The sequence below is a fragment of the Cibotium barometz genome, chromosome 53, assembly GCF_041138505.1.
Source record: "Cibotium barometz isolate CiBa-2024 chromosome 53, ASM4113850v1, whole genome shotgun sequence".
NCBI lineage: Eukaryota > Viridiplantae > Streptophyta > Polypodiopsida > Cyatheales > Cibotiaceae > Cibotium > Cibotium barometz.
The window spans coordinates 22,543,842-22,615,930 of record NC_141098.1 but is presented as its reverse complement, the minus strand read 5'-3'; positions in this window follow the sequence as shown (position 1 = coordinate 22,615,930).

The following is a 72,089-nucleotide window of genomic DNA, read 5'->3' as shown; positions in this document are numbered from 1 at the left end:
AGTGACATAGACATAACCTGTAAACTGGTAAGTGTCTGTAAGTTTCATCTCTGCACTTTATGTTTGGTACATGTGCTCAGGTATCTCATGTACTTACCATGCTCTTTTTGTCTTGGTTTTGTAGGTTGAGGTGGAAATTGCAAAATCCAAGGTGCAGGACTATGAAAGCTAACTTGAACTTTTGATACACATGCAGTCCACATTGCAGGGCTCGTTTCTCCAAATTGCCCTAACTAATCTAGCCCTTGCTAGTTTTATGAAGGATAGAGAGGTGCAAGACAGCATCGGAACAAACCTGTGTACTGGCTGTGGTCTGCCCCTTGAGGTCCAACCATTCCTTGCAATGGTCTTATTAGATACCGGATATGCTAGCTGGAATGATAGTTAGCATACAGGATATACTAATTAGCATATCTAGTATGCTGGTAAGTATACTGGATATGCTAATTAGCATATCCTGTATGCTAACTAGCATACTGGATATGCTAATTAGTATACTTGATATGCTATTAGTAAGCACATAGAAGCTTTTGGGTACACTTGAATTGCTTAGAGATTATAAGGTTTACTAGTTAGCATACTTGGTATGTTTTTAGCATACTTGATATTCTAGTTAACATATATGATTATGCTAGCTAGCATACACGGGAATGCTAATTAGCATACTGGCCTAGCTGCACACATAGTTAGCATATGAAACATACTATGTAGCATACATGACATGCTTATAAAGGGTGTAATCAAAGATTTTTTTGTTGTAGGCCTCTCAAAGCCCCTACATGATGTGGGCAGTGTGCATGACACCAAAGGTAAGGGAAAGGCTGCAAAACTGAGAACCCTTCGACTGAGAAGGGTGGTAAGCTAGATACAATGAATGAAGGAGTAGATGCGGGATCCCAGCAAATGCAAAGTGCAAGCATGAAAACAACAGAGGAAGGCGGTGACGTGAGTATAAGTAAATCAGAAGAAGATGATTTTTTTGTCATGGTTCCTCATGCGCGTGCCATGCCTGCTGCAACTGACATAGTAAAAACTTCTCAGCAGACAATGACTAGTGCCAGTGCATCAGGGGAAACATTGAAGACTAACAGCATGGCCTAACTACTAATCTTTGTAAAGTATGACAAATTAAGATTAGTAGTTAGGCCTATACTTTTCATTATAGAGTTACTTAGTGCTTTCCACTTTCATATACAACAACTATGAAGGTGGAAAATGAAGCATATTTGTTTTGGGACTAAATTTCCCTTTATGGAATTCACCCAATGCTCTCCACTTCCACGAGCAATGACTATGCTTTTAATTTGAGAGTTACTTAGTGCTTTCCACTTTCTTATGGCCTATTTCTACTCTTCCGAAAAGGACTCTACCATTCAAGCAAGCAGTGATACAAGCAACAACCATGGTGAAACTCTTACCTTGCTTCCAGCCCAGGATCTCTTGACCTCTAAGCTCCACTAGTGGTTGATCTGCGAAGCCTCCTTCTTGTGTCCAAGAAGTTTGCTGAACTTCCCTTCAAGCACACTCACCTCTCTCACTCTTTACACTCTCTCACCAAAAAATGCATTAAGCGGTACATGTGTAAGAAGCTTCAATCATCTCCTCTCTCTCTCTCTCTCTCTCTCTCTCTCTCTCTCTCTCTCTCTCTCCACACATAAGAGAAAAGAATAAGAAGATAACTATAGCTCTTAACACAAAGGGGGATCGTGCCATTGTATTATAAGAAATTAACTTATATACAATTGGCCGTATTCACACTTGGGCACCCAAATTTAAACCCTAAACTTACTAAGCCTTGATCATTTTCCATCTTTTCTCATAAGAAATTTATAATGCCTTTACACAACACTTATTATGCTACTTACATTTGTAGTAGAGAGTGTCTTTGTTAAGTCTAAAATGGGGTTTAAATCTATGAGGTAAGTTCCATTCTGGAAACTTTCTCATGGCTTGAATGCCTTGTCACCAAGCTTAAATATGTAATGATTTCTTCATGATTGCAGCTTACACAATGTTCTCTTGAGTTACACATGGGGTATCTAGAAGCTGGATGTATCAATCATGTCCTCAAGCTAGCTCAAGTTATACATAATACAAGGTAAAGGCAACGCTCCTAGGTCCATGTTAACTCATGGAACCTAGGTCCATGTTAACTCAAACACGTTCTAAAGAGAGTTTGTTTGGAAAGATATTTCTATTTACTCAAAGAATTATAAAGTCATTCTTCCTTTCATAGAATCAATGGTATACATAGAAACATCGTACGATCATCATCACCAATAGCAATGGTGTCATCAAAATTTTCAATAACAAAAGTACTTTTGTCGATGATAGGACTCTGTGCAATGTGTTGGCACGTCAATAGGTTGGTTGACTTGACATTTTTAGAAATATGTGCACTCACCCTATAGACTTCAATATTGGACACGAAAACATCAGCTATCAGTTTAGAAAAAAAGAAGAATAATAAATATAATAAATTGAATATACATTTAAAGTTCAAGGTATGTTATGTATGTATGTATATACATACATACATACATAAATACACATAGTATATGTAAGCATATTTTTGTGTGTATCTTATCACTAGGTTTGCCTAACTACATAGGTAAAGTGGGCTTCTTTGATGTCTTATAGATAGCAAGTTGGAAGGGTGAAACACTTATTTTCATAGTGATGTGCCATAGTAAGATTTTCAAAAGTAAAATACCTTACCTTTTCAACAAAACTAAGTAAATGAGTAAGCATTTCCTTTTTACATACATGTTTGAGTTCAAAAAAGAAATTAATATCCTTAGGTCCTATTTGTTATGACTCATCATGGACGTTTCATCACAAAAAACCCTAAGGTTTAAAAAATATAACATTCATACTTAAGTTTTGAAGTATGTAAAGAAGAGAAACATCAAAATTCATGTTTATAATCTTGCATTTTTTGACAAGCTCTTGTATACTCACTTGAAGATAGAAATGGTTCATATATTACATTTTTATTGGCATAAAAGGAAATTTATCCCTCATCACTAGTCTTTAGTCTCGGTGATATAATTAATTATTAAAAAACATTTGGGGGAAAAAATGATCTTTGTTACCCCATCTCACCCATGCACAAATAAAAGCTTTTCTACTCTCTTGAAGATAATCATAGGACATAAAATACTTCCTTAAATTCAACTTGCTTAATCTTTGTAAAGTATCACAAATAAAACTTAGTACTTATGACTATAATTTTCATTATAGAGTTACTTAGTGCGTTCCACTTAACAACTATGAAGGTGGAAAATGAAGCTTATTTGTTGGGACTAAATTTCCCTTTATAAAATTCACTCAATTCTCTCCACTTGCATGAGCAATGACTATACTTTTCATTATAGAGTCACTTATTCCTTTCCACTTTGTTATGGGGCCTATTTCTATTCTTCCAAGGACTCTACCATTTAAGAAGCAGTAAAACAAACAACAACCATGGTGTGATTCTTACCTTGTTTATGGTTTAGGATCTCTTAACCTCCAAGCTCCACCAGCGGTTGCTAGCTCCAATCTCCCAAGCCTCCTTCTTGTTGTCACCAAGAAGTTTATTGAGCTTCCCTGCAAGGACTCACCTCTCTCACTCTTTAACACAAAGCATAAAGAGGTACATATGCAAGAAGCCACAATCATCTCCTCTCAATATCTCTCTCTCTCCCCATAAGAGCAAAGAGAAAGAATCTAACTATAGCTCTTAGCACACAAATGGGGATTGTGCCATTGTATTATAAGAAATTGACATATACAACTAGGCATTATTCACCCTAAACTTGCTAATCCTTTGTCATTTTTCATGTTTTCTCATACAACATTTATAATCCCTTTACATGAGATTTATTATGCAATTTTCATTAGAGAGTTATGTGCAAAATGGGGTTAATATCCATTGTCACGTAGGCTGTAATGCCTGTGAGACCGACGGCGGCGGCAGACCAGATGGCCATGTCCGGGGTTCAGTGGATGCCCATGCAGAGTCATGGGTAGCCAGGCTAGTGTGGACGACAGGCCACACACTATGTAGCCTGGGGGATGAGGGGCAATCCTCATTCTTCCTCTATGGCTGGGTGGTGAGCCAGAGGCCATCCCCTCTTGTGGTAACGCCCATATAGCGGCGTTACAGATATCTAACACTGGTATCAAAGCGTTGGTTCGAAGGGGTCGTCAGGGTCCGTGCGTGACCGGGGGACCGGAGCCCACTCAATGGTTTTCAACCATTCATCTTCTCATCCTTATCTCCAATGGAGTGTGTGGAGGGAGGCGGCCAAAATTGCAGGGAAGAATTCTCTCACTCTCTCTCTCTCTCTCTCCCCGTCTCACAAAACAATACGAATTGCAGGTAAGCATCTCGTTTTGTTTTTTTTTCTCTGCGTTGAAGCTTGTCTGCGAATCAAATTTCGTTGTTAGAGAGAGAAGTCGCCTATCTCTCTACTGTGTGTGGGGGTGGGGGGACGAAGGCCAGCCCAGGCCCGTTGCTAATACTGACTCTGCGTGGGGGGGCGAAGACCAACCAGCGTGGGGGGCGAAGACCAGCCAGCCCCACGACTTGCTGTGGCAATGCAACGTCGTGTAAAAGGGGGAGCAAAGAGTCTATGGCGGCCAGCCACATAACACTGTGTGTCTGAGGGGGGCGAAAACCAGCGAAGAATCTGCGTGTAAAAGGGGGGGCGAAGAGTCTATGGCGGCCAGCCACATAACACTGTGTGTCTGAGGGGGGCGAAAACCAGCGAAGAGTCTGCATGTACGGCCTCTTAGCGTAGCATTGCGTGTCTGCTGTTTGAGGGGGTGAAGAGCACCCGTGTGCCGTCTGAAGAGCCTGGGGCAGCCAGCCCAGCGGGCGGCCAGCTAGGCCAGCCCGACGACGACGGCCAGCCAAAGCAGCCGGCGACCAGTGCAGCCACAACGCCAGCCAGGCCAAGCGGCCACCAAAGAAGAAGAAGAAGAAGAAGAAAAATCATTTATTTTCTTTATATATATTTTAATTATTCATTTTTAATAAAATTAAAAATGAAACTAAATTCAAATGGATCCTCTCTCTCGGCTCGGCTGGGGAGGGATAATCCCGGTAAGGGATAATCCGATGTTTCTGTTGTGTATTTCTGGTTTATTGCATTGTTTACACTGCAAGTAAATAAAAATGTTTGCCCGTCAGTGTGTCCCCACCCACTAGTCCGGTAGGTTTTTCAGGACTTCTCTCCTCGGTCGCGGGCCTTACCCCGATCGAGTTGGCTGGCCGTAGATGCCAGGCCATCTCCCGTTCAAAGGGGCGCTCTCCGGGCATGTCTCGTGATCCACAAGCGCCTTCCACGTCTCGTGACCCTGCCCTTGACCTTGGCATGCCCGTAGAGGCCGCCGACCTGGCTGACCCCGCTCCGATGTATGAGCTGGATTATATGGACACTGACGTCACCGAGGGGGACGATGACCTCTTGGCAGACCACGACTTTGACCAGTACCTTACTGACCCTGCCGACATCCTCACGGAGACGGAGCACTCTAGTGGGATGTTTAGATATGTTAACACACAATTGACGACCTTAGAGAGGGTCCAGGATGACGTTGTCACGATGTTGCAGGGCATCTTCACACGCCTAGACGTGTTGTCCGCTATTTCGACATCTTCTCCTCTTCCTTGTGATAGACGCCTGCCTACGACACTGTCACGTAGGCTGTAATGCCTGGGAGAGACCGACGGTAGACCGGATGGCCATGTCCGGGGTTTAGTGGGAGAGGATGCCCATGCAGAGTCATGGGCGGCCAGGCTAGTGTGGACGGTAGGCCACGCACTATATAGCTTGGTGGGGGATGAGGGACAATCCTCATTCTTCCTCTATGGCTGGGTGGTGAGCCAGAGGCCGTCCCCTCTTGTGGTAACGCCCGTAGTGGCGTTACGGATATCTAACACTAGTATCAGAGCGTGGTTTGAGGGGATCGTGAGAGTCTGCACGTGAACGGGGGACCGGAGCCCCACTTGATGGTTTTCAACCATTCATCTTCTCACCTTATCTCCACAAGGGAGTGTGTGGAGGGAGGCGGCCAAGATTTTGAAGGGAAGAACTCTTTCTCTCTCTCTCACTCTCTCTCCCCATCACATACAGCAAGTCTCCACGCAGGCATTATTTTTTTTCTCTCAGATCGGAGAATCCCGGAGTAGCGTCCTTGTAGAGGCTCGCAGCCAACACAAATCGACAAACGATCATAAAGGGGGGTGACCATTATTCTCTCACCATCACTGCTCATTTTTATTAGCGTTTTTTTAGTAATTTCCGAGTTCTCGCATTGTTTTTTGCAAGAATTAAAGATGTCTGCTAGGCGTAGTGTGTCCCCACCGCCTTCTACTTCTCTAGGTTTTTCCAGTCTCTTGTCCTCGATCGGGCGCCGACCGAATTGTCAGGCCGTACACGCCCGACCGTTGTTCGGTCCGGAGCACGCTCGTCGATCACTCGTGATCCGCCAGCGCCCTCCTCGTCTATTGCCCCTCCTTAGGACCCAGCGAGCCTACAGTGGCCACATTGGCAGATGACCCCTTTCTGGCCGATGAGCCCGAGGACATGAACACTGACGTCGCCGAGGGGACCGAGGAGGACCTCTTGGATTATGACGACGACGACTATGACCTATTAGACCCTGCTGATGTCCTAACAGAGACAGAGCTCTCTAGTGGACTATTTAAATATCTTAATGCCGAACTGAACACAATGGGTAAAGTCCAGGCTAATTGAGTCACGATGCTACAGAGCATCTCCCCGCGGTTAGATGCACTAACAGCCGCCTCGGCTAGTACTCCGACTCCTCGAGGTAGCCGAGCTCCTACAGCATGGGTGAGCGTAGCCTCACAAGTGGTTGCAGGAGTACAGGCCCCGATGCGCCTGCGGGGCCGTCCGTTAGCGACAGCTTCGTCGTTATTAAAAGACTTAAAGCCGCCTAGTTTTGGTGGCGAGGAAAAGGAGAGAAACAAGGATTCAGTCAATATGTTTCTAGCGAAGTGGTCAGATTTGCACGCGCTGCGACAGCAGCCTAGCCATATACAGCCCGTAGAGGCTAGTCTCTCATTAACCGGCAAAGCGTACAAGTGGTGGATGAGTTTGACAACTCGCCCTACCACTTGGACGGAATTTGAAACAATGTTTCGAAAAGAATTTTTGCCTGTTAATGAGGCAGAGAGAAGCTGGGAGTTATGGGACAAGTGCTCGATGGAGAACAAATCCCTAACTCAGTACATCTCAAACTACAGGGAGATAGTACTCAAGCTAAAGGGAATCGATGCATTCCAGACATTGCGAGGCTTTAAGAGAGGCCTCAAAGATGATTACCTTGAGTATGTAGAGCCCTTACAGCCTAAAGACTTAGCAGAGGCAATTCAATATGCACAGATATTTGATGACATCAAGCGCCGTAGTGCGTGTGGTGGTTCTAGCAGGGCCGAGGGTAGTGAAAAAAGGAGGTCAGGCCTTAAAAGAAAAGGGTTCCGCAGTGAGAAACAAGGGGATAGGACGGACCAAGAAGGAAAGGGTGGTCATTGTCTAAAAAACCGCGACCATCCAGGAAAAAAAGAGACACCGAAATCCAAAAGAAAGAGCACTATATCAAAGCGCAAAAGGAAAATCGTTGCTTTAATTGCAATGAAGTAGAGCACATGAAGGCTGAGTGTCCAAAGCCTAAAGCCAGCATGAGTGGCAACGAGCCCAAAAAAGATGGTAAATCTTCTAGGCAGTTGCATACAGTGTAGAGACTCCCTCTCAGTTTCGCAGAGTTCAGAGAGGTGACAGTGTGTCATTGTGATGAGCATCACGCTTGTTCAGTGACACCAACGATGTGGCAGCCTACTGTAGGTCCGCATGACATGGTGCGCATGTATGGCACCATAGGTGGCCGTAGAGTCACAGTTTTTATTGATGATGGAGCTAGCCACAACTTCTTGAACTACTCGTTAGTCAAGAAGTTGGGGTTGACTGAGACCCGGAGTGATCATGAATATACTGTTGGCCTAGCCAACGGATATGACAAAATGGTATGGAATATCGTAGTATTGGGGGTCCCATTATCTATGCAGGACTATGAGGCTCCGCTTGACTTTCAGGTCATGCACTTAGCCAGAGCAGACGTATATCTAGGCAGGGAGTGGCTGTATGGCTTGGGCCCTACTCTAGCTCGGAATTCACTACTACATATTAGCCTAATACCGGGGCTTGTACCGGCGCTATTTAACGGTGTCTAAAAAAGCCTCGTCATCGGTATAAGCGCCGGTATAAGCGCCGGAACCGCAGCGTCGGTATAAGAGTCGGGTGTTAATACCGGCGCATATAACGGCGCCTATACCGACGCTCACCGGGGGTAATACCGACGCTTAAACCGGCATCTATACCGGAATGTATACCGAGGCGTAAACCGGCATCTATACCGATGTATATACCGACTGTGTTACCGGGGCATATACCGACGCTGTAGCAAAATTTTTTTTTTGGGCAGAATAGTGCTGCCTGGCTGTTGCCTAGCTGCCTGCAATGAGCAGGATCAACAACACCAAACAGACAGCACTATTCTGTCTACAATAGAGCACAAAAACAACCGTGCTCGTCTGCATATTTTCCTGATCGATAAACAATAAATTAAATTAAACATTAATACTCAAGAATGTTTTGATCATATTTCATTAGTTTGAAGGTCATCTTACATCATGGTAATGCCTCCCAATTAACGGTCTCTCCTTCTTCTTCAAGCATCTCAAACAAGGCCACAAGGCCATGTTTGTGAGCGTACTTCTCCTCTCGCCTACTTGGTGGGCGATTCATGGCCAACTCCTGCACACACGATTAACAATTATAACTTTTAGAAGTCAACATTTAGCCCACATACATACATTTAAATAAATAAAATTGCTACAAACACTTACGAATTCATGGCGCATGGTTTCGTAACCACCACTCCCGAGATGAGAAGCCCCTACTGTTTGGAGTCTTGCCCTTGCCGCCTCTCTTTGTTGTTGAAACCTGTCTGGTGTCTCGGTGAGCTCCTGAGCAATGGCTGCCCACTCCCTGTCATCTAGCCAAACAGGTTTCTCCTTCCCCTGTCTGAATGCGTCCCTCGCCTCTGACCTACGATGCCCCATCAAAATCAAGGCATTTGCAATTGCATTTCAACAATCCCTTTCACATAAGCCTTATGCACATGCTCTATGCAATTACGCTCTATGCAATTACGCTCTATGCATAAGCCTTATGCACACGCTCTGTGCATAAGCCTTATGCATAAGCTCTATGCATAAGCCATATGCATAAGCCATACGCATAAGTCTTATGCGTACGCTCTATGCATAAGCCATATGCATAAGCCATATGCATAAGTCATATGCATAAGTCTTATGCATACGCTCTATGCATAAGTCTTATGCATACCCTCTATGCAAGACTTATGCATAAGCTCTATGCATAAGCTCTATGCTATATGCCTTATGCACTATGCTAACCCTTAATCTCTTTCACATAAGCCTTATGCACACGCTCTATGCAATTACGCTCTATGCATAAGCCTTATGCACACGCTCTATGCATAAGCCTTATGCATAAGCTCTATGCATAAGCCATATGCATAAGCCATATGCATAAGTCTACCTGCATACGTTCTATGCATAAGCCATATGCATAAGTCATATGCATAAGTCTTATGCATACGCTCTATGCAAGACATATGCATAAGCTCTATGCATAAGCTCTATGCTATATGCCTTATGCACTATTATGCTAACCCTTAATCCCTTTCACATAAGCCTTATGCACACGCTCTATGCAATTACGCTCTATGCATAAGCCTTATGCACACGCTCTATGCATAAGCCTTATGCATAAGCTCTATGCATAAGCCATATGCATAAGTCTTATGCGTACGCTCTATGCATAAGCCATATGCATAAACTCTATGCATAAGTCATATGCATAAGTCTTATGCATACGCTCTATGCATAAGTCTCTTGCATACGCTCTATGCAAGACTTATGCATAAGCTCTATGCATAAGCTCTATGCTATATGCCTTATGCACTATGCTAACCCTTAATCCCATCACCCAATGGTGTAATAAACATGATCTTGTTTTACGTACATGGATAATAGAGATTGCAAGCTTATTATAGGTTTTATGCATAGATATTAAATTAATCCTATGTGTAAGCTTACAAGAACCCAAAACTAACCCTAAACCATAAAACAGGGATGCAAAAATTCATAGAAAATAGCATAAACAAGAAAAATCGAAAGAGGATCTACCTCTTTTTTGCAAAGCTGAAGGAGAGGATTGGTGAAAGATTGGTGAGGTGAAAGAGCTGCAAAACAAAATATTAAACAAACTAATTAGTAAATTAAACACAAGAAAAAGAACTAATACAAAACCCTAAAATCTCTATGCATGCATTAGGAGATCTATGCATACATAGAGAGCTCTCAACATGCATAGAGAGCCAAAAAAACACAAAACCCTAAACGTCCTAATTCTTAAATTAAAAACTAAAAGCAATTGCAATAACATGTTAGGAGAAGGAGAAGAGGAGAAAAGAAGAAAGAAGGAGAAAAGAGGAGAGAGGAAAAAAGAGGAGAGAGAGAGAAAGAGAAGAGGGAGAGAAAGCACCTTCTTCGCTTCACATGCGCTTCTTCTTCTGCGAAAAAACCAGAAAATAGGCTCTCGGCTGTGAAAAACTTACGAGCGCCGGTATATGCTACGGAATATGCGTCGGTATATACGTCGGTATATTCTACGGAATATGCGTCGGTATAGGCGTCGAAATAAGCGTCGGTATAGGCGTCGGTATATGCGACGGGACACGAAAATTTAAAAAAACCCCGCCATGCTTGTCTCCTCCAACATGACGACGGACATACCGACGTTCGACATTTGCGTCGGTATTTTAGCGTCGGTATGTCCTCAAGCTCTTGTAGTGATTACTTACATAATACGCTATATTTTGAGCACGAAGGTAGAGTCATTACCCTGCAGGGCGACCGTACTGTCCCTGCCACACCACTTATTTCCTCCATGGAGCTGTGTACAGCGGTCCGCAGAGACCAAATAGCAGAGGTATATGCTTGTTACTCTCTTTTGAATTCTGTTTCCGTAGATGAAACGATAAATGATGTTTGCGTAGACAAACAAGAAAAACAAAATAACCTTGGATGAGACCCACTGTTTGAAAACCCTGTTTGGCATGCATGTGATTCAAACAAGAAAAAATCCAAGGTGAATGAGACATTAAAGAAAAAGTACGTAGATACTTTAATGAATTTATTAGAGGAATTTCAGGATGTTTTTCCTGATGATTTACCAGATGGTTTACCACCATCTAGAGAAGTAGACCATGGCATCGAAGTTATGCTAGGATCAAAACCTATAAGCAAACTTGCTTATAGATTAAGCCACTCCGAGGCACAGGAGGTGGAAAAACAATTAACGAAATATTTGAACAAAGGCTTTATTCGGCCTAGTTCAAGTCCGTGGGCATCGCCTATTCTTCTGGTAAAGAAGAAAGACGGATCTATGCGGATGTGCATAGACTATAGGGCTCTTAATCAGATAACGATTAAGAACAAGTATCCAATGCCACGCATGGATGAGTTGTTTGATCAACTCTATGGATCGAGATACTTTACAAAAATAGACCTGAGATCTGGGTATCATCAGGTTAGAATAACAGCAGAAGATGTTGCGAAGACAGCATTTCGGACCTGTTTCGGGCATTTTGAGTTTTTGGTCATGCCATTTGGGCTAACCAATGCTCCAGCGACGTTTATGATGCTAATGGACAGCATTTTACGTCCATATCTAGGAAAATTCGTAGTAGTTTTCCTAGATGATATTCTTGTGTACAGTAAGACACAGAAAGAACACATAGAGCATTTGCGTCTAGTGTTCGAGTTGTTGGCGAGAGCACAAACTATTTGCGAAGAAGAGCAAATGTGAATTTTTTGAAACAGAAATTCTCTATCTTGGCCATATTATATCTGCCGATGGTACGCGGATGGAGCCAAAAAAAGTAGAGGCTATCCTTAAATGGCCAGCGCCGAAGAATCTCGAGGAACTGCAGATTTTTCTTGGCATGTCGGGGTTCTACCGACAGTATGTGAAGGACTACGCGAAGATCGCAGTCCCGTTGACTGACCAGTTTACGGTCAAAAACAAAAAACATTAGTTGGAGGGAAGCCCAACAGAAAAGCTTTGATAAGCTTAAGGTGACCGTAGCAGCTGCACCTGTTTTGACTAATGTGGATCCAAATGAGCCGTTTGTTTTGGAAACAAACGCTAGTAATGAGGCCATTGGGGCCGTACTAATGCAAAGGGGACGCCCAATTGCATTTGAAAGTAAAAAGTTAGATCGTGCGCAGCGTAACTACTCGGCTTACGAGCGAGAGTTACTAGCGATAGTTCATGCACTGAAAAAGTGGAGACACTATTTATATGGTGCTACTTTTGAGGTCTGGATGGACCATGAAAGTCTGAAATGGCTTTCAAGTCAAAATGAACTGAAGGGTAGAAAAGCTCGGTGGGCGGAGATTCTACAGGAGTTTGACCTTCAGATACGTTACCAGAAAGGTAAGTATAACGTGGTGGCAGATGCACTTAGTCACATGCCATAGATTAATGAACTTAGTCTCACAGTCTTCAAGAATGATTTCTTGGAGTCACTATGTGGTTTATGTGAGCATGATCCATCTTTTACAGAGGTCTGGCGCACTGTACGCATACGCACTTCTTCACAGACGCGACCACCTCCCTCGTTGGCACGTATTGCTAGTCTGGAGAGACTGGCCGAAGGTGCAACGAGAAGGGAAGCGAGAGTTAGTCTGGAGAGACTAGCCGTGTCTTCTGGGTATAGTTTGGAGTCGGAGAGTTTTGACGTAGGTCCTTCATCACCTTTGACTGCCACGGCTTCAAAGGGGAGTGATAAACTTCGTCGGGGGGAGAAATATGCTAAGTACTCCATTGACGATGGGTACTTACTCTACAAGGGTTGAATATGTGTACCAACTATTGGTGACTTTTGGGCCCAAATTCTTAAAGAAAGTCATGATAGTCCAAGTGTGGGTCATCCTGGGATTCAGAAGACCTATGCACTAGTAAAAGACAGTTTTATTGGCCTAGTTTGTTTAAGGACGTCCAGACTTATGTGCTGAAATGCAATAAGTGCCAGGTCAATAAACATGAATGTCTTAAGGTTGGAGGACTACTCCATCCGCTGGAGATTCCTTAAGGAAAATGGGAAAGCATTTCCATGGATTTCATTACCGGTTTACCCAAGACGAGTCGAGGGAATGACTTAGTGTGGGTGGTAGTGGACAGGTTAACTAAAATGGCAAAGTTTGTCACCACGAAGAAAACTGTAAAAATGCCAGTGTTGGCAAAACTCTTTATTGAACATCTCTACAAGCTATATGGCCTGCCCGCAGATATAGTGTCGGATAGAGATAGAAAGTTCAACAGTCATTTTTGGAGGGAAGTCTTCAAAAAGCTGGATACTACTCTGAGTATGAGTACGGCAGATCATCCGGAGTTTGATGGTCAAACTGAAAGAGTTAACCAAATTCTAGAGGATATGTTGCGTTCTTATGTTAGTAAAAAGCAATCTAATTGGAAAGAGTACTTGCCCTTATTGGAGTTTGCCTATAACAGCTCCAAACACGATTGGATTTATACCATTCATGTTAATGTATGGATTCCAGCCGAGATCTCCGATGACTGTAGGCCTAGAAAAGGAGAAGATTCAATCTGTCAAGGATTTCCCTGAAGATATGAATGATATGCTTAGAGTCGCACGTGAGAGCAGTTGTAGCGCTCAGGATCGCGCTAAAACTTATGCGGATAAAGGATGTAGAAAGGTGACCTTTGCAGAAGGTGACTTTGTATTCCTCAAGGTTCCTGCATAGTGAGAAACCATGAAAACGGGAAAGTGTGATAAACTTTCTCCGAGATATTGTGGTCCTTTTAAAATCCTTAAGAAGATTGGGGACGTAGCATATAAACTTGAGTTACCAGAGAGTTCTCAAGTCCATCCTGTCTTCCATGTCAGTAAACTGAAGAAATCAGTCCACGGGTTAGAGAACGCAGTTTCTCCAGAGATTTTGGTGGACTTGATAGAGCCACCAAAGATATCATATGAGCCTGAAAAGATTCTAGGGTATCGTGATAGACAAACCTGACATAAAGTGTACTAGGAGGTACTTGTTAAATGGACAGATAGGGATGAGGAGGTAGCTACTTGTTGGGAATGCCGTAGTGCAATTTCCAAAAGGTTTCCCCAGTTTGTTTTCGAGGACAAAAACTCTTCTTAAGGGGGGGGGTAATGTCACGTAGGCTGTAATGCCTGGGAGACCGACGGCAGACCGGATGGCCATGTCTGGGGTTCAGTGGGAGAGGACGCCCATGCAGAGTCATGGGCGGCCAGGCTAGTGTGTGGACAGCAGGCCACACACTATATAGCCTGGGGGATGAGGGGCAATCCTCATTCTTCCTCTATGGCTAGGTGGTGAGCCAAAGGCCGTCCCCTCTCGTGGTAATGCCCGTAGACACGCGTCAGCGCAGCCTCACCCGTGGTCCCGGGAGGATAGGCCGCCGTGCCTACGAGGTCGCCCGTAGAGGCAACCTCGGCGTTACTTAACGATTTTAAGTTGCCTAGTTTTGGCGGCGAGGAACGAGAGCGTAACAAGGATTCTGTTAATATGTTCTTAGCGAAATGGTCAGACATTCATGAGCTGCGTAAGCAGGCTAGTCATGTGCAACCCGTAAGAGGCTAGTTTCTTATTGTCTGGCAAGGCATACAAGTAATGGATGAGTCTTACCACTCGCCCTACCACTTGGGCAGATTTCGAAACAATGTTTCGAAAGGAGTTTTTGCTAGGCAATGAAGAAGAGAGAAGTTGGGATGCGTGGGACAAGTGTTCGATAAAACACAAGACCCTGACTACAGAGAGCTCATACTCATCTTGAAGGGAATCGATGCATTCCAAACATTGAGGGGCTTCAAACGAGGCCTAACAAATGATTATCTTGAGTATGTAGAGCCCTTGCAGCCTAAGGATTATCTTGAGGGGCTTCAAACGAGGCCTAACAAATGATTATCTTGAGTATGTAGAGCCCTTGCAGCCTACGGACCTCTCTCAGGCCATCAAGTATGTGCAAATCTATGATGACATCAAGCGTCGTGGTGCAGAGATGGGGCAGGGAGATCAGTGGATAAAGAAAAAAAGGGGTCTAGTTTAAAAGAAAGGGTTTCCGTAGTGAAAAAATAGGGGAGAGGAGGACGGAGGGGAGTCAGGAGGTCGTTGGTCTAAAAACCCAAGACCCTTCAAGAAAACACGAAGTTCTGAAACCCACAAAAAGGAGCAGTACTTGCAAGCACAAAAGGAAAATCGTTGCTTCAACTGCAATGAAGTGGGGCACAACAAGGCTGATTGCCCAAAGTTAAAAGCAAGCACTAGTGGCAAGGCGCCTAAGAGCGATGGTAAATCCTCTAGGCAGTTGCACGCGGTGCAGACGCTACCTCTCAGTGCCGGAGAGTTCAGAGAGGTTACGGTGAGTCATTGTGACGAGCATCACGCTTGTTCAGTGACACCAGCTATGTGGCAGCCTAGTGTTGGTCCGCATGACATGGTGCGCATGTATGGCACCATAGGTGGCCGTAGAGTCACTGTCTTTATAGACGATGGGGCTAGCCATAACTTTTTGAACTATTCATTGGTCAAGAAGTTGAAATTAAAAGAGACCGCGAGTGATCATGAGTATACCGTTGGTTTGGCCAATGGTTATGATAAAAAGGTATGGAATACCGTGGTCTTGGGAGTCCCTTTGATCATGCAGGACTATGAGGTCGTGCTTGGCTTCCAGGTCATGCATTTGGCTAGAGCAGATGATTACTTAGGCAGGGAGTGGCTGTATAGCCTCGGTCCTAGCCTAGTTCAGAGTTATTTACACAACACATTACAGTTTGAGTCTGGGGGTAATATCATCACCCTACAGCGAGACCGTAGTGTCCCCTTTTCACCACTTATATCATCGCTCGAGTTATGCCACGCGGTCCGCAGCGGCCAGGTAGCACAAGTATACGCTTGTCACCCTCTTGTAAATTCTGTTTCCGTAGAAGCTGAAACTGAAAGTAATGTTTGCGTAGACAAACATGGAAAACAAAGCCTTGGAAGAGACCCACTGTATTCTGAAAACCGTGTTTGGCATGCATGTGATGATGAAACAACAAAGTCCAAGGCAAAAGAGACTCTAAAAACAAAGTACATAGATGCTTTAAAAAGTTTATTGCAGGAATTTCAAGATATCTTTCCTATAGAGTTTCCAGATGGTTTACCACCATCAAGGGAAGTAGACCATGGCATCGAAGTTATGCCTCGGTCCAAACCAATAAGCAAGCCTGCTTATAGGTTGAGCCACTCCGAGGAACAGGAGGTGGAAAAGCAGTTGACCGAATACTTAGAGAAAGGGTTTATTCACCCTAGTTCGAGTCCTTGGGCATCACCGATTCTTCTGATAAAGAAGAAAGACGGTTCTATGCGTATGTGCATAGATTATTGGGCTCTTAATCAAGTCACGATTGAGAATAAGTACCCTATGCCACGTATGGACGAGTTGTTTGATCAACTCTATGGGTTGAAATATTTCTCTAAGATAGACCTGAGATATGGGTATCATCAGGTTAGAATTAAGATCAAATTTGTTGCATTCAGGACACGATTCGGTCACTTTGAGTTTTTGGTCATGCCGTTTGGGCTAACCAATGCTCCAGCGACTTTTATGATGCTGATGGACAGTGTTTTACATCCATACTTAGGAAAATTCGTAGTAGTTTTCCTAGATGATATTCTTGTGTATAGCAAAATGCGCAAAGAACACTTGGCACATTTGTGATTAGTGTTCCAGTTATTGCGACAACACAAGCTATTTGCGAAGGAGAGCAAATGTGAATTTTTTGAAAGAGAAATTCACTATTTGGACCACATTATATTTGCCCATGGTATGCGGATGGAACCTGAGAAAGTGGAAGCTATTCTCAAGTGGCTAGCCCTGAAAAATCTCGAAGAACTGCAGATTTTTCTTGGCATGTCAGGGTTTTACCGACAGTATGTAAAGGACTACACGAAGATCACAGTCCGTTGACGGATCAATTGCGCACAAAAACAAAGAATATATGTTGGGAGGGAGACCAACAAAAGATGCTTCGAAAAACTTAAGGTAGCCATAACAGTTGCACCTATTTTGACTATAGTTCACCCTACTTAGCCATTTGTCTTGGAGACAGACGTTAGTGGTGAGGCTATTGGAGACGTGCTTTTGCAAAGGGGACGCCCTGTTGCATTTGAGAGCAAAAATTAGATAGGGCTCAGCGTAACTACTCGGCTTATGAGCGGGAGTTACTGGCCATCGTACATGCACTTAAAAAGTGGAGACACTATTTATATGGTGCCACTTTTGAAGTACATACGGATTACGAAAGCCTGACATGGCTTTCGAGTCAAAACAAGTTGAAAGGTCGGAAAGCTCGGTGGGCAGAGCTCCTACAGGAGTTTGACCTTCAGATTCGCTACCAAAGGGGTAAATATAATGTTGTGGCAGATGCCTTTATCTGCATGCCACAAATTAATGAGTTAAGCTTTACGGGTTTTAAGAATGAATTCTTGGAATCACTCTGTGGCTTGTGTGAGCATGATCCTATCTTTACAGAGGTCTGGCGCAATGTATGCGTACGCACTTTGTCACAGTCACGCCCACCTTCCTCGCCGGCACGTAATGCTAGTCTAGAGAGACTGGTCATAGATGCGGCGGGTAGCGAAGCGAGAGTAAGTCCGGAGAGGCTAGCCGAGTCTTCGGGGTATAGTTTTGAGCCGGAGAGCTCAGACGTAGGCCCTTCATCACCTTTGTTTTCCGACACGGTTTCAAAGGATGATGCTAAACTTCGTCGGGGGGAGAAGTATGCTAACTACTCCATTGACGACGGGTACTTAATCTACAAGGGTAGGGTGTGTGTACCAACTATTGGTGACTTTCGAGCATGCATTTTTAGAGAAAGTCACGATAGTCCAAGTGCTGGTCATCCTGGGATACAGAAGACCTATGCACTAGTAAAAAAACAGTTTTATTGACCTAGTTTGTTCAAGGACGTCCAGACTTATGTGCTGCCTAGTGTCAGGTCAATAAGCATGAAAGGCTAAAGGTTGGGGGCTTGCTCCATCCTTTAAGCATTCCTCAAGAAAAATAGGAAAGCATTTCCATGGATTTCGTCACCAGTTTACCCACAACAAGTCGAGGGAATGACTCGGTCTAGGTGTGGTGGTGGATAGGTTAACTAAAATGGCAAAGTTTATCGCCACGAAGAAAACTGTTAAAATGCCAGAGTTGGAAAAACTCTTTATTGAACATCTCTATAAGCTATATGGCCTGCCCGACAGATATAGTGTCGGATAGAGATAGAAAGTTCAACAGTCATTTTTGGAGGGAAGTCTTCAAAAAGTTGGATACTACTCTGAGTATGAGCACGGCAGATTATCCGGAGTCTGATGGTCAAACTGAAAGAGTTAACCAAATTCTAGAGGATATGTTGCATTCTTATGTTAGTAAGAAGCAATATAATTGGGAAGAGTACTTGCCCTTATTGGAGTTTGCCTATAACAGCTCCAAACACTCAGCGATTGGATTTACACCATTCATGTTAATGTATGGATTCCAGCCGAGATCTCCGCTGGCTGTAGGCCTAAAAAAGGAGAAGATTCCATCTGTCAAGGATTTCCTTGAAGATATGAATGATATGCTCAGAGCCGCACGTGAGAGCATTCGTAGCGCTCAGGATCGCGCTAAAACTTATGCGGATAAAGGATGTAGAAAGGTGACCTTTGCAGAAGGTGACTTTGTATTCCTCAAGGTTCCTGCATAGTCAGAAACCATGAAAACGGGAAAGTGTGATAAACTTTCTCCGAGATATTGTGGTCCTTTTAAAATCCTTAAGAAGATTGGGGACGTAGCATATAAACTTGAGTTACCAGAGAGTTCTCAAGTCCATCCTGTCTTCCATGTCAGTAAACTGAAGAAATCAGTCCACGGGTTAGAGAACGCAGTTTCTCCAGAGATTTTGGTGGACTTGATAGAGCCACCAAAGATATCATATGAGCCTGAAAAGATTCTAGGGTATCGTGACAGACAAACCCGACATAAAATGTACCAGGAGGTACTTGTTCAATGGACAGATAGTGATGAGGAGGTAGCTACCTGCGAATGCCGTAGTGCAATTTCCAAAAGGTTTCCCCAGTTTGTTTTCGAGGATGAAAACTCTTCTTAAGGGGGGGTAATGTCACGTAGGCTGTAACACCTGTGTGACCGACGGCAGACCGGATGGCCATGTCTGGGGTTCAGTGGGAGAGGATGCCCATGCGGAGTCATGGGCGGCCAGGCTAGTGTGGATGGTAGGCCACACACTATATAGCCTGGGGGATGAGGGGCAATCCTCATTCTTCCTCTATGGCTGGGTGGTTAGCCAGAGGCCGTCCCCTCCTGTGGTAACGCCCGTAGCGGTGTTACAGATATCTAACATCCATGATGTAAGTTCCATCCTCAAAACTTCTTCATGGCGTGAATGCCTTGTCGTCAAGCCTAAATATGTAATGATTTCTTCATGGTTGCAGCTTGCACAGTGTTACTGTTGAGAAATGTGGTGCCATTGAGCACAAGGTCATCTAGCAAGTTACCACATCTTCAAGGATAATTTATCCCACATGAGCCCTCAAGCAACTTAGTAGCCATGAATATAAAACGGCCACCTCTAAGCAGTGTAAACACAAACAACTCATCTTAAAAAATATCAAGTAAGTCCATTTGGTTGCATGTTTTGTTTATCTCTTTTAATTATTATACATTCTCGTTCATGCACTTTTATTATGTTTAGCATTTTGTGTAATCCATCTTAGCCTAGCCTAGCCTTGATCCATCTTTCTCCCCATAGCATCAGAGCCAATAGGCTGGCTAGACTTGCCAATGTGAATAGATTAGACTTGCATTAGCATTAGTTTAGGTTGATAGGTTGCATTAGATCTCTCTCCTACACTTGCTAGTGGTCTCAGAAGGAAGGACTGCTACACAAGGAAGGAGATGGATGGTCATGAAAGCATTAAAAGTCTTGCACTTGCATTTTAAGCATTAGGATAAGCAAGGGAAGAGAGAGAGAGAGAGAGAGAGAGAGAGAGGGAGGGAGGGAGAGGGAGGGAGGGAGAAATAGAGGATCTCATTGCTCATCATCAATAGCTCAGAAGAAGGGAAGAAGTAGAATATGTGCTAATTCATCATCAGTAGCTCACAAGAAAATGAGTATGTGAGCACATGTGTGCATAAACAAAGCAAGAGTGCATCGAATCGTAACATGCCTAAAGCATGAGTGCATGAGACGATCACATTTCATAGCTTGACATCCACACAATGCATCAAAGGCACATAAGAAAATAAAAAACAATGTATCTTGTGACAATGAACATCAACAAGTCCACACCAAGGGAGCTATCAAAGAGCGAAGAGTCAAGCCAAAGAGCAAAGACCAAGAGCTAAGAAGCATTCAACAATGCGAAGAAGGACACAACATTGACATGAAACATGAAGAAAGCAACAAGGGATCTTCATCAAGCAAAAGCAAGTAGTATCATTGAGTAACAAAGGGGCTACCAACCACTACCCTAGCCTAACCTATATCATATGTTGTAAAAGCTACCAAATGAGTAGGCAAATTGATATGCAAATGTAGAACGCTTGACCACCAAAGAGCAGCCCAAGTAGCACCCTAGCGGAGTGAAAATTAACCCGGCCATCTCATAATAAACCTCTTAGCTAGAGAGTAGCCAAGCCAAAGTGCCACTCAATTACCTAGTAAATTTAAAAACGAGGGGGTGAAAATGTGTTGTAAAAGTATCACATCATCTGACCACCTTGCACTAGCCTAAGAATATGGCACCAAGGGGGGGTGTTGTGAAATGCGGTGCCATTGAGCACAAGGTAGAGGTTGGGAGTGAGTAAGGTACAAGGTCATCTAGCAATTTCCCACATCATCACGAATGATGTATCCCACATGAGCTCTCAAGAAACTTAGTAGCCACCGCATATATATAAAAGGTGAACCTCCAAGCAATGTAAACACAATCAACTTATCTCAAGCAATATCAAGTAAGTCCATTTGGTTACATATCTTGCATATCTATTTTAATTATTTTTCATTCTCATTCATGCTCTTTTCACCATGTTTAGCATTTACTTTAATCCACTTTAGCCTAGCCTAGCCTTGATCTATGTTTCTCAACAATTATGTGTGTATATACATATATACATAAATACACACATTATGTATAAGCGTGTGTTTGTGTGGATCTCATCACTAGGTTTTCTCAACCACATAGGAGGTAGGGATTGCATGATGAGGTGGATCTCATCACTAGGTTTGATCAACTACATAGCTAAACTTGGCTTCTTTAATGTCTTAACAGTAGGGTGGAAGGGTGAGACACTTATTTTCATAGTGATGTGCCATCCTAAGGTTCTCAAAATTAAGGTACCTTAATTATTTAACAAAACTAATTAAATGAGTAAGCATTAAAAATCATACCAGGTCCTTGATAATATGGAAGACCAATGTCGATGATGAGGCTAGCCCCAAATCTTCCTGGGTTGAAGGGAAGACTAACAACCACTAGAACAAACCCCCCCTTAGACACGGGGAAAAAATGATGGGTTTATTCAAACACGTCACTTAAACAATGACGAACATTGCATAAGCGACGTGTTAAAAAAATAAAGTTCCATCGCAAATAAACATCACTTTGGATGTCGTTCACATGACAGCACATTTAGCGTTGTTTAAACGATGACAATAGCGATGGTTTCATATTGCATTGCGTCACTTACGTGACGTCACTTATACAGATGTTGTGTAAGCGACACACTAGGAAATTTAAAAAAGCCCAAATCAAATGGTTCCCACCGCGAATTCGCAGAAGCCATCCTCATTCTCAGCTCACCTCAGTGAAGATTTGATTAGTGCACCCATCGCCAGCTACACGCCGCCTCTCCTTCCATCCACACATTCCCTCCATCTAGGTAATACTACATTTCGTTTGCTTTATTCTATTTTATCCAAATTTACAAGATCTTTAAAACCTTCTCTGTGCTTCGTCGCCTACAACCTCCTCTGTGCTTGGCCATGTAAGGGCAAGCTTTGTGCTTGGCCACCTTGTGGGAAAGCTCTGTGCTTGGCCACCTAGCTGGGCAAGTCCCCGGTTGCTCACACACATGTATGCATGACCATGTAAAAATTATATCAGATCGGCACCAAACTTTGCACATATATGCCCTAGAGTTTTGCACTCCTCTACTTCCCGCCAACCTTCTCTTTCATGCCTTGCGTCCCCTATGTCATTTGCGTGTGTGATAGGTCAATTTCTGTGCCACACACCACATTAAGAGTAGATGAACACTTACGATCCTTGGTGTGCTACCACTACCAACTTGACTAGTGCGAGAGATACTTCTTTGAACCTCCTGAGTCCCACGGCTTGCAAAAAATGTAATCTCTAGTGAATTCGTTTTTCTTGATGTTTAACAATGCATTCTTAACTAAGTGCTTAACATTGTGAGTCGTGTTTGACACAAATCCTGAGACTTTTCTATTGATTATGGTGGCTTCCAACTTAGCCCTTTGAGCCACTTGTTCAAAAATAACATCCTTGGTACTATCACAATCCAAAAGAAGTGTGACCAGGTAATCATTTAGATGCCCCCAGCCTTAAACAACTCACAATTACTAGCTACTTGACTAAAGCCCAAGAACTACTAGTAGCCACATAGGATTCTCCACTCATAGGACTAGCTGGTGAACTTTGAAGCACACCAATATGGAGAGCGGGTGAGACTCCCTCATGCTTAGCTTTTCGACCTTACCCAAGGTTGAGAACCTAGTCTACTCAGCTTCAAACCTAGTGACTATGGAAGCTAGAACTGGTGTGCTACTACTAGCTAGAGTGTTCCTTATGTGTTGAAGTCATGCAGCAGGACGCACACCACCCTAGGGAATTGAGCAATGTCGGTGGCTCGGCTCCCATCTCCTAGCCATTTCTCCCCCCAAAAACCTGGCCAGAGGAGATATCTATGATAAGGTGCCACCACACCCTATATATGGCTCTTCGACTTCCCATGCTCTTGCATATGGGATAATCTACCACAACTTCTAGTCATGCGATAACCCGAGAGTAGCTATGAGAATTTCCACCTCCAACACACTCCTTCAATTTGAGAACCTCGATCAAACAGAGGTTAGGACCGCCCAAGACCACACAGGCTAAGAGTAGCTATGAGAATTTCTACCTCCAACACCCTCCTTCAATTTGAACACCTTGATCAAGTAGAGGTTAGGACCACCTAGGATCAAACATGTGAAGCTCTGATACCATGTCAAAGTCATGATGCAGCACCATGCACACCACCCTAGGGCACTAAGCAACGTCAGTGGGGCTGGGCTGCCATCTCCTAGCCATTGGATAATCCACCACAACTTCTAGTCATGCGATAACTCCAGAGTAGCTACGAGAATTGCCACCTCCAACACACTATGGTTCACTCACTAGTGACATTCTTGGGACACTTTGACTTAGAATGGCCTACTACATGACAATAAAAGCATCAGGTCTCCTATGCTAGGTGGATGATCTATATCTCCCTAGAGCAGCACTTAGCCGCTCTTCTTCTAAGCAATTGGAAGAAGCTACTATACTGGAGTTCAACGAGGCTTTCCGTAGCCGTTAACTAGTGGAAAACCAAGTTCTTCTTGCCACCATGTGGTATATCACATCTTGTTGGGCCTTCTAATGGGCTTGCATTGGGCAGGTTCAATGATTGATCCACAAATTTCTACGGGCTATTGAGGACAGATTTGCAGCCAAGACCAAGTAGGATGCTGATAGGTTGTCAGTGTCGAAGGCTTGCATCGGTGGATGCAGAGAAACTTCGAGGTGGTAGTGGTAGCAGAAGATGAGGTGATGCAGGCTCTGGTGAGGGTGTTGCGGTACTTGAGGTGGTAGATGAAGAGCAGACAGTGCTGCTATCTTGAGTGGAAAAGAAGTCCACTGAGTAAGAAGTTCCATTCCCTGTGTGGTCCAAATCAGAGTTTGGAGAATCAAATTTTGGTGAGAAGAATTGGTCCTCCAGGAGTGCGGGTAGATGATCCATGATGTGTGCTTTCGATAGCTCTGATACCATTTGAGGGAAAAAGGAAAAAAGGACCAAATGTACGAGAGATTAGAGAAATCAACATAGCAAACAGAAGCACAATCGATGACGAAGACTCGCATTGATGTTAGGCAAAGCACTCCAAGAGGTGGTCGGTGTCGAAGGCTCGCGTCGGTGGATGCAGAGGCACTCTAAGGTGGTAGTGGCAGTGGAAGATGAGGTGATGCAAGATCTAGTGACAAGGGTATTGTGGTACCTAAGTTGCTAGATGAAGAGCAGAGACGACTACATCTCGAGTGGTGTAGGACCATTGAGGTACCACAGCACCCTTGTCACCATAGTTTGCATTATCATCACTTCATCTTCCACTGCCCACTACCACACCTCAGAGTGCCTCTGCATCCACCGACGCAAGCCTTTGACATCGACCACTCTTGTAGCACCCTTGTCACTAGAGCTTGCACTAATGAAGAGCAGTGAGGGCTGTCGTCCTGAGTGGTGCAAGCTTTGGTGACAAGGGTACTACAACACCTTAAGGGTGGTGAGGGCTGGCGTTGTTATGTGCCAAAGCATCGGGAGTCTTCTTTCAACCCTAAACACCATCTAGGAACATGTTGATGCAAAAACACAAACAAAAGAGAGAGAGGAGAGAGCTGAGTATTCAATATATTCATATATGTACAAAAAGGTACAAGTCATGGTAGCCCAAGGCATGCCTAAAAAGGTAGTAAAATAGATAATCTAACCTAAGTCTAAGCCTAGACTAATGATCTAGCCAATAAGGATTGAATGCCTAAAACAATGAGCAAGGCTACCTTTTATAGACTGGACATGACAATATAAACTGGTCAACTATTGGTTGGTCAGCTTCTTGGACAAAACTTCATCATCATGCTATAGCCAATTGGATATAACTAGTAAAATGTTGGCTGACAGTCCCTCATATTTATCCACAGTCAAAGCCCTGCACAAACTAGCAACTCAAGCTCCAAACTTCTGGTTAATTATGATCTGTCTTTATCTTGTTGCCTCTTCAGGACTAGCTTTGAGGTATATACTTGTGCATGTCTTGCACATGATAGTCGTCCCAAGTGGTGATGATAAGTAGAGACAGTTTCCATCCAAATGATGTGAGATGGTGAGTAGAGAGGGTTGCTATCACATAAACTAGTGGAGTCACGGCATGGTACGATCTACGAGGGGGGTCGGCTCACCGCACGGCTCTTTGGCAGAGTGGGGTCACAGCGTTGATCGGCTTGCCGAGGGGGGTCACTGCACCGCTCGTGCTGGGCGGGGTCGCAGCATGACATGACCCGAGAGGGGGGGCTCATTGCATGGCAGGGGCAGGGTTGCGGCATGGTACGACGAGGGTGGGGGCAGGGTCACGGCACCGCTCCAGGGTTGTGTGACATCACAGTCTGAGGGAGTCAGATGGTCGACGAGGATAATGCTGTTGGCCTATTTGTATGGGTCCTCCACGACCTCATAAACCATATAGTACTCTAGATGATATGGTCATGACCTCAATGTTAATGTCGTGTTGGAGATATGGTGTTTTGGTTATGGTGGTTATGATGTCCCTAGTCAATGACCTTGACTAGGGACATGGTCAGCTAAGGGTCAACAATGGTCAGTTAGTGTCAGCTGGAGTGTCAGGGAGTTGTTTGCATTAGGAGCACTTGGATAAGCCTTGGGCCAGCAGGCCACGAATGGCATGGCCATTCCATAAAGGATAGCGTCTAGGCCATAGGAGGGCTTGCATATTAGTGGGTTTTCCTACACATGCTCATTGGCTATCAGCCAGCATTATAGCCTCCCCATGGGTTGTCGGCATAACAAATACTCCCGCTTGCATATAAGCTAAACCCATCATCTCATTTAGAGAATCACTCCTTCTTCATAGAGCATAGCTTACATAAGAATCATGGCTTACATCAGCATTGGAGTAGATCATCATGGCACCATGGACACATGGGCACTTGTTTGAATGTGTGTGTGTGTGTGTGTGTGAGAGAGAGAGAGAGAGAGAGAGAGAGAGAGAGAGAGAGAGAGATCAGAGTGTGAGAAATAAGATGTAAGAGTAGTGCAACTTATTAAGACCGTATTAGATAATTTGGGCAAATGGAGACATTTTGGAAATTTGAAAGCCATTGAGGGGTGTGAGGTGAAAAGAAGAAAGAAATACCTGCCTCTATAGCTCTTCCACCTCCCAAACTTGGAAACACTACCACGAACGGGGCACCACCAGCCACCGGCTGGAACACTCTCTCAACATTCGCCACCCACCCACACCATAAGACAGCTCAGAACCACAATGAACAGGTGATCATTCAACAAAAAACATATACAGCATCAACCATATACAAACTCAGCAAATACACCAAAGACCAGGACTCTGGCCAGGATTTACTGCCAAGGGAATACACCCTTGCGTCTGACGACCAAGCCTCTGTTTCCCGGTACCTGTAATCTCCAGAGGGCGCCCACACCAGCAACCCTTCTTCACTTCCTCTCTGTAGCCCGGCTACTCTCTGTCTGCTGCTATCTGCCAATTGTCATAGGCGAGCCCCACTGTCTCCAGCCCACACATCAGCACCACTTCTGCATCCAACCCACACAAAAACCCAAGGCTCCCTCTCTCTGGTCAGCATCCACGCACTGCCTGCAATCACCGCCCACACAAGATCAGCTACTCTCACCAGAAGGCGCCCACACCAGCTAACCTTCACTCACCAGCTCCCACTCTCTGTATGTCGTGACCAGCAGCTTCACCAACCACCAGAGCCTCGCACTTCCCTCAGCACCACGAACCACTGCTCACTGTAGCATCCTCAGATATCTAGCCCAAGCCACATCTCCTTCAGTCCCTTCCTCACAGTAGCCCTCTTTGCTGCTCCAACCCAAGCCACAATCAACACCACTTTGATCTCGCTGCCAACAGCAGCTCCCTCTCATTTGTCTTCACTTTCCCCTGGTCGGTGCCTTCACTTTTCCCTGGTCGGTGCCTGCAGAACCAGCCCGGCTGCACACTTATCCCTCACACCAAGGCTTCACCCATACGGCCCCTTTCACTCACACAGGCGGCTCCTGTGCTCTTCGACTATGCCTCTTCTTGTCTCTGCAACACCTCCGCCAGCCTCTGCAGCATCATCCACTCGTGAGCTCTTCACGCTCACCTCTCTGCGCAACTAACCTAGGCTCCTCCTTCAGCACTAGGCGGCCACATTCCAGCCCGTCTGTTTCCAGGCGCCCCAGCTTTTAGCTGCTTCTCTCCATCTGTACGTTGGCCCCAGAGAGCCCTTCTATGCCAGCTTGTTACCTCTCAATGGCTGCGCTTTCTTACCAAGTCCCCGACAAGCTACGCTCCTCTGTGTTCCACGCTCACCTGCAGCGCCTCACGCAGCCATACTTACGAGGCCTACACACCACAAGGCAGCAGCTCGCCTCTCTCCAGGCGTCCCGTTTCAGCCACTCGTCGCCTCTGCTGTGCCTCTGCAGTTTCCAGAGGGCGCCCACGTCAACGCCAGCCAGCTCTCTGCGCTCCTGGCTGCACACACACCAGAGCCTTCAGCTCTTCACACGGCGGTCAGCCCTCTGACTGCACCTCGTTCTCCTTCAAAACGGCCGCCTCCCCTTCTTTCACGCCCTCCAGCTCTTCACCACCTTCTCGAAGCAAGCTGGCAGAATATAAGAACTCCACGAGGTCATAAAAATCATTGGCCACTTAATATATTTTTATTTGTTTCTTTAAAACTTTATAATGGTCACCATATTGCTAAAAGACCCCTCCTTTGCCTTTCTTCAAATCATCATGCCGCGGCCATAATTTTCCAAAACCAGAGCTACTCCCGGCCACCCTCATCAGCATCATTATTTTCAAACCCATCCATTGCCCAGTCGGTGCTCTGCATTTAGTATCCATCAGCACACCATACAGTTGCCATAAAAACTCCAAACTCCAGCATCTTCTCCCAAAAAAAAACACGTGCATATTCCAGCTCACGACCAAACCATTCGGCCTGTACACTTGCCAGGGCATTCAGGGCAAATTTTATTCACACACCACACGCACCATATGTACACTGACCAAAAACACCTTTCAGATTTTAGCCTGACATACTTTGCCCAACCCCTAGCCTGCTGAATCATTTATGATCAGCAGAAAGCATATGACCACGTTTCCCTCCGTCTATTCTCTGAGCATCATACAGTGTAACCAACACATCTCTCTTCCAGGTGATCCAAGAAATTCTGTCATCCTCTACAGGCATAATTTTCCATCCCATATCCCACAACATATCATAAGAGCTTCTGGAGACAAAACTCCTGACATACACACCACTTCGTCTCATCTCAATCCCAAAATCCCTGATACGATCAGCACCAATATCGGAGAACCAATGCAGCAACTCCTGCTGAGAGTAAAAATTGATGAAAGCCTCATCAAAAAAAACCTGTTGTACCATAACACTTTCCTCTCCATCCACATAAGAAGCCTCACCATCAAAACCAGCTACCACAGGCAAAACAAACTCCCCTTCAACAGGCACCATTGCCAAAGCATCCATTTCAGTTCCTGTATGCTCATCTTCATCAAAACCACCAAGAAATTCATCCATTACAGCATCCATAGTCTCATCCATAGCAGCAGCATCATTCAAAGTCTTCTGGTGTTTCTCTTTCTTCATAGCCTCAATTCTGGTCATAGCTTTCTTAACATTTATACACATCTGGTCATCCAACTCCAACTCAGGCTCATCATCCTGTAGACTGTCTATTTCCCACTCATCCCACACAGGTTCATTATCCAAAGACTTAAAAGCAAGCTCTTTCACATCACAGGCATACCTTTGCTCATGATCCACTTGTACCTCCTCGCATCCCTCATGTATGGCTTCTTCTTGTTCAGCAACTTCATCACCAACTTCCTCATCAATAACCACAGCATCCATCTCTGCATCCTCCTCACTAGATGAAGTATCCTCTGTTCCCTCACTAGTAGTGATACTAGTTGTATCATCACTCGAATCAGCTTCACTCTCCTCTTCATCATTGACAGGCTTCTGGTTATCCATATTAAACTGCTTCTTATCCCCTCTCCTGTCATACAGGGTAATAACCCCTTTCCTCCAATCCTGAACAGCCTTCACTGCTCTCAGCCATGGTCTTCCCAAAATGATGGGGAATGCACCCATTCCTGCAGGCATAACATGACAATCCACAAGCACCTTTACATCAAAAGCTTGCAGTTCCAATTCCTTAACCATACCTAAGCATTTGACTTTCTGATGATTGGCCAGCCGAATACGAAATCTAGACGCTTCAGTGAAATCAAGACCAAGCCTCTCCACAGCTGCCAATGTGATCACACAAATCTGTGCTCCACCATCTATGTATGCCTCTCCTAGATTCTTCCCTTTATACCACACATTCACCACAGGACATATATCAGGTAACTCCTGAACAGATAGAACAGTCACTATCCCTTTGGCAGGCTCCTTCTCTCTCGGGTTTACAAGTCTTTTCCACTGACACTTCAAATTGGGAGCTAACTCTATCAATTGCCCAAAAGTAATGTTAGCTTTCCTTCCAGCCATGTCCTCCTGCAAACTATAGCTATCCTGCCCACCCCCTAGTGGAAAATCAGTTACCTGAAACTTCCTACGAGACCTCCTCTTCTGCTTGACCTTCACATCTTCTCCTTCCTTCATTTTACCTTTCTTTTTGCTGGGCCCTGCAGCATCCTTACTTTCCCTTTCCTGTGGCATCCGTTTCCCCAAAGGCATCACATCAGCTTCTGCCTCCCTCGTCTTCTCAAGGGTGACCACATCTATCACGTTAGTTTTTCCCTTCTCCTCAGCTGTAATTCCACTCGGACCTGCTTGATCCCTGATATCAATACCATAATCATTTGACCTGTCAGGTAGCTGTGAAGGTAGTGGGTACATATCACCACCCATACGTTGAGGCTTATCACAATCTGTACTCAGATGACCAAGCTCACCACAGTTCCAGCATGTAGGGATGAAATGACGGCCCCTACCGCGACCACGTCCATACCCTGCTTGTCCATCTCCCCCTTCAGGATTGTTGCCACGGCCTCTACCACGTCCACCACCTGTACTTCCCATTAAATTTAAGCTCAAATTCTTCATAAGATCAACCATCTGCTTCATATCCTGCCGCAATCCCTCATCAGAACCTGCAGGAACCATAGGTACTCCCTGACTAGCTTGTGGCACCATCTGCATAGCTTGGGCTTCAGTGGGCTTCATCCTCTCAATCACTGCATTCATGGGTGTAGCCTCCACTCTACGAATCTCCGGCTGTGCTACAACTGGAATCATCCCCAGCTGATTCATCCGCTGCAGTTTCCAATCTTTTGACTTAGCAATTTCTACCGCATCCTCAAAAGACCTGGGCTTCTTCAATTCCACTTTCCAGCGAATACTCCTCTTAAGTCCAGCTACAAACTTGTTTTTCTTCATCATGTCAGGCGGTACCTGATCTTCTCCCAAAGCCCTGCATAGAGTTTCCCATAGCAAAGAAAATTTCTTCATATAATCATCTATTGATTCAAACTCACCTTGTGTCAGAGCTTGCACCTCGTGCCAAACCTTGTCGGGGTCTTCCACCTTCTTGAACCTGTTGCTAAGTGCTGTCTTTAATCCATCCTCAGTCATCTCAATGCGTGGAATAGCATCCCTTAATGACTCCTCATAAGCTCTGTACCAGGTCCTTGCATCCCCTTTCAAACAGATGCTCAGCAGCCGCAACACCTGTACCGACTCACTAATATGGTTGCTTATACATGCAACCTCCATCCTTTCCAAGAAATCTGCCACATCCTCATTCGGACCACCATAAAACTCTGGATAAGACATCATCTTGATCCCCAAACTTCACTTCAAATCCAAAAAAACCCAAAAACACCTTCCTTCAATCTCTCACTCTGGGGCATACACCCTCGTAAGAGAAATCCCTGAGCAATCCTCAGTGGAACAATCCAAGAGCAATCCTCAGTGGGGGCACCAAAAGGATGTGAGGTGAAAAAAAGAAAGAAATACCTGCCTCTATAGCTCTTCCACCTCCCAAACTTGGAAACACTACCACGAACGGGGCACCACCAGCCACCGGCTGGAACACTCTCTCAACATTTGCCACCCACCCACACCATAAGACAGCTCAGAACCACAATGAACAGGTGATCATTCAACAAAAAACATATACAGCATCAACCATATACAAACTCAGCAAATACACCAAAGACCAGGACTCTGGCCAGGATTTACTGCCAAGGGAATACACCCTTGCGTCTGATGACCAAGCCTCTGTTTCCCGGTACCTGTAATCTCCAGAGGGTGCCCACACCAGCAACCCTTCTTCACTTCCTCTCTGTAGCCCGGCTACTATCTGTCTGCTGCTATCTGCCAATTGTCGTAGGGGAGCCCCACTGTCTCCAGCCCACACATGAGCACCACTTCTGCATCCAACCCACACAAAAACCCAAGGCTCCCTCTCTCTGGTCAGCATCCACGCACTACCTGCAATCACCGCCCACACAAGATCAGCTACTCTCACCAGAAGGCGCCCACACCAGCTAACCTTCACTCAGCAGCTCCCACTCTCTGTATGTCGTGACCAGCAGCTTCACCAACCACCAGAGCCTCGCACTTCCCTCAGCACCACGAACCACTGCTCACTGCAGCATCCTCAGATATCTAGCCCAAGCCACATCTTCTTCAGTCCCTTCCTCACAGCAGCCCTCTCTGCTGCTTCAACCCAAGCCACAATCAACACCACTTTGATCTCGCTGCCAACAGCAGCTCCCTCTCATTTGTCTTCACTTTCCCCTGGTCGGTGCCTTCACTTTCCCCTGGTCGGTGCCTGCAGAACCAGCCCGGCAGCACACTTATCCCTCACACCAAGGCTTCACCCATACGGCCCCTTTCACTCACACAGGCGGCTCCTGTGCTCTTCGACTATGCCTCTTCTTGTCTCTGCAACACCTCCGCCAGCCTCTGCAGCATCATCCACTCGTGAGCTCTTCACGCTCACCTCTCTGCGCAACTAACCTAGGCTCCTCCTTCAGCACTAGGCGGCCACATTCCAGCCCGTCTGTTTCCAGGCGCCCCAGCTTTTAGCTGCTTCTCTCCATCTGTACGTTGGCCCCAGAGAGCCCTTCTATGCCAGCTTGTTACCTCTCAATGGCTGCGCTTTCTTACCAAGTCCCCGACAAGCTGCGCTCCTCTGTGTTCCACGCTCACCTGCAGCGCCTCACGCAGCCATACTTACGAGGCCTACACACCACAAGGCAGCAGCTCGCCTCTCTCCAGGCGTCCCGTTTCAGCCACTCGTCGCCTCTGCTGTGCCTCTGCAGTTTCCAGAGGGCGCCCACGTCAACGCCAGCCAGCTCTCTGCGCTCCTGGCTGCACACACACCAGAGCCTTCAGCTCTTCACACGGCGGTCAGCCCTCTGACTGCACCTCGTTCTCCTTCAAAACGGCCGCCTCCCCTTCTTTCACGCCCTCCAGCTCTTCACCACCTTCTCGAAGCAAGCTGGCAGAATATAAGAACTCCACGAGGTCATAAAAATCATTGGCCACTTAATATATTTTTATTTGTTTCTTTAAAACTTTATAATGGTCACCATATTGCTAAAAGACCCCTCCTTTGCCTTTCTTCAAATCATCATGCCGCGGCCATAATTTTCCAAAACCAGAGCTACTCCCGGCCACCCTCATCAGCATCATTATTTCCAAACCCATCCATTGCCCAGTCGGTGCTCTGCATTTAGTATCCATCAGCACACCATACAGTTGCCATAAAAACTCCAAACTCCAGCATCTTCTCCCAAAAAAAAACACGTGCATATTCCAGCTCACGACCAAACCATTCGGCCTGTACACTTGCCAGGGCATTCAGGGCAAATTTTATTCACACACCACACGCACCATATGTACACTGACCAAAAACACCTTTCAGATTTTAGCCTGACAAGGGGTACAATGGATTTTAATACAAGTTGATAATCACACAAATGGCTGGTGTTCATAAACACCATTTAGTATATGTTCTCCTAGGGGTTTACAATGCTTTCCTGCACCAACAATAAAATCAATGAAAGACCTTTTTTTTCAAAACGTGTACAATGATTATGTAGAATTTGAGAAAAGTAAATGTAAGAACACATTACCAAGCAAGTCATTCGATTTTCAAGTCTCCATTGCTAAGCAAGCCTACTTGTGCTTTTGTACGCACATTCTGCGGAATCTTAATCCTCTTAGTATTTGTGACTTTTGACATCCATGACCATACAGATGTATCAAGACATTCCCGAACTTGGGGATCCTTCTTATTCTCTACCCAAAACTTTCTCAAACAATCCTCATAGACTTCTCCATCACTTATAGTCCTTTTTTCTTAGCACGAGGTGCCCAATATTGAATTAGTAACTTATTGAAATTAGGTGACATTGCATCTATCTCTATTTTTGATTGGGTTTCACCAAGTCATATAGGATAAATTGGATCAGATGGCCTCACCAAGACAAAGTTTCCCTTAACGTCTATCATTGGGTTAAACTCTTCCCTTGGCTTACCACTTAAAGGATTGTTCCATTCCTCATAGCCTATGAACTCCGCAATAGTGATTGTTCCATTCCTCATAGCCTATGAACTCATTATTGTGCTTATCAAAGTTATCCACATGATCTGGCAATTGTATCTTTGGCCAAAAGTCTGAGTACACACTTGTCTCTGATAAAATTGGATGCTCAAGTTCCTCTAGCACATTTTTGTAGTAATCTATGAGTGGTCTAATATAGGTTTCATATGATGTTATCTCACCCCTTCTCACATTTTTTCAGTAATCTATGACTGGTCTAATATAGGTTTCATATGATGTTGCACACTTCTACCAAAACCTAATGTAGTCCTTTATACCTGCCATTACTTGCAAGTGATCCCTTACAAATTCAGCCATTGGTAGCATGTCTGGAAACCCTGTTGGAAGAAGTGGCCGTCCATCAGAATATTTCTTCCACAACTCAATGCCTCTTCTCTAGGCATTCAGTCAGGTGAATTGGGATGCACTTTGTATTGCATCATCAGTTTTTCTTCAAGCATGAAGAAACAAAATTGCAATGGTTTAGAATGACCCACAAGCATATCCTGCCCATCATTAAGATAACCGTCAATGAAACTCTTGAAGTTGGGGATCCTTTTGAGAAGAAATGGTGGTGGTTTGGATTTGGAAGAGCATCTAAATGTATCCATTAGATGTGGAAACGTGAATTTTTGACTCACTCTCAATCTCTCAGATTACCTGCTAAACATTGCATCAATGTCTTCATGTGTGTGCGCTACCATCAAGAAGCCTAATTGAACTGTCTTGAAGACATCTCTTGCAACAAGTAGAGAAAGGTATGCAAATAAGTACCAATTTTTGTTCTCTAATGTGCACAATTATCTAATTGTAGTAGCAAGTTCTCTCACAATTTACGAAATGAGGAGGCAGTGCTTGTTATAGTATCTGTAGTAGAAGTCATGGCATTTATATCCCTTGAGTTTGTATTAGTGACACTTTCCCATAATAAACCTCTAGACCCACCACTCTGGAGAGGTTCCTTACCTTCTAAAGCATAATGACAATTCCAGGACATTATTGAGTTTAGAGCATTTAGTAATGGAACATTGTTGCTTTCTTGGACTCCATTAGTAGCTAGGTCCCCATCTGCATGCATGTCCATCCTCTCCAAGTTGAGCAAACACAATGCAAAGGAGCCAACTGTGAGATTTGGATCTAAGGGCCACAAACCATTTAGAGTGAACTGTCCATAATGACCATGCCCATGCCCATGAGTAATCATTCCAATTAGAGACATTTGTAATTGCCAAGTAGAATCAGTGTCCTTTGTCTTCACCCGAAGTCTTGGGATTGCTGTTTTCTTTTGATCCATCTTGCCCATGCCCATGAGTAATCATTCCAATTAGAGACATTTGTAATTGCCAAGTAGAATCAGTGTCCTTTGTCTTCACCCGAAGTCTTGGGATTGCTGTTTTCTTTTGATCCATCTTGTCATGAATTATGCATAAGTATTTAGTAGGATCCATCTCAGAGTACCTACGCCATGTATAATAAAGGTTCCTACAACTCTATTATTGTATCACATGCTTATTTCTTTCCTCCATCAGTATATTATGCTCCTCTTGACACTTAGTGGCTGCCAGCTGTGCCTTTATCCCATTATACAAACTGCATTTGGAGAAATCACTACTCTTGACCAAGGAAACATTCTTGAAGTCCTCATTCCATATCCTACCAAAAGAATATTTGGACATATTTTCTAAACCCAAATAAAATAGGCCTTTGTTTATCTCATGTTGGATATCTACCTTTTTATATACTTCAGGTATTACCAATTGAGTCTCTCTAGAACCATCCAACATGGTTCTACTTTTGTGAAGCATACGCTCTGAGTTATTTTCCACGAACTCTTGCATAAGAGCCCTTCCCATACATGTGTGCTCCCTAGTCCTCCTCACAATTCCTGTATTTCCATGCACATATTGTTGTGCACCATTCTCAAACTGCTCCTTATATCTATAAAATGATGTTTTTGGTACTCCATGTATCTCATACCATGCTCTGCAACATACCTCCACACCATTCACCCTAAATTTGTAGCTTGTCTTTCCATGCATGTCATGATGCAAAGCCATAGATAACATGTCATACACATAGTTTGTGCCAGATTCTAGAGAGTTTCCCCAAAAATTCTTTCGAATTTCCATTAACATATCTCGATCAGTATGCTGACAACACTTGCACTCACAACAATCAATTAAGGAAATTTGTAGCACCGATTCCATTGACATTCTGAACATTAATGTCGATGGCTCTCTTTGCTTGGGCTTTCTTTTAATGAAAGTGTACCTTCGTTTTCTTAAAGATGAAACATCTTTTGCTGATGCCCCATTCACAAGATTATGTATATTGTCATCATGTTCCATGGGCACATATCTTTGCAATGGACACATATACACTCCCTGAATATTGTAGGTAGCTCGGGGGTTCACTTATAAATATGTAAGCATAGCACGTGGGTTCAACAGAAGGGGTTTTTAAATCCCTTTTTTACACATTTTTTACATACAAAAGCATACCATTTAAAGCGTGTATTTATATATTGAATACAAAAAGGGTGTGTTTTATTCACATGAAAAATTTATAGATAAGGAGTTTTTAAAGTTGGCCTTGAACGCATGTGATATAGAGAGCTTACATATAGTGAATCCCTCGAGGTAGGGAGTCCCCTACATATTGGAACCATCCAACAATACTAGTCTCCTGGTCACCAATGGTTCTCTAGCATTCTCAAACTAGAAACCACTCTGTCATTAGCATAGTATTTAATCATGGCTATGGTACACAAAGCTTCTTCAAACTTTGTCATTATAAGTGAGTCTCAAACTCAATCTTGTCCAAACACATGATCACTACAGAACAAGTATACCTACACTTGATCACTATGGAATAAGCGTATAAATAACCAAAGACTCAACCTCTATGTATGAGCCTTGGTGTCCCATACCACCAAGATTACAATGATCATTATGAGCATTTGATGCTCCATACCATCAAGCGAGCATGAAACTTATTGTGACATGCAAGTGGACTCTTTTCCTCTCCTTGAGAAAGAGCTACAAAATCTCAAGCATATGGATGACTACAAACCCATGAGTGTTTGCACTAGTGCACAGTCTACTCCAAAGTTCCACATAGCTATAATTTTAAGAACTATATCAAGTTCCATAGCCTCAAATACTCAATCTAGAGTATTTATGAGAATAGTTTGACAATGTCCCAATGGCCCACTACATAAACTATTGATCAAGCTAGTATATGAAGCAACAAGGGAAGGTCTAAAGACTAGCCACAAGGTAGCTTTTAGATCAAGACCTCTCAGGGACACTCCCATGCTATCAAATGAAAGGAGCAATGACATGCTCCAAAGGTGGGTAGAGTAGCTGCTGCGAACTCTATTACAAGCCACGTTGAAAATTAGACCATTAACATCATGAACATCCAGGTTTTGGTAGACTCCGAATTGAAAGATCACTACGGACCTCACTCTAAGATTACTGCAAATCTTAGAATGATTGATCTCTAGGACCATGAACAAGTGCTTACATCTCTACGGACCAAGCATAATACACTTCAATTGTTTAGCAACAAACACTGTAGTTATCATGCTCTCAAGATACTTATTTGTGGTTTAAAATATGGTACAGTTCACAAAACTACTACGGCCACATGAGTAAAATAACATCATTACTATGAGCACTAAGACTTTGATTATCTCTACAACCCCCCACTGGATTTTACAAGCAAGCAAATGACTCATGTGCATTCTTGCATAGTCGTGTCATAAATGTACACGTTTTTTGGTCATAGCTTTGTACGAGGTTAGCACCAATTCTTTTTTCAGCTACGTGAGAACCCTTCTCATAGATAATGCCATGTGTGACAATGCACACTTGGAGCCAAAAATATCAAATTAGGCTCCCTTGTATCATCCCAAATTCTCATGGACCCCACACAAGTGAGGTAATACTCAGTCTCACACCTCTTACATTGCTTAAGACTTACATAATAGTGTGTTACACACACCTCCACACACACACATTTAAAGCGTGTGTGAGGTTAGGTTCCGTGGGAACCTCCCCCAAAACATGTTTATATATATATAAATTAAAGCTCTATGACCTTGTCACATGATCGTGTGGCGCTCACGGAGGCAGCTAGGGAAATCGTTATCAGGTTCCAGGTGTGTTGTGGGAGGCAACACACATTTAAAGTGACTTACTACCCAAGGTCTTTTTTTTAAAGAAAAAAAGTTTATTAAGCTTTGAAGCCTTATCTTTTTCTTGTGGGCCTGCATTGCCATAAGTTGCTGATTTCCCACTCACGCAAGCTCGCGTGGCCGTCTTGGATGGTGGAGGGCGCCTCTACGAACACAACCGCCGGTTGGTCAAGGGCAATGCCTACGCCCTCCGAGCACATTCTCTTACAACCACTACGTGGCACCCTCGCAACCACAGGCTCTAGGACAGCTCCCTTCCCATGGGAGCCATGAGAGTGGTATTGGCAGGACCCGCGGAGGCTGTCGGCGTCGTTGCCGTCTGTGATCGCATGGCATGGCCTCTGTTTACAACCTTGGCCGGGCTGCTATCCGTGCTTTGTGTGATGCCTATCACTTACTATGGCTGGCGCCGGTTGTTCGCTTGTTAAAGTAACATGAAGAAAATCACGTTGTGAAAATTTCAGTGTGTGTGAAAAAGCAAACATAAGTTTCATCTGTGTTAAAAGTAAAAGGGAAACATTTAAAGGAGTGAGTTCTTAATTCACACAACAATTGTAACATTCACACTAAAGAAAGAAAATCACCATGAGCCGAACCTTTTATTGACAAGTGTGAACTTCGATCACCCATTGCAAGTGTTAAAAAGGAGTAGTGAAAGGGCCTTTGTTTCATATGGAGGTAAAAAGTCTAAAACTTGTGGTGTTAATTAAACAATGGAAAATAGTCTATTATAATTAAGGCCAGAATTGCAGAAGCTGGCTGGATTGCTTGCAGCAATGATCGAGTCCTTCAGGACTCGAGATTCCAACAGTGGATACGGCCGGACCTGCGGCACGAGCTGTTAATTAAACAATGGAAAATTGTCAGATATTAAGGCCAAAATTAAACGCCACAGTTAAACAATGGAGGCTTCAGCCACACCATTTGCGATGTTTGCTGGATTACTTCTAGCAGTGATCCAGTCCTTGAGGACTCGAGATTCCAACAGTGGATACGGCCAGTCCAGGGAGGAGCTGTGGCACCCTGTGTAAACCAAGATCATCTCCATGCTCAATTGTGCGGTCATGATACGCCAATCATCCTGAGAAACACACTCACAGAAGCCCGCTTCGAGACGGTCACGATGTTTGTAACGCTGCCAGTGAGAGTCTACCGATTCCTCTACTAGCCTGTGCACGACGTGACCCAGCACCAGCATCGCATTTTTGGTCTTTCCATCCGGCACGGATGAGTCCATGGTGTACACACTGAGAAGGCGCAACAAAGTGTTGAGTGCTGAGGCGCCCTCTGCAATCGTGCTATTGGCTTGTGAAAACCGTCTTAATTTGTTTACAGATGATCTAGCATATTGCAAAAGGCCGAGAGCAATGGCTCGCGTCCGATAGGGTTCATCAAGTAGCTCTAGGATCTCCTCATGATCGGGTGATGCCGCACGTGGGTGTAAGAAGAACATGCATGGCTCCTGGATTGCTCCCTTTGCTTTCACAATCTCTTCCAAGCGGGCCAGCACTTCGTCCAGCTTCAGCGTTTGAACGCACAAGCCGGACCGGACGCACACCCTCTGGGACGCAAGGGCGGTCTCTGCATTCAGCAAATCGATCGCCACGGTATTGATGAAGCCCGGAAAGAGAGCCCTGATGACCACAAGCCTCGTGATCTGTGACCTCAACTTAGAGTAAACCGAGCAAAAGCCCCTCCCCAGCCCCAGCCGCTTCATGGCAAACATGAGATTGTACAACAAGGCCTCAGATAAGAGCTTCAAGACAGCTGCCAGAAAGACGTATACCGCCAGCTCAAAGCCCTCCAGGCGCCCCAGAAAGTTCCAGAAGAAGGTTGATGTCCGAGATCCCAACACAGTTGTTTGATACTTGAAAGGGAAGCCGCTCGTGACAAGCACGTGCAGAAACCTCTTCGTTTCCGGCCACCAGTCCTCACTCAATGTAGAAGTACGCATGTCGTTATGGGGCGCGGCTATAATCTCGGCTAGCTTCCCTGAGTGGTAAATGAAGGCAGGCATGCTTAGCACGGCCGCTAAGAGCAAACATTTGAGTTGGAGAATCCCACCCACGATTCTCCATTTAAGGGGGCTATCTCGAGCTGTTATGAGGCCCCAGCAGATTGAAACAGCTACGAGCATGCCGGCGGATGTGAGCAAGCAGGATCCGTCTACCCATCCGAAGACGTCCATGGAAGAAATTATGGATCCGCCCATTTGATCTTGAGAGGTGGCAGAAGAGGAGAGAAAGAAGCCGGTGGCCTTGAGCTGGGCTCTGAAGCCCACCAAGCGCGCGTGAGTGACATTGGCAAAGCTGGGCACTGGCCAGAAAGTCCTTGTTGAGGAAAGCACAACCTTGGAGGTCTCCTTGTCCAGATCTGCCACTGCTGCTCTCCGCTGATCCGCCCACGTGCGGCGTGAATGGATGGAAACCAACCATGGGTGATATACCTCGTAGGCACGGCCCACTATCAGAATTATGAGGCCTGCTGCTACACAGTACCAAGATACCTTATCGTACTGCACAAGTACTGCAGCTAGCAGAGTGTAGCATCTCGCTCTTGAAAATAAACGCATCACCACGGCATACCACACGGTCGCAGCTTCCGGTGATGTCTCCCACGTGCCACAAAACCTGCTAGAATAACATATCCCATCTTATCATGTCAATGAATTAATCAACGTAAGAACTACACTCATGCGAATTAAACTATTAGTCACCTAGAACGTGCTGCTGAGAACAGGCAAAACACAACCAGGTATTGGTGATGTGTATAGGTGCTCCCGGTCTGCCATAGGGCCAGGGCGTCCATCTCCATCTTCAAGCTGGACAAGAACCAGGGGCGCAGTGTCCCTTGAAGCCACGGGAGCCAGTTCGCCCCACGCAAAATGGTGAGAACCACAATTGTTACAATATTTATCACCACGCAATAATCCCCATACAGCCCGCCATAATTCTGCCACAGGTTACCTAGTATTATTAGGCCCTGCGCCAACGAACCAGTTCTGGCACTTGAACTCCAACTGGTACTTGTGTTCATGTTGCAGAAGATGCAACAGCATGGGGAATAGCCGGGCAGCGGTATTACAGGCCTTAAAATTGAAGCCCATCTGATCCATCTCAGGCTTCAAAGGAAGCTTCCAACCTTAAAATTGAAGCCCATCTGATCCATCTCAGGCTTCAAAGGAAGCTTCCAAGAAATAGCTCAAGCGTCATTTTGAAGCCCAAGAATTTCTACGAAGCGTCAAACAAAGCCTAAACCATGAGTCATAGGCGTCCCAAGTATATATATATATATATATATATATAAGAGGCGGTGCCAGCCTGCCAGGTGGTCGTGACTCGTGAGATTTTTCCCTACATAAATTGCATGTCCCTTTAATTTCTAGCTGCCATTTTTCAGATAAGACCTACAGTCACCTCATGGCTCACCTACTGATGGCCGTTTTTCAGACAAGACCTACAGTCACCTCAAGGCTCACCTACTGACGGCCGTTTCCTCAAAGGAAGCTTCCAAGAAATAGCTCAAGCGTCATTTTGAAGCCCAAGAATTTCTACAAAGCGTCAAACAAAGCCTAAACCATGAGTCATAGGCGTCCCAAGTATATATATATATATATATATATATATAAGTGGTGGTGCCAGCCTGCCAGGTGGTCGTGACTCGTGAGATTTTTCCCTACATAAATTGCATGTCCCTTTAATTTCTAGCTGCCATTTTTCAGATAAGACCTACAGTCACCTCATGGCTCACCTACTGATGGCCGTTTTTTAGACAAGACCTACAGTCACTTCAAGGCTCACCTACTGATGGCCGTTTCCTCTTTACTTCTCCTTTTCAGCCTGGATTACCTGTAGCTCTAGTAGAATTACCCCTGCTCCTATGATGACACATGGCTCCCGTGCTGCTTTCTTCACAATCTTCTTTGATGCCCACAAGGGAATTACGGCTCCTCTTGCTATAATTAGTGCTAATCCAAGATCTTGTATTTGCTCCAAAATCTTGTATCATGAACTTGTTGTTTTTATCTAGTTGTTTTAATATTTTTACAAATTTGAGTGAAGCCTTGGAATACTTTGGGAAGCTTCATAGGAAGCCTAGAATAAGTACACATGGAGTCACGGGAGTCAATTTTAAGGCCTGATGCTGCGGTAAGGAGCCCACAGGCGACCTTGCTCCCTTCTGACAACCCGTTTCACTCCACAAGGCGTGAGATAAAACTCGTGATTACTAAAGTATTAATATACTATCATGGATGATGGGGAAGTCTCTAGATTTGACAAGGGAACCTGAACGTACCGTCAAACGTGAAGAATTTCCACAAAGTCGGAAAAAGTGGAAGGCGCCGCACGAAACACGACAGAGTACTGAACACGCTAGCGCGTATATAATTCACAAGATGATGATTTCAATATGGGAATTTTTTCCCTTCTCCAGTTTTCAAGAAAGATTTTCTCACATCACATTACATACCTCACATTCTTCTCTTTCCTACATGTGAATATTAGTATCTAAATTTCTTCTTATAAGAAAGACTTGTTTCCACGAGTAGAAATAGTAAGTATGATTATTTTCCTATCACCAGATTTTCCCTTTCTGATGTAAGACTTATTTCATCTAGTGATAGTATTTTCCAATATGTGAATACTAGTGTCTTAAATAACCTTACATCAGATCACTTTTCACACCAATCTTCATACATATGAATTTTTCCATACGAAAAAAATCCTACCTTACAATTGCATCACATCATAAGATTCTATTTCTTAAAATTCCACATTTTTTATAGTTCAATTGATGGGATTTTTACTATATGTAGTACTCAAACTGGGATTTTTACTCCTTAGTGTGCATATCCATACAAAATCATTAGTTTGCATTAATTTAAGCACATGTCCTATGCAGATAGGGGGTGCTTTATCCATGTGGAACTACAATCTTTCTATGTAGTGGAACTTCCTAACCCCTTCCACTACACAAGAAGGCCACACCCCATGCAAATAGGGGGTGGTTTATCCACGTGAAGCTATAATCTTCCTATTTGTTGGAAATTTGCAACCCCTTCCATTACAAGAGAAGGTTAGCATAGCCGCACCCAAAGCCATGCATGAACAAAGGAAATCTTGAAGTGCAGATCACAGCTACTATAACCGTGTAGTAGCCATGTGTATAGCCTCACACATAGCTACACACAACAACACAAAGCAACTATAGACGCACTTGATAGACGCACAAAATAGCGGGCGCGTCTATAGGCGTTGCTTGAATTGAGAAATTACGGGCGCGTCTAACAGCACGTGTATTGACGCATCTATTCGCGCGTCTACACTGAGAATCTATTTATGCGTGTATTAGCGCGTCTATTTATGCGTGTATTAGCGCGTCTATTAGTACGTCTACACTGAGAATTAGATGCGTATTTAGACGCAAAACGGAGAATACAAAAAGTGAGATTTTGGTGTAGGCTGGAAAATGTACATCACTGCTTTCCAAAAATTACCCATGATTACCAAAGCACATAATTTTAACAAAAACATCAATGCTTTTTTTGCAAACCCACATATACAAACAGATGAGAGAAAAATAGTGAGTCTTTTGAAAATGCAAAGAAAGGAGAATAAGCCATATGCCAAAATGGAGGGAAGGTGGAAAAGGGAATGAGCCCTACCAAAATGGAGGGAAGGTGGAAAGTAGATGTTTGAAAAAATTTGGTGATTTGTCATTAATAGCATTGTTTTCACAGCCTGAAAAGAGAAGATTTCGTATCTTCCTGCTTGATTTTTTGAAATATAAAATGGAACAAGATGTCACTATTTTGGACCCAAACTTTAATGTTAGCCATCGTAAACGTCTAAATTAAGCCGTTTTAGTCGTTTGCCACTAAAATAGAACCGTTAAGAAGACATTTAGAGGAGACAAGAATGCCATACTTTTGTATACGTTTCAATTCACAATTGGACAATTTCTTAATCCTTAGATTAACAAACAGCCCTTTTCTAGTCGTTTTTGGTCCTAAATAATGAATATGGTAAACGATAAAAGATGGAGTATCTAAACAAAAGCTGGTGTTAGCGGAGCAGGCAATCTTTATTTACAGCCAATATAGCACACAATAGTTATAAACCCTTACCAGCTCATGCCAAGTGGTGGAGGAGTCGTGGAACCGTCCCAAATTCTCATCCAATCTCCTGCTGTGAGTGATTGTGGGAGGACTTCATTCCAAGGGGCAACATATCTAGGATGATCAGGTGGGAGAAATTGATGGTGATTCTCATAGATGACCTTATTCAATGCGTCTGCCCGTGAGGCAACAAGCGAAGGACCACAAACAGGACATGCATGGTAACCCGATGTAGTGAGACCTGAATAATAGGCGCAATTAAGAGTTGAAGGTGGGTTTAGGGTGCCACATCCTTTGCCTACTCATAATTAGAAGTGCAATGCTTACCTGAACACTCGCCATAGCCTGGGAAGTTGTGCATCGTCCACATCAAGATTGCTTTGCAGTTGAAGTCTTGTGAGACGAGGGAGGCCTGCTCACATCATGCACCTCGATACCTCTCCAAAGTATCTCTAGCTCGTCAATCAAAGGCTCCAAACAACATCAGGATTTTTGACGTTATGTTTCCCTAGAATTAGAAGGGATAACATAACATGTCCTTTCTTAATCGCCATAGAGGGTGGAAGATTATAATTCACCAATATCACTAGCCATACACTGTACGAGGTGCTTTTGAGACCAAATGGGTTCACATCGTCCATACCCAATCCAAGTCTCAAGCTCCTAGGTTCTTCCTTGAAGCTTGGCCATGTGTCTTCAATATGCTTCCACGTGGATTTAAACTTGAACATATGTTGGATGCGAGGGATTATGGGAAAATGTCGCAGAACCTTATGAGACACGTCCAAAGTTTTGAGATCTGCTCTATATCTTGCCTCTCCCACAAGTAGTCCTTTCTTAATCGCCATAGAGGGTGGAAGATTATAATTCACCAATATCACTAGCCATACACTGTACGAGGTGCTTTTGAGACCAAATGGGTTCACACCGTCCATACCCAATCCAAGTCTCAAGCTCCTAGGTTCTTCCTTGAAGCTTGGCCATGTGTCTTCAATATGCTTCCACGTGGATTTAAACTTGAACATATGTTGGATGCGAGGGATTATGGAAAAATGTCGCAAAACCTTATGAGACACGTCCAAAGTTTTGAGATCTGCTCTATATCTTGCCTCTCCCACAAGTAGGACACTCTCTTGCATCCTTATGTAGTCCACGAAACAAAACGCAATCGTTGACGCATACATGGATGCACTTGTAATCTAATCCTCCAAGAGAGGTCACATGTTGCCTTGCCATATCTCTTGAGGTCGGTAATTTATTTTCCCTTGGAAGCATTTTACACAATAGCCTGCACATGAAGACCATAAATGAGGAAAAGCATTCGAGTAATTGACCCACTAGTATAATTCACCATGTTTCCAAAATAGACTTTAAAGCTTACTTGAGTAACGCATTCAAACTTGCATTGCTCCATCCATAGATGGTTTGCAAGTTTAGTAACTCAAGGGAGGCACGTAGAACAGAGAATGTGCACCCCTCAAATAGTGGAGTCGATGTTGTGGTAAATAGATCGTCTTGCTCCATGCTATCATCCCTCCCTTCGGATTGATGGACATATAAATCCCGCACCATATCATCAAACACCTCCTCCTCCACGGCTTCATGAGGTAATGGTGGAGGGCTACTATCACCATCACTCCATGCATCCGTAACAGTCCCTCCTGCAGATCCCACCTCATATCGCCGATGCTTTGCCTCCTCACGACGAAGAGCATTGGGAAACATATGTGGGTGTGGCACTGCATCCTGTATCAAATTAACAGGATCATAACTCAAACATATGAACACCCATAGGTATCTCAATCAACCTTAACTCTTTAACACTTACCATGTTTACGGTCGCATCCCATTCTCCATACTTTGAGATATGATTGAGTGTAATCCTGCTTGTACGATACATGTTTTCTTGACATCGATCACACATACATTTGATTTTTTGATCCAACCACATTTCACGATGGTGGATACAGAGGGATTCATCCTCACTGGAGCTACTTGTTGAAGATGAAGACATCCTACAAATAAACAACCCAAAAAAATTACTCTTGTATCAAATATTCAATCTAAAAACTCTGTGGCACGTCTAATACCGCGTCTAAAACCGTGTCTGTTCTGTGTTGTGCATTTCTATAGGCGCGTCTAAACCATGCTGTAAACGCACAATTAAATGCGCATTTAGACGCGTGTATACATGTGCACTACACAAAACAGATGCGATTTTAGATGCGATACTAGACGCGACATTAGACGCACCTATAGACGTGATTTTCATTTTCAAACCTACTTTTAGCACGCTTTTTTCTTCACATACTTCTAATGGGCTTGCTTTGCTATTAACAAATCCACAGCCTAGCATCCACACTTATCTTCAAGCACCCACACAGTTTATCTCCGGGCTTACACAATCATCTCCAAGCACACAAGAGAAGAGGGTGAACAAGGAAGAGAAGAAAGAGAAGCAGCTTTGAAGAAGGACAAGAAGCTTCCATACCTCTATCCAAGGTAAGTCTCTTTAGGGTTGATCTTCTCTGAAAGTTGCTCTCTTTGGATTCGTCCTTTGCTCTCTTTGAAATGAATGTTTTTGGTACAACTGTTGTGCTTTTGTGTCGGGCGCGTCGGGCGCATGTCCTTTTCGAGTTTTTAGAATAGTCCGTCTATCAGAGCGCATCTATAGACGCATCTAAGAGCGCGTCTAAAAGCGCATCTAAGAGTGTGTCTATAGACGCGTCTACTCTATGTTGGAAACAAATAGCTGCGTTTATAGACGCGCTATTATACGCGAAGATAGATGCTGTGTTTTTTCTATTTTTTTTCCTCTCCTCTCTTTTTCTCTCCTTTCTCCTCTCTTTTATCCCCACTTTTTCTCTCTTTTTCTCCTCTCTTTTCCTCTCCTTTCATGGAAATAAGTGATTGCATGAATGAAGAAAGGGATTGCATGAATGATGGAAAGGGATTGCATGATTGAAGAAGGGGATTGCATGAATGATGGAAAGGGAAAGCATGATTGAAAAAATGGATTGCACTCTATATTTTATGATTGAAAAAATGGATTGCACTCTATATTTTGCTCTCTTTTTCCTTCTCTCTTTTATCCTCTCTTTCCTTCTCTTTTCATCTCTCTTTTTCTCTCTTATCTCCTCTCTTTTTCTCTCTTTTTTTCTCCTCTCTTTTCCTCTATTCTTCTCTCTTTCTCTCTCTTTTATCCCCTCTTTTTCTCCTCTCTTTTTCTCTCCTTTCTCCTCTCTTTTATCCCCGCTATGCATGCCGTTTCTACTGTCTTTCCTTCTCTCTTTTTCTCTCTTTTTCTCTCTTTTACTCTTGTTTTTCTCTTCTCAGTTCATCTTCTCAGTTCATCTCAGTAATCTTCTTTTTTTTTTTCTAGTTCATCATGTGGCCAGGAAGCTCTTCAAGCTCACCTGATCTTCGGGAGACCATCTTTCGGGACCTATATAACCTTTTGGGGAACCCTCCCAGTCCTAGGGAGTTATACGGCTACATGATGGGTACTCTAAACACCTCCCAGGAGTCGGCACTACAGACTCCAAACCACCCCAACCCTACACCTTTTGAGATTACCCCAGTGGAGTCAACACAGCCCAGCCGGCTACATAGCCGAGCCCCTTCCCCCATGCCGTCCTATGCCCCTTCCCCCACGCCATCAGGAGGCCCTTCTGCCTCGCAGAGTCGACACTTGGTTCTCCAGCTACAAGTGGCCAACATACTAGCTCGACACGACACAGTAGCAGGCATAGTAGCAGGGAGAGCGGTGGGGGATGCATGGTGCAGTGCTTTGGGAGGGGTGGTGGTGGGGATGAGAATGATTCAGATGATTTAGGCGTGCCTCTGGGTGATGGTACGATCTACTATGACGTCACTCAGACAGAAGGCATCTTGATGGATGCACGGGGGAAGGACATCATGGCCTTCATGCGCTCTGTAATTGCTAACAATTATAGAGATTGCTTTATTCACTACAAAGATCAACCAAAGAAGTTGGCTGATGAGACCCTCACTACTGTTCGCTCTAGGTATCCTAACCCCCCCAATGTTCAGTTCACAGATAAATGGGCCAAGTCAAAGATTGTTTCGATACTTAGTAATAAAAGATCTTCGCTTAAGAGGCATGCACTAGCGGAGCTTGCTAGGCTCCAGGGAGGTCAACCACCAAGGGACCCGCCCCACACCGCTCACATGCGTGAGTGGAAGAAAGTAATGAAGTCAGCGAAGGAGGAACCCAGTCTAAAGCACGTGGAGGCACGAAGGATCCAAATGGAGCAATATGGAAGCGTACATTTTGGAGTAGGGGGTGTTGAATCATGGGAGGCCCAGTTTGTAAGTATCGATCTCAAATTATATTAATTATGTAGTTTATTAGGAGGTTGTTTCTTTGTACTAACCCCTCCGCAAATTGTGTCATCTTGTAGCTTTGCGCGTCTATAGGTGCGTCTGTTTGCTATCTTTTAAACGCACCTTTAGACGTGGGTTTGTAGATGCACTAATAGACGCGCCCATAAGTTTTTTTTTTAGTTGAGTAAATGCATCTGTGTACGCATCTGTAGGTTCTTTGTTTTGTTGTGACACGCATAGCCATGTGCATTGCCTTACCTATAACTGTGTTATAAAATGCAACCCCTTATAGCCGCACCCAAAGCCACACATGAACAAAGGAAATCTTAAAGTGCAGATCACAGCTACTATAACGGCGGTAGCCATGTGTATAGCCTCACACATAGCTACACGCATAGCCATGTGCATTGCCTCACCTATAGGTGTGTTATAAAATGTAACAAAAAAATAAGGGAAGAATGGGGTTGATGTTTTTCCCCCGTTAATCCACCCCTTTTGTTTACACAATGAGCATCGAAATCTTTTACATATACACGACAAAAAAAAAAGACAAAATATTGAGAGTCGGGTCCTCTTGAATTTGCTTAAGAGCCCTTGCATGAGTGGGAACCACATAAAAGCTCCTATGCATTCTCATGCAGAACCTAGATCTTACATATTAAGATCTCTTGCATGTATCCTCTTGCTTATACGTAAGAGCTCTAATGCAATAGCCCTTGCATGAGTCCTCTTACTTATACAAGAGCTCTTATTCAAGATAATGCATAAGATCTTATGTGTAAAAGCTCTTATGCATAAGACCTCTTATGCATAGCTCTTATGCATATAAGATCTACTCTCATGCTCTCTCATGCTACATAGCTAAAGAGATCTCATGTGAGTCTCATTCATAACTATCATTATGCTCTAATACTATATACATAGAGTGTAGGGGAGAGATCTCATGTATAGAGTAGAGAGTAGAGAGTATAGAGGAGAGAGCTCATGCATAAAGATAAATAATTACATACAAGTAGGGCATGATGAGAGGTCACATTAAGAGTTAATTTAAGAGTGTATGGAAGTGAGAATAGAGTCCTTTTGCAAGATAGAAGGAAATCCTACAACTCAAAGAAACATGAGCTATATCATGCATAAGAGAGAGCTTATGAGAGCTCATGCATAACGAGTGCATAACTCATGATAGGCTATGCATAAAGAGATTTATCAAGTGATTAAACTTTGCAAGTTTGTGGGGGGTACCCCTACCCACCATCAAATATCATTCATGTGAGGCATGGTTCTCTATCCCATGTTTTCTCGTGGGTTTCTCCAAGAGAGCCCTAACACAAGAAAAATGGATTTTCGCATGATCAACAAGGAGCTTTGTAAGTGTTTGGAGGTATCCCCTCTCCACACATAAAGTTTATGCTCCATCAAAAATTATTCATGTAAGATCTTGTGCTCATTCCACTTACATGAAAAATATCAGCATTCGCTTAAAATTTTGGGTAATTTGCTTTAATGGGATTATCTGAATGCTGCCTTCTTTATTTGTTAATTTGTCTATATGTATGATATAACTTGATTTTAAGTGGACCTACATGTCACACAATTCAAATATCTTAAAATCATTTTGTTCCATGTATGTCACATCATTAAAAGTTTTGCTTATGTTTGTGTGTTTGAAAGTGACTTATATGTGGTCAATATACAAACCCCACTTCAACAGTGAAATTTTTGCTTATGTTTGTGTATCTGAAAGTGACTTATATGTGGTCAAGATACAAATCCCACTTCAATAGTGAATTTTTTTCTTATGTTTGTGTATCTGAAAGTGACTTATATGTGGTCAAGATACAAACCCCACTTCAACAGTGAAAACCATTCATGTCTTTGAAAGGTTCTCATGCAATGAAAAGAATTAGTACCACACACTAAAAAGATATCAATCATAAGAAAAATACTCGTGATACTTTGGCTCTAGAATAAAATCAACATAATAGACCTCCCTTTTGAGTGTCAATGTTCCACCCTCAAAATGTATTGCTTACATTATTTTCACTTTTCATAAGGAAAGTGAATCTCACTTGATTTAGGAAATAATTTTGGGGTTGCATATAGAAGATAATGAAACAAATGGATTGATCTCCTTCAATTTGACTTTCAAGTTATCCTTCACTTGCTTTTGAGGTATGGAATGAGGCATATGAGTATTTGGCCATAAAGGTCATTATGGGATAAGTCATATGAGTGTTTAGCCGTAAGGGTCCAATTAAGTCATGGGGTCTTTGGCATCTCGTCAATCCATGGATTCTTGGGAATCTCCTCAATCCATGAAGTCATGGAGTCTTAGGCATCCCTTCAATCGATGGAGTCTTGAGAATCTCCTCAAGTGGTGGATTCTTGTGCATCTCCTCAATCCATGGAGTCATGAGCAATTGATCATAAGGGTCTTCTCAAGCCATGGAGTCATAGGGGTCACTATGGAGTGAGGCCTATGACCATTTGGCCATAGGGATCTCCTTAAGCCATGGAAAATTTTAAATTTGAATTTTAAATTTTTTGCTCAAATTTAAATTTGAGTGGGATATTTGAAACATTATTCAAATTCAAAATACAACAGTCAATTGATTGATTAGAAAATCTTAAGCATGATTTTTCAAATTTGAGAGGGATTTTTAAATTTTTAAATTTTAAATTCAAATTCAAAATTAGAGTAGTCTCTCTCTCAAATAAACATCTACATCACACACACATTCCATATCTCTCTCTCACGCACATTTGAGATGCTTTAAGAGGGATTTTCCAATTCAAATTTCAAGTGCATAGAGTGAGAACTACACAAAAAAAAGTGCAATCCACCACTTCTTTTACTTTTATTAACTATTTTGTTAAAGTGTTTAAATATTAATTAAGTGATTTGATTAACTATAATTAATTAGTTAGAGATTTACTAAATAAAATTTAGTAACATTATTAAACTCCATTAAAAAAACTTTTAAATTACTAATAAAAACTAAACCAAAAATTAACATTATTAAAAAATCAACTAACAAAAAAATTCTATGTCATTTGTTGAAATGTTCTCACTCAGGAGAGGATCTAGCTAGAGAAGTTTCTCACTATAAAGTATCCTCTAGTTACTCTTTCTAAATATATCAATAGGGTGATTCTACAAATTTAAATTATTAATAATGATATATGTTGCAGTTCTTTGCTGTTGTTAATAATGATTAAGGAGATAGGGGGAGAGAGAAAGATAGAGAGAGAAGGAGGGAGGGAAGCATGGGCACTAAGTCGCACGGGGAAGGAGTGTTGGGATCAATGGCTATAGGTGTCATTTGCTAGATATGGTGATCACGCACCGTTGGATTAGGTAAAGTAAATGCGGCCCAGAAGTAAACTCGGCCCGGTGTCCGGTGTACTCGGCCCAGTGTCCAGTGGTGTGAATGCTATCGCACTGGGAAGTGCCATTTATGGGTGTGGAAGAGAATAAGTGTAGCACTAATGTTTAGTTAATATTGGAAGGTAGAATTTAATTAGGCTGCTTGCTTGTAATGTCATGTGCGCCTTGCACCTTCCCTCTCCGAGTCTCTACGATTAGCACAAGTCTGCGCTTTTGCATGCTTAGTCGCTTGCCAACGGCACGTTTCTTGATGTTCACTGGTCTGAGTTCCTTGGTCTACGTTTAGGGGAAGATCCTCAATGCTTCACTTCCGATGTGGTTTAGGGTTTGACCAGATCACTTGACGGTTGTGTTAGACACCCTCCCTCCCTTGACATTTCTTCCTCGTCCGAGCACTGCTCTTCGCCCCCAGTTGGATGCTCGAGGTCCTCATAGCTTTTTTCTACAGGTAGGCTCTATAATCTGTAACATTTACTTATATTGAATGTAGGAAAAAACATATTCAACGGCTAAATAATTGATTGAATGGATAAATATATGAGAGAGAGAGAGAGAGAGAGAGAGAGAGAGAGAGAGAGAGAGATGTGGTGACTGTGTTCACTTGGTTGTAAACTAGTTGGGTGGATTAAACATATGGCTACGTGTGATATTGGTGAAAGAAGAATCTAGAATATGATCAAAAAGATGTATATGTGTTGCATTTTTTTTATAGCACATCGTGTTTTCATCATTCATGCATCCCGCTCGACACTCTCACTTGTGGTCTTGGCATGGGGGGTGAGTTGTGTAGGCAATGCAAGCTTTCACGAGCGGCCATGGCATGGGACACCAGGCTTGGTCCATTTAAAATTAAAAAGACCTTAGACCTTAGCTTGAAGGGCTTGGCTCATTTACAATTTAAAGGTTTGAAACCTTAATGGCTGGGGAAAGAAGCCTCCAGCATTGGAATCGAATGGCCGCCATGCATTGAAACAAAACGCTGCGCCAGCGCATGCAATCGCAAAACGAATTGTCGCCAGCCCTCGCGTTCGCTTTATTTGAGAGAGAGTGTACCCATTTCTTGGTGGCCGGCCTACGTGCTGTGAGCAAGAAAAGAAACAAACCTTACTAATCACGCGCCGACCATCATGCTGCTGCTACGAGCGAAACAAGTGAAGCCTTCTTACTGCTAATAGCCGCTGCAGTCCATCGCACAGGGACTGTGAAGGTGAAGGAGACAAAGTCGCAAGCACCCTCCTTCAACGTGCATCAAAAGAAGAAACAACGTGCTCACTCTGGTGTCCAGGAACGGAAGAGCGAAAAAGAAGAAAAAAAAACGATCCTTCCCCGATGCATCGCAGGGAAGCGACCTTCACTACTAGAGAAAATAACCTTTATATTATATGTTTTTTTATTTAAGCTTTTCTATAAAATAAAAGGAAGTATTATTAAAAATAACCTGTTCCCACATTCACTTGATCAAAGAGGAAAAAGGGGTAAAGAAAAAGAAGAAAATAAAAGCGTAATAACATTCATCTTTTTTTTCCTTGCATGTGGAGAAGGAAGCGGAAGAAGAGAAGACATTTGCAATAAAGAAGAAAGTGCAATTCTCGGCAACAAACAATAACATAATTTTGCACTCACCCACTCACATAGTCACACGTTAGCAAGCCTCGCAAATTGTTTGTATTAAAAAATTGAAAGCATTGTAAAATTCAATCCTTGACGGCCGTGAGGGCATTGTTTCTCGTGGACAGCATCATCGGCAAGCACGCAAAAGCTTCGTCAACATCAAGCAAGAAGTGGCTAGATAAGATTTCTTCTCTCTCTTTTCTCATCATAAAGAGCTACTTAATTTGTCTTGTAAATCAAGCACCGTACACGTGAAATTCAATAAACAAAGCACATTTCATGCTACATTTTGCTTCACTTGGTATCGTTGTGTCATCCCACTCTTTTGTCATTTAATACAAAGCTTCTTTAACATTTGTGTATGCATACATCATCGATACCCCATCATTGCAGTGTCGTATTTGTTTTAGAAAGATCCATATACATTCCTATTAACTAGTGCCTTCTTCATTGGGGTGTTGGGAGAGTATAGCATTATCCTTGCTGGATATCTGGGGGGGTTGTTGGGTTTTGTCCTCTTTGCCTTGCTCGTCTAGATATTTCACAGACAGTGGCACGCCCGGTGGGACCTTGACTTGGTCTTGGTTCCGTGACACGAACCTACTTGGAAAGGGGACTTATACAAAGTGCCAAAGATTGGCAAGATAGCTTGAGAGAGAGTGACCAAGCTAAAAGATACCATAAAAGGGAGAAAGCCAAGCAACACCTACTTCACTCTAGCCCTACTAGCACTTTTCCATTACAAAGTTCACCTCCTTCGCCATCATCGGGGGGAGTTCACCTGGAATCGTAATTTCTATACCAATTCCAATTATGGCTCAACCACCACTTCCTCCTCCATTCGCCATTCAATCACCTTTGGTTTCGCTACCAAATTTGGCTCGTCCTAATGCACCCCCATCCCATTCCAATTATGGCTCAACCACCACTTCCTCCTCCATTCGCCATTCAATCACCTTTGGTTTCGCTACCAAATTTGGCTCGTCCTAATGCACCCCTCATCCCATTCCCCACATTCCATGCGACACCGTTGGAGGATCCCACTGCTCATCTAAACAATTTCAAAATTGCTTGTTTGACCTCACACATCGTCGAGGAAGGGCATGTGATGAATTACTTTAGCACTACACTCAAAGGTGAGGCCTCAAATTGGTTTGCCAAGCAACAACCAAACTCCATCCCAAACTTTGTCGATTTTGAGCAAAAATTCTTGGTTGAATTTCGCAAACCTCCAAACTTCTTCGCATTTTTGAGAAATTATGCACATTCAAGCACAATCACCCACATGAGACCGTGGAACAAGCGGCCACGAGGTTTAGGAACTTTGTTGATCATTACACTCCTATTTTTAACATCGACCCACACACCATCATGGACTCGTTTCTACGAGGCATACACCCTAGCATCCAAATTTTGGTTAGAGCTCAAGCCCCAAATGACTTGAATACGGCCATCACTTTTGCCCCATTAATGTGGAGAGCTCTTATTGATGTGTTTACGAGCCACAACAGGCTACGACTGCATCTCCCTCGTGTTATCCATGGCTAGCACCACATACTCCCATTTTTCCCTCCCCGCAACAACCTTGGCCAACCTCATCGTATGTGCCTCAACTTCAACCAACTCAACCATTCCGATTCCCACCCGTTGTACCACCTCACCTTCAAGTGACCTCACCACCTCCTTTGCCTTTAGCACCCCCACCTTCTTCTAGCGTCGTGGCTCCCCTAACCTCTTCACAAAATTATGTTCCTGCCCCTCATGCTCCATCACAGTATGTGACTTACCCTGATTCTACCTCTACCTCTCCACCACCAGCAAATCACTACGGGGGGATGGGTATGAAAGCACCACGTCTAGTATTGGGGATTTGAAAAACATGATGACAAATTACATGAACCAACTTAATGAAATGTGAAGGCTGTGACTCTTGATGTGAATTTTCTAAAGCACCAACAAAACTTGTTGTCTGCACATCGCCTTGAGCCTAATCCCACCAACATGGTGTGTCGAGGTTGTCATGTATCCGACCATCTTTCCAAAGATTTCCCCACTGTTATATTTGCACTTATGAGAAATGTTTGGGTAGGGGGCACACAGAGGATATGTGTTACAGTAAGATGCACCATTTGATGAATAGGAGCACCACTTTACCACCCCCCGGTCCCATTAATCATTGTATTGGTGCGGAGACACCCCCGGGCCCTAGTTGGACACTTCTTTAGAGGGGGTCTCCTAGTTCTTTAGCAGTTGCTTCATCTGGTGCACCACCTACCACCACTGAGAACCCTTCGGTTAATATGGTGGAGTTAGATTCATCACCTGTGCGAGCCATCACACGAAAGGGAAAAGAGAAGGTTGTTGATGAGGAGAGAGATCCCGAACCTGTTGTTACATCCCACCCACCCACCCATGTCGCTGTTCCTATTGCGAACCCTTTACCTCGACCTCACCACACTCATCCACGCCCTACTCCAAGGAAGTTGTTTTCTCCCATTCTTTCTTTTGACCTTGTTTCTGCTCTTAATCAAGTAGAGCTCACCATGTCCCTTCCATAATACCTTCTCACTTCTCCTTCTAGCGGAGCCCTTTTAAGGAGGTACTGCAGAGCTTTGAGTTCTTCCCAGGGAGTGGGTCCTAATCTTCCAATTGTTCAGAAAGTGGATTCCCTTCTTGCTGAGCGTGAGTGTCCTTGAGTGGAGTGCATGATCCACCAGCTAGTGATTCCACATGCTATTGTCGATGGAGGATCAGGCTTCAATGTTTTGAGTTATTCTACCTTTTCCAAGATGGGGTTATCTTTCAATGGAATTCCTACTACTAGTTTTCATATGGGTGATCATCGACCAGTGAGAGCTGAGGGTTTCATCCAGGGTTTGCCACTCATCACTGTTTGCTGGGCGTATGGTGGAGATTGATTGTTATGTTTTGCGGCTTAATCCAAGACCTGGCCAGTACCAGCTTCTTTTAGGGTGACCTTGGATATGGAAGACTGATTGTGTTATTGACATTCCTAGAGGGCGGTTGCTTCTTGGTGTAGAGGATCTTCCCGAATAGTTCTTCCTGCTTACCCTTCTTCTATTGTGAGTCCTGGGGTTACTGATGTTGAGAGTGATGGGGATGATGACCGGAGCTCTACTATGTACACCGAGTTCCTATTGCATTTACCCTGTTGAGATTACCCTTGATGATGATGAGGAGACTCCACCTTTGGCTAGAGAGGAGGATATTATGAGAGTTCCTATAAAGGGGGATGAGAAAGTGTGAGTTGGGTAGTCTTCTAAGGGTTTTCAAGTCATCCCAACCTTCCACTTTTGCTTCTCTCATTCTATCCATGACCCGTCGATTGATTCACATGTCAAATGTTACCTTTCTCACTATAGATCCTAGCCCTTTGCTCATGATCCTGTAGCCCAATGGAGAAGGCACTAGTCTAACCGGAGATTCTAGGTTCACACTAGCCAGCTAGTTTTCCCTGTAGGATGCCACTGTTGCATTTTTTTTTTAGCACATCGTGTTTCCGTCATTCATGCATCTCGCTCGACACTCTCACTTGGTCTTGGCATGGGGGGTGAGTTGTGCACGCAATTCAAGCTTTCACGAGCGGCCATGGTGTGGGACACCGGGCTTGGTCCATTTAAAATTAAAAAGACCTTAGACCTTAGCTTGAAGGGCTTGACCCATTTACAATTTAAAGGTTTGAAACCTTAATGGCTGGGGAAAGAAGCCGCCAGCATTGGAATCGAATGGCCGCCATGCATTGAAACAAAACGCCGCTGCCAGCGTATGCACTTTCAACGAATCGTCGCCAGCCCTCACGTTCACTTGATTTGAGAGAGAGTGTACCCATTTTCTAGTGGCCGGCCTACGTGCTGTGAGCAAGAAAAGAAACAAACCTTACTAATCGCCGTCGACCGTCGTGCTGCGAGCGAAACAAGTGAAGCCTTCTTGCTAATAGCCCGCTGCGGTCCATCGCACAGGGACTGTGAAGGTGAAGGAGACAAAGTCGCTAGCACCCTCCAATGCGCATAAAAAGAAGAAACGACGTGCTCGCTCCGGCATCGAAAAACGAAAGAGCGAAAAAGAAGAAAAAAACGATCCTTCCCCGCTGCATCGCAGGGAAGCGACCTTCACTATAGAGAAAATAACCTTTATATTATATTTTTTTAATTTAAGATTTTCTATAAAATAAAAGGAAGTATTATTAAAAATAATCTGTTCCCACATTCACTTGATCAAAGAGGAAAAAGGGGTAAAGAAAAAGAAGAAATAAAAGCGTAATAACATTCATCTTTTTTTTCCTTGCATGTGGAGAAGGAAGCGGAAGAAGAGAAGACATTTGCAATAAAGAAGAAAGTGCAATTCTCGACGACAAACAATAACATAATTTCACACTCACCCACTCACATAGTCACATGTTAGCAAGCCTCACAAATTGTTTATATTCAAAAATTGAAAGCATTGTAAAATTCAATCCTTGAGGGCCGTGAGGGCATTGTTTCTCGTGGAGAGCATCATCGAAAAGCGTGCAAAATCTTCGTCAACATCAAGCAAGAAGTGGCTAGATAAGATTTCTTCTCTCTCTTTTCTCATCATAAAGAGCTACATAATTCGTCTTGTAAATCAAGCACCATACACGTGAAATTCAATAAACAAAGCACATTTCATGCTACATTTTGCCTCACTTGGTATCGTAGTGTCATCTTGCTCTTTTGTCATTTAGTACAAAGCTTGTTTAGCATTTGTGTGTGCATACATCATCAGTACCCCATCATTGCAGTGTCGAATTTATTGAAAGATCCATATACATTCCTATTAACTAGTACCTTCTTCATTGGGGTATTGGGAGAGTGTAGCATTATCCTTATTGGATATCTGGGGGGGTTGTCGGGTTTTGTCCTCTTTGCCGTGCTCATCCAGATATTTCCTAGACAATTTGTGAAGGAAAGGTCGAAAGAATATGTAATCTAGAAACTAATTAAGCTTGTTTCTTTCAATGATTTGATTTATGGTCTCCTTATCGTCCATTAAGCTAAATATTATTAGTATAGCTATATTTCTTAATTTATCGTGCATCTAATCATATTGTTTGATCCTCCTTTGATCTAAGTTTGAATTTATTGCCACCCCTGTATCCTAAATCTAGGAGTAATAGCATGTTTCTCACCACCATGAAAAAACTCATTAGAATTATGGCATCACTAGAAGAAAGACGTGCTACAACATGTGACTAATATGTCATGACGCGATGTGTGCATGACATTGAGGGTGTACAAGATTGATTTAGGGGTACTTTGTTAGGTCACTACACCTTCCACACTAGAAGAAAGACTTGTGCAAAAACAACATGTGACTAATAGGTCATGAGACAATGTGTGTGCACAACATTGATATAGGGGTACTTGGTTAGCACACTGCACATTCCACATGGGTGTAATTAATCAAGAGAGAGAGAGAGAGAGGGACAAAGACCAAGGATAGGTGAGGATGTATGTTGCTCTTTATAGCACCCATAAACATAAACTTGCCCAAGCTCTAATAAGTAAGGATGGGCCTTCCATGGTCACCCATCTCTTCTAAGTCCTATGCAATCACCTATGTATAGTAACATGGTACTGTAACATAGTCAAAGAGTGGTGGCATCAGATTAGGAGGATACCTTATGATGATAACCTTGGGATTTAGACATCATGCTACCACCTTACCTTTAGCACTTTGCACTATGCAACAATGGATCATTACACATTTCAGATTTTGGATGCTATGGATGATATGGTTAACAAGGAATACAAGTGTTTCAAGGTCAAAGAACATTCTATTCAGGGTTACCTTGGGTAATTCTAAAAACTAAATTGATGGGGGATGGGGTTGCTATCACTGATACATATATGAGGAGCATAATTGTTAGAGCCATTGAGACAGATTGTGTACAAAAATCTCAGGATTGAATAGAAAATTTATTCTTTTGTTAAAAAAAAAGAGCATTTTGTGATGGCCAGAGTTTAAAGTTTCACTGTCAGTATATCCCCCTTTAAAGACCATAGATTTTACTTGTGCGTGCATCGTAATGATAATTATGTTGGTTTGAGTTTACTATTGGCCTGAGATTACTTTAGTTCGCGCTGACTGTGTTTCCATTGTTCACTGCCCAGTATTCCTGGTGGTCTGAATTTACTTTTGGTCCGAGTTTGCTTTGGTGGCGGCGGGGGAGATTTGACTGCGCGCATGATGCTAGATGTGATCACCAATGTTTTCAGCCATTGATCCTTTCCCAACGCTCCAACCACATGTGACTTAGTCATGAGGGGAGGGAAGGAGAGAATGCATGTATTTGGGGGGGGGTCAATGTTATGAGAGGAGGAGGAGGAGCCGTGGGAGGAGGAAGAGGGAGGGAGAGAGGCGATAGGTAGTCCCCTTGGTCGGGCTTTCTCGACGCTTGGTGGAAGGCGTGGAGGAGGAAGAGGGAGGGAGAGAGGTAGTCCCCTTCGTCGGGCTTTCTCGATGCTTGGTGGAAGGCGTGGAGGTGGGAGAGGAGGAGGAGGAGGAGGAGGGTGTAGTGTGGAAGAGGAGGGAAAGAGGAGAGAGAGAGAGAGGGGATAGGTGCCCTTCGTCGGGCTTTCCTAGCAGAGGGTGTGGAGGAGGAGAAGGAGGAGGAGGAGGAGGGCGGCCACCAGTAACCTTCAATGCCAATAGAAAATAGCAATGCGCATGGCGACATAGAAGTGTTCACAGAGAATATTTTTCTTCTTAGATCTTAAAACTTGCAATTTTAAAATTTACAAGTTTTTTTTCAATATTTACAGGTTTTTCATTAAAATATAACTAAAATGTTTAAAATTTTATCAATTTTTAAAATTGTAAAAATAAAATTCACAAGTGAGATTATGAATTTTACAGGTGCGTTATAAGGGTTTGCGGGTTTTCTGTGAACACTGCAACGTAGTTCATTAATGAGTGCACAAACGAGCCTATAAGTGTAAGCTTTGACAATAAGAATCATTATGGTGGTAACTATTTTCCAGTCATAACAGCAGCATTGCAATGATAGTGTGCCAAGTCATCAGCGTGGTTAGCAACACTTGCGTTAATGTTGCCAGCTTTCAAGTTGGAGTAGGTGAGCAAGGCACTCTGCAAAAGTTTTTATCATTGTAATGTTTCACAATCTCTCAAGGCACATGGACCATGGTGCAATGGGTTGGGGAGAATAGAATATTCTCCCTGCCATGTCAAAAGTTCAGGAACCTTGCATTTCATAGAGTACACGCCGCTTCCAGTACAAAATGATAACTTGCACGTCATCTGGATTTCCCGCGCAACCACCGTGGCCTTTATCTGCAGTGCCCCCATCCTCACTTCTCGTCCACAACCATCTAGGCCTTACAGTAGTGCATGTTCTCTCCTAGGCCTTACAGTAGCGCAGGTTCTCCTAGGCCTTACAGTAGCGCAGGTATCTCCTTGCGCAGTAGGAGGTAGGTGCTGCCTTACAGTAGTGCATGTTCTCTCCAAGGCCTTACAGTAGCGCAAGTTCTCTCGTTGCGCAGCAGGGAGGTAGGTATCTCCTCTCGTAGGTCTCTCTCCCTCTCTCTGCCCTCAATGCTTGTGCCACCCTCATCTTTCCGCCACTGTTTCTATCGGCTGCTACGCTGCTGGTTATCCTCTGAAGTGCTTCCAGCCAACAGCGCAGCCCTGCCAGCAGCAACTCGCCACACAGCACTCAGCCTCGGTAGTGCAACTCTTTCTCTCTCTCTCTCTCCACAGTTACAAAACGATGGACATAGCCAGCCGCCTTCCAATTATAGTATGCAGTCATGGGGATAAGTCCTTTGGTTACTAATAGTATACAGCTAAAGTATGTATGGATACTAATATGTCTTCGGGTTTTTTATGCATGGATACTAATATGTCTTTTTGTTTTTTGTTTTGTATGCAATCATGGATAAGTATCAGAAGCCTTCAACCCCCAATTTCGTGAGTGCATTCACTGCATTTCGTCCACCACAATATGTTCACCGCTCATTAACACAATGCAAAGGGCAGTTCGGCACCACCTAATCCACCAACTTTATGCTTGAAACCGATAACGGGGAGCCAAATATGCAAGCTATAACCAATCGCATCGACTAGTATCAATCATTCTCACAACTTTTGACGCAAGGGTGCTCGAACAACAATCTCGGTAATCTCTATGAAAGCCCTATTGAGCACATTAATTTGAATTCTGCATTGCCTCAACTTGGTTTCATCAATGGTGCAACTCATTCTCAGCATCATTATTACAACTTTCCCCCTGCCTCCTTGGGCGAGGCAACAAACTCCGCTTCTATGTCCTCCATGCCTATCGTACCTCATATTAGCAGCATACTGGCCTCTCCTACAAAATCTAAGAAATCCCTTCCAAAGACTTGGATAGAGAATCGAGTTTTATGTCTTCTTGACCTTTATGAGGCCAAGTGGTTGTCTCTTAACAAAGGCAACTTTAAGAAAAAGAATTGGGCAGGCATTGTGGAGACACTCAATGCAAAGTGTGGTAGCACCTTCTCTCAATCTCAATGCAAGAACAAGTGGGACAACCTTCGGAAGATTTACAAGGCCGAGAAGGCCAAGTAGAGCACAATTGGAGCTGCACCATCCAACTGGGAGTTCTTTGATCGGTGTGCCACTATCTTGGCTACAACACCGAAGGTGAGAGGGCTTGTTGGTGGCTTTACAGGTGATGACTTCATTGGTGTGGCTGATGTGCCTATAGAGGATGATGAAGACAACCAAGAACAGGATATGCATATAGGACAAAGAAAAAAGCCCAAGCCCCCAAGCTCCAAGAACACAAACTCAAAGCCAAGAGAAGACTGGACCATCTCCCATGAATGGCCCTAGTCCTAACATTGGTGTAGATGGAGAGCAAGTATGAGACCAATGGAACAAGAAGAAGAGACGGCTTTCAGCTGGCTCATCTCTTGCCTCCGCCAAACTCAAGCAAGACATGGTTCGCTTTATAGATGCTTTGAAGGAGATTGAGCTTCAATGAATTGCTACTGAAACAGCACGGGCTAAAAAGGCTATGGAAGCACAATTGCAAATTGCCCGGCTTTTGGCTGGGAATGGAGGCAACTAGAGTTTGGAGCTATTTAATTGTATGGATTTCTATTTACAGTCTTCCCAAGGTTTTTTAAATAGTTTTTTTCTCTAAACATTTTGAAACTGTCTTCCACAATTCATACACTTGAAGTCCTCTCGATCATCTCTCCCTTTGAAGCACTCCATATCTTGTGTGCCACTCTTGATACAAAATGTTGCACATCCGATGCACTGCGTATACGCTCTTGTCTTGCTATTTGAGGGGGTGGTAGGTTGTTGAGATGGGGATCAATATGTTACTCCCCTTCATCGTCGTCACACCCACATGTTCTAGCAGGAGTTATGTAGGACACAACATGCAATGATGTAAGTAGGTGCACGATAGAGGTCAACCGGCATGTGTCGCAAAATGTGCCACCTATTTTTCATCATGCCAAATGTATTTTCAATTTTGACTCTTCCTCGAGACAAATGACAATTGAAGGTGCGCCAATCTCCTCTATTTGGACAATTATCCTCCTTATATGGAGTGACAATGAGAGTTGATGATCCATAACCCTTATCACCAAGAAGGTATGGGGATATGCGTGTTCCTTCTAACCTTACAATAGGGGATGTGAGCACATAGCATCTTCGCATCTTGGTGTATATACTAGATGCTTTCCAATGAGCAGCATTATTGGTACCACCAGGGACAATCACACAAACATCCCAAAGTCTCTTTTGAGCGTCACAAATAGCTTGTAACAATATAGAGTAGAAACGATGATGACACCAAAAATCCGCTGGAGTACCTTCTTTCCTTGGTCTCCTAGACAATTTTATACGATTATCATCAATGTCTCATACATTAGGAAATAGCGTAATAGTTTGAAAATCAGCTAGCCTTGCTCCTCATGGAATGGAGATGTACTTGCTTCTTAAGTTGACCACCAAGATGTCAATAATGGCATTACAATACTTACACATTGTCGATTCCCCAACACCATAAGTATTAGCAATGTGCGTGCTGGAGTCATTGTGTGCTAGGCAAAGGAGTGTGAAGCTAAGTGTCTTCTCTGGATCTATGGGCTCCCTAACAAACAATTGAGTGTGTGTTGATGGCATGAAAGGCATTACCTCATGGAGCAAAAGTTGGAAAGCTTGAAAAGCGAGCGATAACTTCTATGAAAGAGCTCGTACCAATTATCAAGCTCTCTAAGCCACACATTTTGTTGAACACCTTCCCAAAACACATGTCTTGGGAACACCCACCATTCGCGCTGTGTGAAAGGCATTCAAAGGAGCTGCTCCATGAGATGGGCGACAGACAACATGATCGGCAAAAGGAGAACAAAAAAATAGAAGACGCTCTAAGACTCTCTAGGGGCAAGAACACCTGTGGCTTCCATCCATGTACATAGCCATAGTATTGCAAGGAAGCCTTGCATTATGGTTTGGTGTTTACAATGGAGAATTGATAGAGAGAGAGGGAGAGAGTTTTGAGAGGGAGAGGGAGTTTGTTTACAATGGAGAATTGAGAGAGGGAGAGAGGGAGAGATATTTGAGAGGGAGAGAGTTTGTTTACAATTGAGAATTGAGAGAGAGAGAGAGAGAGAGAGAGAGGGGGGGGGGGAGATGGTGCTCTGTAGTGCAGGAATAAACCAAGCTAGCAGCAGCAGGAGAAGAATCGATTACAGGATAGAAAGAAGGAGTGAAATGAAAATGAAGACATTGGCTGGAGAACCGGTTGCAAGTTTGAAGGAGGCATGATAATTAAGAGACGTTGGGGGTGACGTGTGCTTGACGTGACATGGCTGGAGACATTGGAGTATCTTGTGCATGATAGCAAGTTGGCCTCCACATGAGCATTGCAACAAGCCCTCTCTTCCAATTTTTCACAAAAGGGGTTTTGCGTTCGGCCAACGAAACCCCTTTTGAGATAAAACTTTTGATACTTTTCGCTAGATATAGCACTCATCTAACAACCTCAAAGCTAAAAATTTCAAACAATATGTTTAATTTTGGTATTCTTCATATACATATTTACATATGTTTATGAGTGCATACATACATACACGTGTATGGCAAGGACACAAATATGCATAAATTTTGTATAACTTTTAAATGCGAAATATAAAACATCAAACTCTTCACAGTTGGGAAAGTTCTATCTTGTAGACTTGTTGATATTAGTTTACTGATTTTCCATCATCGACTAGATATTTGTCATGGTGGTTAATGGCAAATGCATCACTTAAAGATTTATGATGCTCCATCTTGGGCATTGAATTTAAGGCACAACACTCTCTCAAAAGGGTTTTGTCAACAAAAAACTCTAGACAACTAATGTACTTTCCCAAGGGTACCAAAAGAGCTAAGAAGGTGGAGAGAGAAGAGGGAGAGTGAGTGAGGGGAAAGGGATAGAGAGAAAGAGGCCACATCTCTATGGTTAGGGTTAACATGTGGGCAGCCACATCTTTTTTATTAGGGTTTACATGTGGGCGATCGGTCTGGCAAACGGACAGTCGGGCGATCGGCCAGACATAAGGCCACTTGGGGAAAAAATAATCTTACACAACGAAGGACGGGATGGGTTTCAACTGAAAATTGATAGTTTAAACAAGATTTGGGCAAGCACACAAATAAAAAACAAACTTCTTTTCAAACAAAGCATCAAGCATTTAAATCCCATAAGTTTTATTTTTTTTAAACTTGTTTTGGAGTGCATTTGTGAGTGTTCTTTATAGCGTTAGCCTCGAGGGGGGGGTTGGGGGAACCCGCTATCGCCCTTAGATAGCGCTTCAACTCTAGCCACCAAATAGCCTTCTACAATCGTAAAAAATGAGAAAAATACATCCTTTTTTAGGTCTCAAATCTTTACAAAAAATCATGAGCCAAATGCCCTTATGCTAAAACACATTCCGAGAAAATGTCCCCTTTCATAGATCACCCAAAATCTGTACCAATACAAAAGCTCAAAAATGCTAGTCAAAGAATTGGTATTGCAATTTGGTAGATCCAAAGCATGGGAGCTCGTGGATGTAGTGGTTTGTTCGTGGATTCCAATTTGGTAGATCCAAAGCATGGGAGCTTGTGGATGTAGTGGTTTGTTCGTGGATTCCAAGAGGAAATAAGATTTCAAAAAAAGTTAATATCCCTTCCAATGTAATTGATAAAATACAAGGAAGGTTATTGTTGATAGTAATTGAAAATTAGTGGTATTCAAATTGTGGGCCTATGACCGTGTGGCCATGGGGTCTCCTTAGATAGCCCTTCAACTCTAGCCACCAAATAGCCTTCTACAATCGTAAAAAATGAGAAAAATACATCCTTTTTTTAGGTCTCAAATCTTTACAAAAATCATGAGCCAAATGCCCTTATGCTAAAACACATTCCAAGAAAATGTCCCCTTTCATAGACCGTGTGGGCATGGGGTCTCCTCAAGGCTTCAAGAAGGTTGTATGTATTTTCATATGCAATGTCATTTGCTAGATTGCACAATCTATATTGTTGGAATATATGATATGATTTTGTCTTAGCATTCCTTTTTGTTTGGTTTTTTGTTCATCAAAATGAATATTTGCACTTCCCATAATTTCTTATTCTCAAATTTAAGTTTAAATGTTGTGCAATTTGTCTCGGATGGTTTTTTTTTAATGTTATGCAAGTCATGATGGTCATCTATAAATGCTATTCATCAACACCTTAATAAAAGGCCACCATCAATTTATATAGTACCATAAAAGTTTTTTATTAACACCACCATTCCTCATGATTGAGGAGATATCTCTTTGCTTGTAAACATGAATTACTACAAATCTTACATGTAATCGGCAAAGTGTTTTAAAAAGAAGAGTCCCAAATTAAATGCAATTTTTCCAAGATTTATGGTATTTAGGGCATATGGAGCCCTTCAAAGTGGTCCCAAATTACCGGGATTTTCCCAAATTTCCTAAAAGGGTATTAAAACTTAAAGAATGGAAAAAAACTAGATGTATCTAATCTAGCTATTGGAGTCGATGGCACTAATATAAGAATTGGCGTAATGATTGACATAACTAGAAAGATAGAAAATTGTGTGTAACCCACAATGACCAAAGAGCTCAAAATCTTGTCTATTAAAAAATGGAGCAATTCGTGTTATGCTCTTCTAGTATGTGGCAAAGATCCAAATGTTTTTAGAGAAATGTGTACCAAGAAACACTACAATATAATAGAGGTATAGCCATGCTTGTAGGTCAACCTAGTGTTTTTCTTATATGCTTTGAAAATTGCCACTCGGATATTGACGCAACTATATTCATGCCCAATAGCTAGACTACGGTAGGCATGCAACAAAAATAACAAGGGGCTCCCCTTGCTTTCTTTGAAAAAATTGCAGTGTATGCAAGCAAGGGGATCCCCCTTTTGTTTTTGCTTGTGCATGTACAATTGTGTGAGTGAAGGTGAAGACGACAAATGTACAAGCCCCTTTGTTTATGCATGCATAGCATTAGGTATACAAGCATGCCCCCTCTCTTTATGCATAATAGCATTATGCCTCCTGTTTTATTACTTGTGCATGTGTAAGTGATGGTAAAGACAATCATATTCATATATAAACATTGGGAGATGAAAGACAACAAATCTTACACAAGATTGAGGCCAAATATATTTTTCATTACTTAATACTTAATCACTAAGGAAGTACATCTTGGATTATGGCAACAAGAAGTAATCTCTTATCATAGACAAAAAGGAGTAAACCCTTATTATATATGCAAAATCAAAGGATAATAAAATAAAAGTCTATGGATTGCATTGAGGTCCTCATCATCATCTTTTATAAATAATCTCACACATTCTAATTGTTGTTGTTCCTTCTAGTTTAGCCTCTACTCTCACATTCCTTATGGTTTCTGGTTGCATATGAGTACGGCTTGTTGTAACTTTATCCTAAAATATAACAAAATCACCATAAGTGAAATATAATTTAGAAAAAATAAAGAGGTTATGGGTTTGGAATGTACTTTCTTGCTATACTTGGTAAGAAGGGTTTGGGGACTTCTTGAATAATCAAAATTTCCCATCATGTTATATATCATTGGAAAGGTTTGAATGAGTAGATTCCAAATATGTAGTCTTCACCAACTTTTGATTTGATTTGCAAAAATTTCACTATGAGCACATTTTTCTAGAGAGAGGAGGTGTGGAAATCCTTAAGGGGAAAAAATGAGAGTCCATATTTTGCCTAACGACCTAGCACACTCACTAGCTCAAGGCTAACAAGTGAAGAGAGATTACCTTTCATGTTTCATTAGGGAATCGGTTACTTACTTGCCACCTTGTATGGAAGAGGCAACAACAAAGGTGCTAAGTAGAACTTGAGAAGACCCGCCTCCTATTGTCACCACCACAAAAATTTATGGAAAACAATATCTTTGTTACCCCACCCGTGCACAAACAAAAGCTTTTCTACTCTCTTCAAGATAACCCTAGGACATAAAATACTTACTTAAACTCAAGTTGCTCAATCTTTGTAAAGTGTGACAAATAAAGCTTATTAGATAGGACTATACTTTTTATTATAGAGTTACTTAGTTCTTACCTTTTTCATATGCAACAACTATGAAAGTGGAAAATGAAGCTTATTAGTTGGGCCTAAATTTTCCCTTATAGGATTCATGAATCCAATGCTCTCCACTTGCATGATCAATTACTATACTTTTCATTATTACGAAGTTACTTAGTGCTTTTCACTTTGTTATGGCTTATTTGAACTCTCCCAATAACTTTACCATTCAAGCAAGGAGTGAAACAAGAAACAACCATCGTGGGATTGTCACCTTGCTTCTAATCCAAGATCTCTTGACCTCCAAGCTCCACTAGTGGTTGCTAGCTCCAATATCCCAAGCCTCCTTCTTGTTGTCACCAAGAAGTTTGTTGAACTTCTGTGCAAGGACTCACCTCTCTCATTCTCTACATTGTCCCACACAATCCATAAAGAGGAACATGTGTAAGAAGATATAATCATCTCCTGTTAACTCTCTCTCTGTCTCTATTTCTATTTGTCTGCTTCTCTCTCTCTCTCTCTCTCTCTCTCTCTCTCTCTCTCTCTCTCTCTCACACACACACACACACACACACACACACACACACGCACACTCTTATTATGCTACTTGCATTTTTAATAGAGAGTTCCTTTATTAAGCCCAAAATGGGGCTAACATCCATTATGTAAGTTTCATCCTTTGAACTTCTTCAAGGCCTGAATGCCTTGTCACCAAGCTTCAATATGTAGTGATTTCTTTGTGATTGTGGCTTGCATAATTTTCTCTTGAATTATTGATGGGGTGTCTAGAAGGATATAGCAATCATGTTCTCAAATATGATGTGCTTATATCCTTACAATCATCTAAGATGATGATAGTAGTACAAAATTTGTTGATCCTCTAGACCTATGGTAATATTAAAACATAATACCCTCCAAATTAGAGCCAGTGAGTGTCAAATCATCCACATAAAGCACAAGAATGCATATATCATCATCCACAATAAGCACATAAAGATTAGGATCTGCATGAGTCCTCTCAAAATGTAGAGAAAGGAGAAAACTATCAATCTTCTGATACCAACAAGCTCGAGGAGCTTGCTTAAGACCATAAAGAGCTTTTTGTAATAAATACATATCATGTTCATGATCCTGTGCAATAAAACCTTCAGGTTGTGCCACATAAACTTCCTCCGCTAAATCTCCATTCAAGAAGGCAGATTTAACATCCATTTGATATATAGGCCAGGCATAGTGTGCAGCAAGAGAAAAAACAACACGAATAGTAGAATATCTGGAAGTAGGAGCAAAAGTTTCATCAAAGTCTTCACCTTCTTTTTGAGCATATCCTTTAGCAACAAGTCATGCCTTGTACTTATCAAGAGTACCATCAGAATGAAACTTGACTTTGAACATCCACTTAACACCAATGACCTTTTTATGTGAAGGTCGTGGAACTAACTGCCATGTATTATTAGATTCAATAGAAGATTCTCTGCTTGCATTGCTTCACACCAATGTGGTAAGGAAAGAGCTTCCTTAACCGTTTCAGGCTCAAACACATCACCAATATGAGACATCAAGGTAATATTTACTGAAGGGTGTGTATGTAAGACACGTTGTCGTGCTGCAGCACGTCTATGGCGTGAAACCATGCATGTGAGGCTATTAAATGCAAATCCAGATGCATGGGATTAAGTGTCTGTGTACATACGAGATGTATGGCGTGTGGAGGGTTTTGCTTTTGAGGGCGTCATGGATGCGGCAATCAAGCTAGGGACTTTGATGGAGTGTATGTGCAGGGACAATGATGAAATTCTGGGAGCGCAGGCCTGTCCGGAACGAAGGTCGGCTGGTGATGATATTAACTGCTCGGTCGTCTTGAAATGTGTGTGGAGACATGGGCAATTTAAAGGAGAAGGGACCAAAGAGGTAGCCTTGAGCTTTTGTGTGGAGAGAGTGATGGTGGCCATTACATTGGGCTTTAAACAAAATATAATAATAAATAATATGGCCAATAAAGTAGGAGCCACATGGCTACTTGTGTGGGGGATGCCAGCGTAGCCGCCAGCTCTACGTCTAGAAGGCTGGAGAGAAAGAGAAGACGGCCGCTGCTGGTGTGAAGGGAGCCGGACGGTGCAGAAAAAGCCAGAGAAAGGAAGGATCAGGGGGGTGGTAGTCGATAAGTGCAGGGAGCAGAAGGGCAACAGAGCCGGGCTGGAACGCTGCAGAGGGGGTTCGTGTGTGATAAAGAGGGACGGCAGCTGAAGCTGCAGAGGAGGGTCGTCTACAAGGCGGAGGCCGCGAGGAAGGGCCGGGGCAGAGGAGATGCGAGGTTGACAACCAGAGGCGCAAGGCCCTGGCCATTCGGAAGGGTAGCCTTGTTGGAGTTGGCCGCTAAGAAGAGGAGAGCCAGGGTTCAGCAGAAAAAGGGAAGTTGCCGCCTCATGAGCTGGAGCTGTGACGGGCTGGTGAAGAATAAAGGAAGTATATTAAAGGGCTGCAGGTTCTGGAGCGCAGCTGTTGCAGGCTTATGAAAGAAGGTGCGCTGGTGTTTGGGTGACGTGTGCAGCCACAGTTAGCGCAGCTTGGGTTTAAAGGAAACTCGCCACGTGTAGAAGCTGAAGAGGGTTGGCGTGTGAGAGCCGCTCAGGTGCAGCTCTGGGGAGAGCCCTAAGCCGATCGAGAGTGTGATCAATACAGAGGTGCCATGGAGTGTGCAGCAGAAGACAGGTGTAGGTCATCGCAGCCAGCTGCCCAAGGGCCTCTTTGTATAGTTAAAAGCTCACAGAAAAGCTGTCACTGCAGTACGCTGGTCTCCCACTCACGGCTCGCTTCTAGCATCTTCTGGGATGGATTGTGTTGCTCATGTTTGGAACACATGGATTGAAGGGACTGGGCATGGTGCTGCTCACTCGTTCTCTTCTCATACTACTGCTATTAAGGATGTTCAATGGTTCCCAGATGGTGCCTGTGTTTTGACTTGAAGGCTTGATATGTTCAGACTTGTTATGATTTTGCAGCGTATGGCACATAAGGCTGGTCAACTTCTTCATACAGTTCTACAAAGGAATGCAAAGTGAATGCATAAGCCTTGAAGGCTCAGTATTGTGAATATGATGTGATGGTTCATAAAGCTGAGGTCCTATGTTATGACATGTTATGATGATGTCAGCCTTGTCTTGATATGAACTATGGTGCCAATGCTGGCCGTGAATCTTGGATGTATATACCTATGAGATGTTTTTCTGGGGTTTGATGTGTTGAGTTTTATGAATCAAGCTATGTTAATGCCAGTTTTTGGCTTGGATCATGAGGCTTTTGTTTGCTTTGACTACCCATGTATGGTTGAGTCTTAAATTTATGATGGTTCTAGCTTTTGCTGGTGATGTTCCTTGAAGTTCAACCACTTACTCTCACAGTCAGAAGCCCCGCGCTTTCCCAGCGACACCGCCCACGTCACGACAGCTTTGGTGAACCCGACGTGAAACCGCTGGGGTGAGAGTACGTAGAGATGGCTAGCAAAATGGAGCATTTATATGCAGAGATGAAAGAGCTTGAAGAGCGGTTCAGGAAGATTGAAGAAGAAAAGCGAATTCAGGAAGCGGTGGAAATTGCAGTGCAATTGGTGTATGACAGGGTCAATATATTTGATGGTTATGATCCAGAAAGCTATCTAAGGTGTTACAAGACAGAGATGAAGAATCAAGGGGTTCCAGAAAACATGATGATTGCATCTTTTGCATACCTTGTAAGTCCTGAATTAAAAGATGAAGTGCTGGAACTAGCAGAGTATCACTCCAAACGATGGAGTGATTTTGCAGATGCACTTATTTATGTGAGTTCCAGGTATAATGTGAGCTGTGATAGTGTTCCAGCAACAATCCGAGCAAATTTAGAAGCGGTTGTTGATG